The sequence below is a fragment of the Nannobrachium achirus genome (genome assembly GCF_963921795.1).
Source record: "Nannobrachium achirus genome assembly, chromosome: 3".
In the NCBI taxonomy this organism is placed as follows: Eukaryota; Metazoa; Chordata; class Actinopteri; order Myctophiformes; family Myctophidae; genus Nannobrachium; species Nannobrachium achirus.
In genome coordinates, this window is record NC_137812.1 from 69,797,152 (window position 1) to 69,869,240 (window position 72,089).

General features: G+C 42.6%; 2 protein-coding genes across 4 annotated transcripts in view; one reads left to right on the forward strand and one right to left on the reverse strand.

Annotated features, from left to right (window-relative positions):
* Nucleotides 1-5,116, reverse strand: part of LOC308281446 (kelch-like protein 24) — a 9,431-nt gene extending 4,315 nt beyond the window's left edge. For both annotated transcript variants that reach the window (XM_080721625.1, XM_080721624.1), the window contains exons 1-5: nt 4,986-5,116; nt 4,705-4,896; nt 4,272-4,415; nt 3,077-3,245; nt 2,616-2,759 (exon numbers count right to left, since the gene is read on the reverse strand). In XM_080721625.1, the coding sequence (XP_080577751.1) occupies nt 2,616-2,759; nt 3,077-3,245; nt 4,272-4,415; nt 4,705-4,896; nt 4,986-5,102 (766 nt within the window). In that variant the 5' untranslated portion in view covers nt 5,103-5,116. The remainder of the gene's footprint in view (nt 1-2,615; nt 2,760-3,076; nt 3,246-4,271; nt 4,416-4,704; nt 4,897-4,985) is intronic.
* A 4,931-nt stretch (nt 5,117-10,047) lies between these two features.
* On the forward strand, nt 10,048-57,040 carry arfip1 (ADP-ribosylation factor interacting protein 1 (arfaptin 1)). 2 transcript variants are annotated; one of them, XM_080721231.1, is made up of 10 exons: nt 10,048-10,258; nt 11,664-12,190; nt 31,655-31,756; nt 32,708-32,798; nt 36,957-37,061; nt 40,003-40,115; nt 44,378-44,599; nt 45,565-45,722; nt 49,162-49,336; nt 51,999-57,040. In XM_080721231.1, exons 2-10 carry the CDS (start codon nt 11,666-11,668, stop codon nt 52,152-52,154), a joined length of 1,647 nt encoding a protein of 548 aa, XP_080577357.1. In that variant the 5' UTR covers nt 10,048-10,258; nt 11,664-11,665; the 3' UTR covers nt 52,155-57,040. The 2 variants fall into 2 exon arrangements, with proteins under 2 accessions (XP_080577357.1, XP_080577358.1); XM_080721232.1 differs by lacking the exon at nt 11,664-12,190.
* Nucleotides 57,041-72,089: the final 15,049 nt, after the last annotated feature.

Here is a 72,089-nt window from a genome sequence, read left to right on the forward strand (position 1 = left end):
AAATATTGTACTTTTATTGCACTACATTTATTTGAAAACTTTAGCTACTAGTTTGTAGATTATTACTACAAAACATATACCAGTAAGACTCCCTAATCACAATTACACCAAAAATGTGTTTTTCCAAAATAGTCCTGATGGTGGCGCTAGATGGGACAGATGCGTTTTGATTACATGACTGTAGAGATTTGTGTGATTTTAGGGCAAAATCTGTAGGAGCAGTGTCGAAAAATGTGTTTTAAAAAATCGGCCTGAAGGTGGCACTAAATGGGACAGATCCATGTTGATGAGATGAGTGTAGACATACTGTGTAGTGATTTGCGTGATTTTAGGGCAAAGATTGTAGGAGCAGTGTCCAAAAATGTGTTTTAAAAAATCGGCCTGAAGGTGGCGCTATATGGGACAGATCCAAGTTGATGACATGAGTGTAGACATACTGTGTACCGATTTGCGTGATTTTAGGGCAAAAATTGTAGGAGCAGTGTCCAAAAATGTGTTTTGCAAGAATCGGCCTCATGGTGGCGCTAGAAGAGGGCCATGTGAGAAATGAGGGGTGGGGTCTCCGCGCCGCCGAGGCGGCCGAATAGGTACCGGCCCCGGCTCTCCCGGTCGCTCCTAGCCGGAGTTACAACATTTTATGTGCGCTGCAGTGGAGGGGGTCCTCCACTGGGGGCGCCACCACTTTTGCATCCGTTCTGGAGCACCAGGAGTCGGTGGTCCCCGGGAATTCCCCGTGTGCAGCCCCGTTGGGGTGGTCAATTGGTCTTTTTTGCACATTTGGTCATTTCTTTTTACACCTGGGGGTCCCCCAGGGACCTGGGGGTCCTTGGAGCTCCGGGGGTCCTTGGAGGTTGTAGTTTGGCAGGCAAGGAGTTTGTGTGGAAATTTTGGCATGGATCGGGCCAACGGTGGCGGAGATATGAGCAGGGGAAAAGAGTGACGTGACGGACGGACTGACGGACTGACAGGGTTACAGCCGGTGGAGGTTTGGATAGTATAGGAGTGCAAGTAACTGCGACCTACGGTCGCAATTAACCACTTCAAGCCATCTGTGAGTAGCCGATCTACAAGCTCAGTGCATTGTGAACTTGTGATGCATTGTGAGCTTGTAGATCTGCCATTTTCAAAAGATTGGTATACATTTGAAAACTTGAAATGGGACATTCTGCATATGAGAACTTTTACTTTTGGTACTTTAAGTACATTTTGATGCCAATACTGATGCCAATACATTTTGAAAGATGGACTTTTACTTAAAGTGATAGTTCACCTATTTTTGACATGAAGCTGTGTGAAATACTTGCCATTAAAATAGTGGTTACAATATATTAATTGATTACCAGAGTCCCGTGGTCAGAGTTCTGGTCAGTTTTAGATGAATATAAAGTAGTTCCGGTGATTTGGCAGGGGCTCATGGCCCAATCATTAAAAATAGATGAATCCACAAAACTAGCTTAATTTGTATTGTTGCCGTATTTCTACCAAATAGACCAACTTTCGTTCAACTTTGACCCCTCGTCACATGGTACCATTTTTTGTGTCCAGTATCACTACACCGCTGCAACGTATTTCCCCAAAACAAGGTGCTTTGCAGGCAGCTGACGAAACCTCGCTCTATATGGTAGAAATAGGCCAACAATACAAATGACGCTAGTTTTGTGGATTAAATGGCCCCCACCCCATTGGAACTACTTAATATTCATTAGCAACTGACCAGAACTCTGACCACGGGACTCTGGTAATCAATTAATACATTTTTAACCACCGTTTTAATGGCAAGTATTTCACACAGCTTTGTCAAAAACTGAACTATCACTAAGTAAAACAAGTACTTTTTCCACCACTGGTGAAATGCCATTCACTGGGCTCACCATTTTACTCGCTGAAGGCCCCAGGACAGAAATCCAATCGTCCGAGACAGTTTGCCTTCCTGGCCCCCAAGCTGTGGAATAAACTTCCTGTCGCACTTAGAACAACGGACTCACTCGCTAGCTTTCGCCGTGGACTGAAGACTCACCTTTTCAGACTCCACCTTGACCCATAAGCACCACTCAATGACCATATATGAAGCTAGTTCTCTTTACTGATTTTATTGTTTTAGATTGATATTCATATGCATTTGTTATATTGTTGTTGATGTTCTGAAATGTTATCTTGTTATTATAGTCCTGTATTATCTGCTTATTGTAAGTCGCTTTGGATTAAAAGCGTCTGCTAAATGCCTAAACTGTAAACTGTGAACTGTACTGTATATACAGTAGTACCGTAGTTTAGCGTTCACTGCCAGGCTTCTCCTTACTTTGTTTAGCTTCAGCCAAATGTATGGAGCAGAGCTACTGCATCCATGAATGGAGCAGAGCTACTGCATCCATGACAGTATTGAAGTAAATGATAACTCATCATAATCATCTATAATGACGGTGCTAATTACTCCCAAGTTGCCTATCACACCTTTAATAAGTAGAAATAGTTTGCCATGATAAATGACCCAACACAATAATATTTAATAATTTGAATCACCTTTCCAGCACCATTACTACTACAGCTCAATTCAGGGACAAAAGTTCCATTACAGGTCCTAAATTATTGACCTCTACTCCAGTAGAACACCTCACCTGACACGGCCAGACTAGGTTGACATACATTGTTGATGGGCAGAGATGCCAGACTCTTCCATTGTTTGGTCAGCGGATCAAAGCACTCAACGGGGTTGCCATCACCGGCGTTGTCGTCAACCTCTCTCCGCACAATCAGTATCACTGCACACAGAGGAATAGAAGATAAACAAATAAGCAGGTGTGAGCAATTAGCATACATTTAAAGTTAGTCAACTTAAACTATGCATAAAAGTCCAAATCCAGACTTTAAAGTGCATAATAAATTATGAAATGATGAACCGCGATAATGATTATGCAAACTGCAATGTAAGCTTTTGAAAATTCACACCAATTATTTTCATTTCCAGGTACGTTTGCTCATTGGAGGAATGTCTTTGCATTGGAAATCCCAACAAGAACAGATCTGTGATGTATTCATAAATATATATTTTCCACCATCTGTTGCAACATGCATGCACCTGCGGTCTTGCGTGGTTGTGCTCTTTGGCTGTAGGGGAGCAGATGCTGCTTCTTGGCTTCAGTGATGAGCCTCTGACAGGCCTGAGAGTCTCTCACCACATCCACACACTCCATCACGACACGGAGGAATACAGGACTGACATGAGGCAGGCGGACATGCACTAGCACCTTAAACAACACATAGAACACCAATGATTCATTAAACGTTGCTTTCAAATCTTTGCATCAGGAAGGAAACACATGAACTGTATGACAGACACCTTTTGTACCCCATAGCAGTAGTAAGATCATTTATTGCATTAAGCATAATCAACAATATATACAATAAAAACTGGTCAAACAATGGTCAAATTGTCAAATACTACAAGGAGGCGGCAGACATAGTGAAAATAGCAGATCTAGACGCTCACAAAGGTGGGGGGTAAATATTATTTCGAAGGGGTCACGGCCTGAAAAGGGTTAGAACCACTGCCCTATATCTTTAGACTGTATGAACATGTCTGTACTTTAATTCACAACATAACAGTCTTGTTTAATTCCTCTAGATTTATGAAGATCTAAAATGACAGACAGCTGTGGAGGGCTCCCTTAAGCTGCACCCTTAAAACCCTTCCATAACTCCTATGAGTTATAAAATGTACAATAGTATTTTAGAGATGAATGTAGAAACGGTAAAATCACAGTCCTAATTTACCTTTGAAGAGTACAAATGACAACTTCTTTTTTCACCCAGTGTCAATTGTCTAGTGTAATCATGGGCACTACACTCCCTCTATACCAACCTGGGGAGAGCAACAGACTGACCTCATGCTTCCTTCTAAGCATGAGTCCAAGCCGCTCCTTTTCACCTGACAGGGGGGAGTTTCCCCGGCTGGACGTAGCGCGAGGAAGGAACACGTTATTCCAGAGTTCCTTTCCCATCAATCAGGTGCCCAAGCTGGCCAGGGGGAGGCAGTATAGAGGATTACTGCACGTTTTTGTGAGGGTCTACCCTAGGAGACACGGGGGGAACATGCAAACTCCACACAGAAAGGCACTTTTGCCAACCCCACCTAAGGTATGGGCACTGATGACGTGGAGGAGAGAACACGGCCCCAGTGCCCTCAGCAGGAATTGACCTTCTAGCTGTGAGGCGACAGAGATACCAACTGCACCACTGTGCCCACATTTCTTCGTCACTTCTAAGTGTGTCACCTTTTCAAAGCCGTCCCTGCGGGTAGGACACTTATTCAACCACAGCATGACCGCCTCAAACACCATCTCCTCCTGGGGCACGTTGAGATGGTCACTGGAGACGATCTCAGTGAGTTTGTCCACAGAGAGAGACAGGAACTCATCCTTGGAGCAGAGAAAATACATGATTGTATTAGTCAACATAGGATTTAATATTGGCAGTTAATCGCCATTATTTATGTAAACCTCTGGCATCCTTCGTGTTAATATTGTATCATTTGGGTGGTCTTGTCTCCATAGGGCCCAGCCACAAATGGAGCATCAAGCAGCCTAATCCCCATCCACTCCCATGTGTGACCGTACCCACACTGTGAGCCACCACAGATGTATAAGAGGAAAAGCCAACAATAGACAACTTGATAAATGCATGCATCCCTATCCTTCACTCACTGACCTGCTGGTAGACATCGCTGAAGTGTTCCAGGATGTAATCCATGCTGTGCTGCTCCAAGGTGGCACAGCCGAGGGCATCAGCAAAGCAGTGGATCTCTACACAGTTCAGCTCATCCATGTGAAACTCAATGTAGCGGCAGCAGGTCTCCAGAACAGCTGTGACATTGAAGAGGTTTGACGCTGCTAGCAGGGCCTGGAGACCAAAGAAACAACATGTGTTTGTTAAGCACCGAGGTAAACCCTATCAGACAATGGATAGGGTTTATGATGACAATACATCACCTGCACATTTCCCTGGGTGATGGATACCGTTGAGGTGTAAGCATAGCTCAACAGAAGGCCGAGCGCCTCAGGATCCACATCGTTGATTTGAATCCTGTCCTGTGTGGACTCCACCATCTCAGAGGTGAACATTGCCTGTGCATGTTGAAAAGGTGAATTGGTTTAGAGTGTTCAGGGTTTTAGACCTTTCTTATTTACATTGTGTCAACAACATTCATAGCATATAGAATCTTATTTATTGTGTCAATATTCATAGCATATAGAATCTTAACTATATTGTATCAACAATATTCATAGCATATATAATCTTATTTACATTGTGTCAACAATATTCATAGCATATAGAATCTTATTTACATTGTGTCAACAATATTCATAGCATATAGAATCTTATTTACATTGTGTCAACAATATTCATAGCATATAGAATCAGATGACAGACAAAATGTAACTTCCATCCCTTACAGCAGTGGTTCCCAAACCCTTTAGCTTGAGAGAAAGGTAAATTAGACATTTGCCCAGGACCCCAACCTAGAGAAAATAAAATACCTACAAGCATGTAGATCTGCTAGTTTAACATTATTTTACTCGTTTATGGCAATGATTAGATTCAGATTATATTAAATACTTTTGAAAAACTTTTAGGGGGACTTTTAGAAATCTTTTTAGAAATATTTACTTGTGACCCACGAGTAAATATATATATATATTTTACAGAGGCCAGTACATGTGAGTGTAGGCTACCTCAAAGTAACTGCTGAAGGTTGCGAGTACGACTCTATGACAGGTGAACTCCCGTTCCCCACAGCAGAGAGTCACATCACAAAGCTCCTTTCTCAGCCACAGACTGTTTAGGCGCTCCAAGGTGATGTTGGCGTGCGTGGACTCAACAACGACGGCGTCCATGTCTCCTGTATGTAGTATGTAGCCTACATAGAACACATGTCTCCTGTATGTAGTATGTAGCCTAAGAACACAGGAGGAGGGGAGGGAATGAACTGTCAGCGATTGATTGCATCATGTCACCTTTAATGAACAGAATACTCATGGAGAGAAATGACAGTGTGACAACATAACATCACATGATGGACGCAATCAGTATTAACGGGTCAAATAACTGGACCTATATGGACCTTGCTTTAAACTGACAATGGTTTAAAGGTGTATTCACTAGAAGAAGTGCTCTTCCGAGCACAGGTCTCCACCAGCCACGTGTCCTGGTGGTGATATAATAGGCCAATGTAAAAAGGTTGGCATGTGTTCTTCACCAATCTTAGGCCTTTCATGGCACCACCATGAGGCTGTTTTGAACATTTTGTAGTGTAATTTCTTCCTTGGCCTTTTGCGAATGTGCGTGCACAATTTCATTACAATTGCACGCTGTGTTTCATTTGAGGCATTTTGTTTGAAACGGATCAATCCTGCAAAGTTTGGAGGCCAATCTTAGCCAATCAGGATGGAATAGCCAATCAGGATGGAATATTTAATATAGGACAGATCCGTCTTGATTATATGACTGTAGAGATACTATGTACTGATTTGTGTTCCAAAAATGTGTCTTACATAAGTCGGCCTTCGGGTGGCGCTATAAAAGGCTGATGTGAAAAATGCAAGGAAAGGGTTGCGCTTACAAAGTATGAAACGGATCGTGGAGTTATAGGTAAAACCACGAATTGGCCTGTTATAGCGCCACCATAAGGCTGATTTCAAAACTTTGAAGTGGCATTTCTTCCTCTGCCTAGTGGAAACTTGTGTGCGCGATTTCATGTTATTTGCAAACTGCATTTGTGATTTGAGGCATTTTGTCCAAAATGGACCAATCTTACAAACTTTGAAAGCCAATATCAGCCAATCAGGATGGAATATGGACAATCAGACAGATCCGTGTCGATCACATGACTGTAGAGATGCTGTCTACCGATTTGCGTGATTTTTGGACAAAATCTGTAGGAGTAGTGTACAGAAATGTGTTTTGCAAACATCGTGGTGGCGCTAGAACAGGGCCATTTGAAAAATGTGGGGCAGAGGTTCTGAATTGGCATCCAGGGAGTGTGTGTGCTCATCTTGGCAGCGTCCGGGCCAACGGCGCCGGAGTTTAGCTGGTAACAAACTCGGAGGACGGACGGACCCACGGACGGACGCACGGACTCACAGACACACGGACACACGGACAGGGGCGAAAACATACTCTCCCCCTGCCTTCGGCTGGTGAAGACAACAAGGTATAGAATTATTCGGGTTGCAAAGGGTCTAGATTTCTGGTATAGCCCATCTTTACTGTATGTTATAGTACAGCCATCAAATAAAACAAATACAAAAGTAAAGCTGCTTTGAATAACCCTAATGCCTCATTCACATACAGAAAAGCCAAGCTAATGGTTGGTTTGGTAATTCAATGCAATCTCTATGCAAACCAGCTTTTAAAATTTCCAAGCTGGAAAAAAAGCTTGGACATTTTTAAAGCTGGTTTGCATAGAGATTGCAATAATATAATATTTCACAAACAGGAGCACACCAATTGCCTGGCATCCAGTCTAGACGTTCAGTGGATTCGTTTTGTCACTTCGATTGATTGTATTTAAGTTTTGCAAAGGAAAAGGTACAGTTTCATGACTTTACATTTCACTGATACAAGCTATAGGTCAACTAAAAGGAAACTCAGGTAAGGCAAGGCTTGGATTGAGATCCTTCTCTCTAACTCATAACATGACAGATGGATAGAACAGGTATCAGGTCACTTCGCCAAAAAATCCAACTCGCCAAATTGTCCACACTCATTGGGCAGGCTTGTCAATGCTCCTGGATTTGCCAGGATGATTGGCAATAACATCTACTATGTTATTTTTATTATTATTCTTCTGGGGGGGGGAGGACCCCCAAATGAGAAGTCATTATTATTAAGGATGTCTTACTTTGCAAATCTGTACACCTACATTTGGCATTTATACCCATGCTAGTAAAGCAAGCCTGATAAAAGTATCAAACATGCACAAAATTCAACTGAACTGTGAACACAGGAAAATGAGAAACCACTGTGGCATAGCAGGCAGGCTGGATCCAAGGCTGGCACACAAAGCCTGGAGTTGGGAGGGAGGCTCTCTCCATTCCGACATGTCGCCACTCCGAAATTGACTTCTTATTGTCGGAGTGGCGACACTCCCATAGGGGTTTATTAGACCTACACCACAAAAAAACGTAAAAATGCTCACTGCTGTTGACTGTGTTGAGACAACACTTGAGGAATGAGAGAAGTTGCTCCTCCAGCAGCAGACGGGACTACAACTGATTGAATGAATGCTGCTCTCACTCTTAACAGATGAAACCAAGCGCTGTGGTGCAGAACAGGTGTCCCGGAGGGGAGAGTGTTTTTGCAGGTCTTTCAGTCCGAGTTTATTGACCATTTTATTGGGATTTCCGGGGTGCTACACTGAAATGTGTGACTTGTGAAATGATGTGACTCCAGAGTTCTATTTGCAGCATTCTCAGGCAGCAAAGCTCAAATCTGCCGAAACAGCGCCCTGTTGTGACAGAATTCGGGTTTATACAAGACTTGGCTGAACAATGTGGTGTAGGCCTATAGTGCATTTTAATTTTATTTGCCTTTTTGCTATGTGTGTTTTTATTTATTTATTGTGATCTGGGTCTGAAATCAAGATTGAACTATCCTCCCTTTAAACCCAAGAAAGTACTATTGCTTGTTTACATTGGCTTGTAGCCTACTCAATTCATTGAGTTCTGCTTCACCCAGTGACTTATAGCCCGGCAGCATAAGTCAATTCTTTTGGAAGAATCGTTCACTTTGTGATACAAGCACCAGATTTTGCACAGTTTCCTCTGGATCTACTTTTTCCAAAAAGAAAGTTAGCCACTCAAAATAATTCAATATGGGCACCATTAAAAAAAAAGTTGGGGTCCCATTGAATTTACTCTACAGGACAAAAAATAAATCTGCTTTAAGTAGCACGTGAGGGGTCAAAATAGGGTGTTTTAATGATTCTGAATTCAATGCAAGCATTTATTTTGCACGAAAAACATTCCTTGGGCTAGAAAGGCCCCCACAAAACTATGGTTTATTGACGAGTCATCACTTTTCACAGTGGTTTAGTGATGTCATCACTTTTCACGGTTTTGTGGGGGCCTTTCTAGCCCATAGGAAAAACACCTATTTTGACCCCTCACATGCTACTTAAAGCTATACTGTGTAAGTTGCTCAACTGGTGGTCTGTAGCAGTATAGCAAACCGCGGTCGCGTTTGCTTTTTTCTTTCTTTTTTTCGCCGCGGACCGGGCCGTCAGACCACGGCGTCCGCCTCGCCTCGCCGAGACGCAGCGGTTGGGGAGTTACATGCTAGACTCCTCCAGTGTAAACACTGCAGTGTACTTCCTGAAGGCGTGTTTCCTAAACCCACCAGAGAGCCCGGCAGTGTATAATCTGCGCTGTGATTGGCCGGCATTGTATGACGCAATTTTGCCGCGAAAGACCGCCCCGGTCACTGCCCAGTAGAAAACATATAAAGAAAAGGCTTTCAGACCTGAAATTCACGGAGTGGGGGTTCTAAAACTTTAGCGATTTAACAGTTAGGACAATTTTAAGATTTGTTTTATAAAAAAAGTTACATAGTATAGCTTTAAAGCAGATTTTTTTGTATTTGTTTTACTATTTGTGTATAGTAAATTCAATGGGACCCCAACCTTTTTTTGAAAAATGGTGCCCATATCGCATTTTTATTTTATTTTTTTATTTTTTGAGTGGCTAACTTGCTTTTTTGGAATACAAGCAAAATGTTGTGCTTGTATCACAAAGTGAACCTGCAGGCTGCAAGGCTAGTGGCTACAAACAGAACATTTTCTTTTTCTTCTTTTTTTTTATTTCTGAGCCACACTCCGGAGCAGAAGGTGGCGCCAATGCACCTTGACACTGGATAAAAAAAGAGAGAGAGAGAGAGAGAGAGAGAGAGAGAGAGAGAGAGAGAGAGAGAGAGAGAGAGAGAGAGATAGAGATAGAGAGAGAGAGAGAGAGAGAGAGAGAGAGTAGCCAGAATCACATAGGACACCGATTTGGTTGCAACACCTCTGTCTAGAATATCAAGTCTCTGCTGTCTGTGTTGTGTTGTTGGAAAGGAAGCGGAGTTGGATTGCAGCTATCTAGCTAGCTGTAGATCAACGTCAGTGCGTTTACAGTTTATTGTCTTGTCAACAAAACAAAACAACCCCCCCAGACGTGCACGGATTCCAAACAGAGACCGTAGTTAAAGCCACGGGCCGCGCGCACAGGTAAAGTTAAAAGTTTCCATCACCAGCATCAACTCGACCACTTGATGCTATCACAGCTAGCCTGCTAGTTAGCCTGCTAACGTTACAGCCAGTCAAGTTTACACTACACTGCTGTGCTGTCACAGACAGCATGCTAGTTTAACGTGGTGACACTGACTGACTGACTGACTGACTGACTTACTGGCAGTCAACCATTATCAGTCTCTTTCAACTAGTTAAACTGTCTCCTAGCTAATTGCTGTCAACTAGTTTAACACAGTTAGATTAGTTTCCACTAGTTTAATGTCAGTGCTGGTTTTATGTCAACTAGTTCACACTGTTTGACAGTTGGTGTTACAGTCAATTCGTTTTTCTACAGGTCCAAAATGAATGATACAAGCTCCGACTTAACAATACTTTAGTAATAATAATAATAATATGCAATTATTTAATAGTTAACCACGGTTATTGTTTTCCTTCACCATGGAGAGAGAGAGAGGGGGAGAGATGAAAAGTGACATTAACTATGCAACAGGAAGAGAGATTGTAGTGCCAGTAATATGTCACAACAAGTCCATAACAGAAGGACATAAAAAGCCACAGCATGTCATAAAGTAGTGCTGCTGGGAGCTCATACTCTATACAGCTGAACAACTTGTCTTTTACTAGTGGTTGTTGCTGCTTGGTACAAGACTCAGGCCAAGGATGTACAAACCTTGCAGTCTCATTGATTGATTGATTGATTAGAAGTTTCCTTAGGAAAAAAGTACCGTTTCATAACAGTACAAATCACTGGTACAAGGTCAACTAAAAAGAGATCCTAGTAAGCTTTTCGGCTTATTTACACAGGTACCACTTCACTGGTGTAAAACAAACAATCACAACGTGTCATGACTTGTGCGCTGCCTGCCCCAAAGTGTTTAGATTTTGTTATATAGCTGCATCCTTTTATTAATTTATAGCTCGTAACCTTTTTTTCCCCCCATAATTATTGAGAGGTATTTTGTTGATTGGTTGATTGAATACTTTTATTAGCAGTTTCGCATCGGAGAAGACATGATGTTCATATACATGGTCTACTAATAGGATTTAAACCCAAGAAAACACTATGGCTTGTTTACGTTGGGGTCCTTTGTACTCCATTCATTGAGTTCACTAGTCTCAAGAGTTACAGACCTGGCTGTAAAGGGTCCATTTGGAACCTGGCCTTCAAGGAACCCCAAGGGTCTCTGTACCCTCAGTTTGAGAACCAGAGATCCACTATACTAAGTAACTCTCTTGTTAAAGCCACTGTACTCCACTGTACAGATCACCGGATTAGCGGTGCGTTTCCTTTAAAAATCAAGTCAGCCCAACAGCCAACATCACGTTGGACACATGGACCCGTTCATGCCGTGTTGTGTGTGTGTGTGTCTGTCGTTTCCAGGTATGTCTGAAGTTAGTCTTGAGGCCGGGGAGTCTGGCAGGACCTCGCCGGCCGAGCGGCAGCAGCACCGGCCGCAACGGGCGGATTGTGAGGAGGAGGAGGACAGGGAGGCTCCTCCCAAAGCAGAGGTGTCTCTGAGTCAGGAGGATCATGATGAGAGGGCAGGAGGAGGAGGAGAAAGTGTCGGAGACGCGGTGCTCTCCGGCGGCGATGCTGCTGCTCGCGGTGTTGAGGCGGAGAACGTAGAAAAGAGCGAGGAGATGGAGGAGGACGGGGAGGTTCTAGGAGGGAGGGAGGAGGAGGGCGTTGGGAGGACAGGTGAGGTCGTGGACGGAGTTGTAAACCCAGAGCTGGCTGGCGTGAACGGTCTGACTCTGCAGCAGCAGCAGCAGCTCGCGTCTGACAGTGTAGAAGATGCTGGGGAGCAGGAGAGCAGGAAAGAGCCACGTACTGAGACAGATGATGGTGATGGTGATGATGAGACGCCTGAGGAAAACGGAGGTTCTCATGCTCAAACAGAGCCAGAGGTGATATCCGTCGTCTTGTTTTGTTTGGAGAATCAATCAAACTCCTTTCTTGTCCTTCCAGAGCGAGCGCTCGTCTCCTAGTCCTGCCTGTTGCTTCTCTTTAAATGTTGGGTTTTGATTTTGTTGTGGTGCAGGTGCTGCTGCTGCCTGGTTGTTGCTCGTTGGTGGAGGCTGCTTTTTCCTCTTCTGGTGAAGCTGGATGTTGTTTTTCTGCCTTTTTGAGTCATGGAATTGGCGTGTGAAATGATTGATCATGATCATGTGATTAGCGTTGGTGTAGCTTGTCTCTTTCTTTTTGGATTTGTGTGGTTGATGTCTGAGCTTAAAAAAATCAGCCTTGGTTGAGTTGGTTGGTGTCACTTTTTGGTTGAGTATTGTTTTAGCAAATGCCTACTGACTCATCTGGTGTAATGTAATGCTAAAGCTGATCCTTCAAATTGGCACAGGGTTATGATTCGTTTTCAAAACATTTTGCAGTAGTTTTGTTAGTGGCTGTTCTTACTGATATTCTAGCCCCCTATATAGAATTAATATTATTTACCCAGATGTGTTTGTAGGCAGTGATCTCTGATCGCCTTGGCTACGTGAGAGACTTCTGATGACACGTCAAACTATGATGTGGAAGAAGTTGTTCTTTGTTTCAAATATGTGACTTAAATGAAATTATTCAAACTAATATCATTATCTTTTTCACTGTTAAGTAAGACATAATGTGACTATAAAGGAGACACTTATTGCATGCCATGATTTGTTGATGATCAATTAGCTGTCAGTAGCAGCAGTCACAATTTCTGCGGTTGTCGTCAGTAACTGATACCGCCTCCTAAACAGGCAGTGTCCCTTCTGTGTGTGTGTGTGTGTGTGTGTGTGTGTGTGTGTGTGTGTGTGTGTGTGTGTGTGTGTGTGTGTGTGTGTGTGTGTGTGTGTGTGTGTGTGTGTGTGTGTGTGTGTGTGTGTGTGTGTGTGTGTGTGTGTGTGTGTGTGTGTGTGTGTGTGTGTGTGTGTGTGTGTGTGTGTGTGTGTGCGCGTGCGTGCACTACCCTCACGTACGTGTGTGTACTTGTATTGTTATATATAGGGCCATGCCCCATAACTATAGTAGAGAAAAGTAGAGGTTGGAGGTTTGATTTATTCTTAGTCGCATACTGGTGTCGTGCACCAAAAATAGATAAAATGTGATGTGTTGTAAGCTTGTAGATTGGCTAATTTCGGCTTTAGGCCTAACTAACACCGAAAATAGACGATCTACAAGCGCAAAATATCAAAAATGTGTAAAAATGGCATTCATGAAATGGGTGAACCTCTCTCCCAGGTGTTTTGCCCAGGAGGACTGGCTTTTGAGGTTATCATTTCTTTGAGGTTAAGGTTAAGGTCAGGTTTAGGCATAGTTTTAGTGAAGTTAAAGGTCAGCGTTTAGACACAATCAAGGCAAAACACCTGGGAAAGAGGGAGTCCCTTCATGAAAATGACATCCTAAAATGCTGACGTCCACACAAGCATAGTAATACAAGCGTGTGTGTGTGTGTGTGTGTGTGTGTGTGTTACTGATTGCTGCTATGATAAGAATCCCTCACACAGTTTTCTGTGTGTGTGTGTGTGTGTGTGTGTGTGTGTGTGTGTGTGTGTGTGTGTGTGTGTGTGTGTGTGTGTGTGTGTGTGTGTGTGTGTGTGTGTGTGTGTGTGTGTGTGTGTGTGTGTGTGTGTGTGTGTGTGTGTGTGTGCGCGCGTGCGTGTACTAGAGCATGTGTAGTTCACTAGAGCAGCAGTGAGTCTCAGTCACATGGCTGGCAGGCAGAGTGATTTGGGCTCTTTGCCTCCTCTTTGCCTTCACGTTCCATCCAGGCTGGCTGAGATCTGCTGAGGCTGTTGGAAACGTGTCATGAGTCACGACTCAAGCTGTTGAATCACGTTGGCTTTGGGAGGATTCCTACCATTACATCACTGGAGCTTAGCAACAACCTTCCGTGCCTGTTGTGGGCATGGCAATCATTATGGGTAAAAGATACAGTAATAGTCTTTTGAAGTATTTATGGCATCTTTCACCCCCACAATGACTTTATTCTTTTTCTTCTATCAGTTCAATTCAATTTAATTTTCAATTCAAAGGAGCTTTATTGGCGTGAAACAACACAAGTTTACATTGCCAAAGCAAGTTTCAAAACATAATAAAAAAAAACTGTTGAAAATGGGGAATATATATATATACAGTTGGAGGGGGTACAGCATTGTGTAAACAGAGCTATGTCACATTTAGTCGTTATGTAATATGTATATATTACAGGCAGGGTATGAAGCTTTTGGAACAAATATCAGCCTTTCTTTTTTTCTCGATACAATTTCAATGGCATACAAATGAAGGGAAAACATTTTTAAAACGTGTTTAAAGTTAGCAGCTCTGTTTATACTGTATGTGCAGTAGGTGTGGATGCCTCTCGTGGTTTGTAGTCCTTAGGGTGGTTGTATTCCATTCTCTAACCTTCTTTTATCACAACAGTTCACAAATCTCGCTGCGGCGTTCGCACATTGTTGTATTTCTCCCAGTAGGTATGGGAGTTTTTCATCATTGGTCATGTTTTCAAACTCACTTCGGGTGTGTGTAATCTGTGGGAAGTATGTGTCTCTGATGTCTTGGTATAGTGGGCAGGCCGGCGGTTAGAAAGTGTAGCTCTGTTTCCACCACATTTTGTGTGCAGTGGGTGCATGCATAGTCTGTCTTCCCTTGGAAGTGGGGTCTGTCTGTGGCGGCCTTTCTCTATGGCAAGGCTGTGTTCGCTGAGTCTGTACCTAGTCAAGGCTTTCCTAAGTTTTGGGTTGTTTACTGTGCTCAGATATTCTGCCAGTTACGCACCCCATGGAAACTTGAACTCATGGATATCTTTATGTTTTTGTTGCATTCCTAATCCAATAATTTGAGGATAACTTTTCCACAACAAAGCGGAACCTGAACCCGTCCTGAACCGGGAGTGTGTCGCTGTTACTACAGTACATGTCATCTTTTCGACACCCGACTCTAACCCTCACCCTAACCTCCGTGGAGTGAGTTGGTAACCCTCCGGTCGAAATGATGGGCGTTCGCAAAAGCGAGATTTCCCCCCTGAACCTATTTCTTTGGTTCTGGTTTTGTTTCCAAAGCACACAGCCTAGTTTCAGTCAGACTTTTGTGGAAAGTTTTGCCTACAATGACATGCCCAAAATAGGGACACCAAGGTTAATATGGCTTAAAAGGAATCACGAAGTAAGTTCTACATGGTTGGTTCTAAGGTCCAATTCATGAAATGGGCTTGAGGCCGTGGTCATGATTTGTTTCTTTGTCTTCGTCGTTCGTGTTGAAATAACCTACTAGTTGTACTCTCTAACAGCCAACATGGTTTGACTCCTCTCTCCACACAGTGGACTGTTTTGAGAGGACAGACCGACGGCTTCCTCTTTTGCTGAGCTTGCTGATTGGATGATTACGTGGCTGTTATTTATCCCTTCCTCCCTACGCGCACACACACACACACACACACACACACACACACACACACACACACACACACACACACACACACACACACACACACACACACACACACACACACACAGAGGCCAGTTTCTAGGCTACTGAGCTCTAGTGGGAGCAGAGGACACCCTGCTCACACACCAGAGACAACTCTTTCCCATCATTCTTTACAGCGAGGCTCTGCAGCCAGGAGCAACCCAACCCTCTGTAAGAGGGTCAGAATGTGTGTATTCTGTCTGTCTGTCTAGGAGATAATCGCGCAAGGGTTCTGGCCTGGGGACCGAACACAGACAGATCTATCATGTGCGCTGCAGTCACTGCCTGTAGGCTTAAGTTAATACATAAACTTTTCTTTCACATGATGCTTTTATACTTATTGAAATAACACGTCACACATCACACAATGGGATCTTGTAGATCTCATTTTGACAAGTTTCAGTCATGTAATACTGGAGAATACTAACGTGATTTAACAGCACTCACATTTCAACAGCATCTTGGCAGAACTCGCAACGACCCTCTCTGTTTTGTCTTAACTTGTATTTCCTCCCCAAAACATTATCGTACAAAAAACCTTCAATGTACTAATAATAATAATAATAATTGTCTTTATCGTCCCCTCAGGGATGTTCATCTTCACAGTCTGTTCCAACAGAAGAACACATAACCATAAAAGCACAGAACAACATAACACCAATCATATCAGCGAGGCAGTTTGTTGAGTGCAGCAAATTCAGCAATGGCTGAAGGCACACAACTCCTACTGAAACGAACATTTTGCCAAAATACCGAACCTTTTGCCATTTCATAAAGTTCTGTATCTTTGTCCAGAATGATGGCATGAGTCTGAAGTGACAACGATGTTTTGTAGGCGATGATCAGTGTAATTTTTTGCTCTTGTTCATATCATATACTTTGTTGTTGTGGGTGTCGGAAGTCTGATAATCTTTAGAGGCAATATGGGTAATACTGAAAGGTTTGTTTTTGTCAGACATGGAAATATAGTTAAAACACACATTGGGAACAATATACAACAGAACAGGTTGAATAATGCTTTTGTACAGTAATAACATAAGACACACTAGTCAGTATGTGGAGAGAGATGTCCTTCCTGCGTGATTATGGATCCCACAGGGAAAGATGGATGGAAACGGCATAGAGCGCTCGTTTTCACAGTTATTGTCCACGACACTGCAAGCGGCGCGAAGGCCAGCGGACCTTGGTCCTGCTCTTTTGCTCTTGTTCATATCATATACTTTGTTGTTGTGGGTGTCGGAAGTCTGATAATCTTTAGAGGCAATATGGGTAATACTGAAAGGTTTGTTTTTGTCAGACATGGAAATATAGTTAAAACACACATTGGGAACAATATACAACAGAACAGGTTGAATAATGCTTTTGTACAGTAATAACATAAGACACACTAGTCAGTATGTGGAGAGAGATGTCCTTCCTGCGTGATTATGGATCCCACTGGGAAAGATGGATGGAAACGGCATAGAGCGCTCGTTTTCACAGTTATTGTCCACGACACTGCAAGCGGCGCGAAGGCCAGCGGACCTTGGTCCTGCTCTTCGCGGCGCTCGGGGGCGAAGAGCGGGCCAGGGCCGCGCGCGAGTTACGAAGCCGTGGTGAATGCAATCGTTCTATTTATGGCCTGGGCAAGCGCACGATAAACGCAATGATAATTGGGGTTTGGTGCACCTCGCGCGGTCCAAGAGACTACAACGGAGCGCTCCCTACGTCCGGTTCAGCCAATCACAAGCTTCAAAAATGAGTCCGGGGCGTGGTTATCCATCTTTCCCAGTAGGATCCATAATCACGCGTCCTTCCTCCTTGCAGCAGTGGCGTCAGTTCAGAAAAAGCTAAGGTATGGCAACATGACTGGTGTCTTACAGAAAGGCGCGCGTATAAGACACCAATCATGTTGCCATGTTGCCTTAGCAACAAGCACGATACATTTATTATAAGAAGTACATTTTATTTCTTCCCCCCATTTCTACGGTTTCTTGGGCTGGATATGGCAGCCTGGAACGGTTGTTCAAGTGCAGCTAAACTTGGCATGTTAGTAAACGTGCCACAATTAACAATAATGCACAGCTGACCTACGGAACCTGGGAATATACCATCTTGTCAAGATGGGGAGAATAAAAGTGTGGAGAACATACTCGTTAAAGCGACCATTTTGTTAAATATTGCTTTTGTAGTTATTTTACTGTAATTTAACAACATGACCAGCACAGATAGACAAAGAGACATTCATGGATTTATATTTACTTTTATTTTCCCACTGGACCCAGGGTATGGCAGCTGCACACATGCCTGACAAAGACCCTTTTACGGGTCGAAACGTGGCCTAATAAAATCCCCCTGGGAGCTTCAGACGGTGTGCGGGCCTTCTTCTTGATCTCTTGTACGCATTTTTGCTCAGCACCCGGAACGTTTTTTTGTAAGATGTGCATGGTCATTTGACTTCTACAGCTGCATACCCCTGCCATACCCAATTGACGCCCCTGCCTTGCAGATTGTTTGTTTAGACGTCATTTCCCAGACGACAGGCAGGCAGGCTTTATCTACCTGTCAGTTAGCCCCGCCCTGCTGTGAATGCCCGCTGCCTGTCAGCCTGCCTGCCTGTCTACAGGCGGGAGCGTCCTGTAGCCTCTTAAAGTATTTATATGCAGTGTGTTTGTGTTACGTGACACCAAATGTACCCACAGCCTGGTCTACGGGTTCGAGACGTTATCGTTTACGGTGAAAACATTTCACACATAGCTTTGCTTGGGTCATGGTGGATCTGGGATGACTGTAGCCCAGTGGGGGGCCAGGACTAGGAGACCCTCGGGGAGGTCTGTAACTCAGACAGTGTACACATACATGGGCAACAGGCTGCCCGGGGGCCACATGCGGCCCCCACCTTCACTTAATGCGGCCTGCAGGTTAATACCGGAATACTGATATATTATTGATCTCAGCTGTTATAATTCTAAACATGACCTGCTTTAATTCCGTCAGTCTATAATATTATTAGCTTAATGACTAGTTTCGTAGTATTAAAATGTATGTTTTATGTCCAATGTATTTGTATTTATTTAGGTTCATAAAGTTAACATGAGTATACCTGTATAACTAATGCGTTTGAAATTAAATCAAAATATAACATTTCAGGATTCCAATTAAAAAAAAATATATATATATATATATATCAGGATTCCAATTCAAAAGAAGGTAAAATAGACGATCTGCTATTTTTGCTTCTTTTGTATGAGATGCTAGAATGACAAAGTAGGATGTAGTAATATGCAATGTGGCCCTCTGGAGTGAAGGTGGAAATATAGTGGCCCTCGCCGTCATCAAAGTTGCCCACGCCTGGTATACACATTTGCACACTGATGCTGCGTTCACACAGGCAGACACAAAGATACAGGCTACCATTTCATTTCCAACAGAAGCCAGCGGTGACATGAAGACACAAAGATAACCCAAACAGCAAATAGAGCTGTCACGATAATGACATTTACATGTGATGATTAATTGTCACTCAAATACTTGTGATTAAAGATTTAACTGTGTTTTTGTCCTTGACAGTTACAATACTGTTTGGCTTTTAGGCTTTGACGTTGCACATGGCAGATATGACACATAACCTAAATATAAAAAGAAATGACCATTGACTACAAGCTCACAATGTGCATTTTGAGCTTATAGATCTGCTATTTCCACTATTTTTGAAAATGTTTGAAAATATATTAACATTTTTTTAAATAATTTTGATTCTGTCAAATAATTGCGATTAGACGATTATGTAATAATTTGGACAGGCCTAGCTACAAACTAAGCTACAAAAAAGTTGAACTGGTTTCAACTTCAGCTACAAAGATACGTACAAAGCTACAAACATGCTGTGTGCCTTTTATATATTTTGTATCTGCCAGCGTGTGAATGACGAACGAAGCATGTTTGAGACCACTGATGTAGCGTGATTATCGTTATCAGATTTGTGACCTACAACAGTTGTGGTGGGCTGGTGGTGGGGTTGTGTGTTTGGGGAGAGATAACCCAAACACAGTCGTCTTGTATTGTCTCCTCTGGGTTGCTTTAACCCTTTAGTAAGACCCCATATCAGATGACACATGGTGCAAACAAAGCAAAGCTCTGTACATGTGGTTGTACGTGCTGTGTGCAGCCTGTTGCCAGCGGCCCGTCATAATATATCCTCCGGTTCCCTGCAGAATTTAACAAAAGAGCTGGAGATGCGATGTGAGAGTGTAGTCTAGCCGACACCAACTCTGGATTCCTGGATCGCTGCCCTCTTAACATCAGGGTCTCGAGTTCTACAGTGTTGTTAGCTAAACCCTCCACACTCTCCTATCTAGCATCAGGGTCTAGAGCTCTAAACCCTCCACACTCTCCTATCTAACATCAGGGTCTAGAGCTCTAAACCCTCCACACTCTCCTATCTAGCATCAGGGTCTAGAGCTCTAAACCCTCCACACTCTCCTATCTAACATCAGGGTCTAGAGCTCTAAACCCTCCACACTCTCCTATCTAGCATCAGGGTCTTGAGCTCTACACTGTTAGCTAAGCTGTCGCTCTGCAGTGCATCTACATACTGTAGGTGGTGCGCTTCTGCCTTTCCTGGCTTTGCCCTGGGTTGACTCTAGGGATGGTACAATATGAAAACTTCGTATCACGATTATTGTGAAAAAATAAATCGCGATTTACGATATTATCGCGATAATTAAAATCCATTACCTGAGGCGGAACATTTGCCAAAAAGAAATACATTTCCCCAAAAAAACAGAATATTTTCCAAAAAGATTTACAAGCTCACAACGCGTCGCGACACGTTGTGAGCTTGTAGATCGGCTATTTTTTGGCAAAGACATTTGAGAGAGTGGAAAAAAAGAATGTATCAAGTACGTATATTATAAGTACCTTTTACCAATAGAGGGTTTAAGTGCTACCAGATATGCAGCTCGTCAAATCAAAAAAGTGAATTGAACCCAGTGCATGACGGAAGGACGGAGGGAAAAAAAGAATACTGCATAAATGTATCCAAATCAAATAGCTCTAAGAGGTTGCATACTGTTTACTCTGTTATGTCCCGTAATCAAAATGATTAAACCAGGTGTTGTATTTGTGACAAAGTAATTCAAATACTCCAGCAAATGCATTATATGATGTAGACTTTTGCAAAATGTGTCTGAAAGGCTGTAGATAACATCTGACTGTTTAACTGCTGGTTGTGTTTGAGTGAGAAAAGAACTGAGGAATTATTATTATACGTTGTCTTTTTTGTCGTTGCTTTGTCTGCCTTTATTGGTAATATATAGTAGATAGACTGGAAAATAAATGGAGAGAGAGATGGGGAGTGACAAGCAGCTAACGACGCCGGGCCCGGGTTTCGAACCCGCAACACGTTGTCAGGCTAGGTATTGCATACTGTAGGTGCTTGAACTGCAAGGCCATGCAGAACTGAGGCATGTTGAAAGCTGTAATCACCATAGAAGGAAAAACCATGATTCCCAGTTTCATTCACACAGACTGTGCTGCTGTGCTGTGTGTGAAGAGGTTTGGAAAGAGTTGCTCTCTATACTACTGAGACATGCTTGTAACCGACTGAACAAACAAACACACAACTGCAATGAATCAGGACCTACAGTGTGGCATCTTGTAATGGGAACAAACTTTGGTTTGCATGATGCAATGAGGCTTGACGCAAGACCACCTCTGTCCAGTGTTACCAGATGGGAAATGTTGAATTATCGTACCGGAGGCTCAGAATTATCGTATTTGACATGAAACTATCGTACACGGCCAAAAAAAGAGAAATCACTCGCGTAAAAACGTAATTTCACAAAAAAATGCGTCTTTAGTGTAAGAAACGACCTCGTTTTAGACTCCTGCGTGACAAAAACGCATCAGATATGCTGTGTGGAGGCAGGCAACTTCTTGGAGCTTACACAAATAAAAGCCTGAAACTGGTCTGGAAAGATGCAACCAGTGTTTTTAATGCCTTTTTAATGCCAGTACAGATCTAGGGTCAGATTGACTGATTTCCTGGCTTATTTTGAGAAGCCAAACCAGATCCCAGATCAGCAGCCAAGGAAAATAGTGAATTCACGCTCTTTTTGATGATATGCCGAAATTATCGTACATTTGGGCATTTTTGGAATTATTGATCGTACATCGTACAGAGGGTCAAATTATCGTACAAATACGATAATTATCGTACGTCTGGCAACACTGCCTCTGTCTCTTTAGTACACTTCATTATCTCAGTAGGAACAGTTGGCACAGCCATTCTATTGTTTTAATCACTTTAACCTCCCTGGCATCCCTATTTTGGCCATGTGATTACTGGTGAAAATTGCCCCAAATTTTCTTTTCTTTTTATATTTTAAGAAAAGAAATGTAAAAATCTTACAAACATCTTACTGGCCTCCTGAAAGGTGAGTTTTCAGGGCAGTTTTTACCCATATTTGTCTTATGGGTTTGTGTTATCAGATCATTGTGTGTGTGTGTGTGTGTGTGTGTGTGTGTGTGTGTGTGTGTGTGTGTGTGTGTGTGTGTGTGTGTGTGTGTGTGTGTGTGTGTGTGTGTGTGTGTGTGTGTGTGTGTGTGTGTGTGTGTGTGTGTGTGTGTGTGTGTGTGTGTGTGTGTGTGTGTGTGTGTGTGTGTGTGTGTGTGAGTGACACAAACAGCCTCTTAGGCTTTCATTTCACATGTCTGTGTAATTGCAACCCAAAAAAAAGATCTCAGAGATTCACCCATTTATAGAATCAGCCTGAATGGAATTCTGTACTAGTTGTCAGCTCTGCATAGACGTGTGAAATCAAACCAAATATTCTATGAAGTCACTCTTTGGCACACGTGTCGTTTAACCCATTTAGGCCTAAAATTATTGGATGCTTAAACTATTAAAAAATAGCAGATATACAAGCTCACAGCGCACTGCGAGCTTGTAGATCTGCTATTTTTGGAAAAAGTCGTGAAAATGTGTGCAAATCTTTGAATATATGTATTTTCAAAGCGAACCTTTGTAACTCAAATTTTGCTTCTGGGGGTGGTCCCTGGAACTAAATATTTTGAGATGCGGGTCCGTGGCCAAATAAATATCATTTTGGGGGTCCTTCACATGAAAAGGTTTGAGAACCACTGACATAGTACTAGTCTGTCAAGAACAGACTAACTGAGCTCCAGTTAAGTGAAAAGGACCTTTTCTTTGACAATGGCTGGCCAGATTGCTGACATAGAAACATAGGGTTTTTCCAAAAACCCTAGAAGGATTCAAAAGACACTCATAGAATCGGGTCAAAATTCAAATTTTCATGATTTTTAAAAAAATAGCCGAGTGCCGCGCTGCGAGCTTTATCTGCTATTTTTCAATAGTTAAAGCCGTTCTGAATGGGTTAAACAAACCTCTGCCCGTTCATGCCCAGGAGGCCTGTATGTATCTCATTACCTGTTGATCTGGTGACTGCTAGAATGTTGTGCATTATTTATGTAGTCCTGGTCTATGTACTGTAGGAAGCAGGAAGTGTTGCTCAACGTGTCCTGCTGGAATTTCCTTCTCATAATAATAATAAAGGTTTTACAATAGCACTGCGCTGTGCCAAGGTTTACTGCCAGCTCAAGGTTGAATGGAGCTGTGCTCATACTGATCAGGTCATTGTCCCACTTCCCTGCACTGGTGCAAAGTAACTAAGAAGTACAATTAAGCCTGAAAAATACCTAGAAATGTTTCTATGATCAGTGGTGCTCAAACTTTTTCAAGAACCCTCGATATATATACTGTATGTCAAGGGTCTTCAACAGGGGGTCCTCCAAATGTTTGTGTGATAGAAACTTTTTTCTCCTTTTTTTATATTGACCACTTGAACCCTAGTGTCCAAATTCTGAGAACTTTAGCCAAGAATAGCAGATCTAAAAGCTTGTAGATCGGCTATTTTCGGCAAAGAGCTTTGGTGTAGAGGGGGGAAAAGAGCAGACTAACCAGTTAACTTTGTAGATTTTGATTATTATTACAAAATACACATGATCCACTTCAGCCTATATACATTTCGGCCATTTGAAAATAGCTGATCTACTAGTGCACAATGCTGACGTGATACATTGTGAGCTTGTAGATGTGCTGTTTTCAAAAGATCTTTTTGTGCGTTTTATGCATTTGAAAACCTCTGAATTGGGACATTCTGCAATTTCTGCATAATAAATACTTTCTACTTTTGGTACTACTTTAAGTACATTTAACCAGTTAACTTTGTAGATTTTGATTATTATTACAAAATACACATGATCCACTTCAGCCTATATACATTTCGGCCATTTGAAAATAGCTGATCTACTAGTGCACAATGCTGACGTGATACATTGTGAGCTTGTAGATGTGCTGTTTTCAAAAGATCTTTTTGTGCGTTTTATGCATTTGAAAACCTCTGAATTGGGACATTCTGCAATTTCTGCATAATAAATACTTTCTACTTTTGGTACTACTTTAAGTACATTTTGAAGCCAATTCTTTTGTACTTTTACTCGGGTACACTTCCATAATGTCAAATTTTTCATATTGCCTGGTAGGCTATTCTCAGTTTTCTTAGATCACAGAAATGGATTCAAGCCTACAGAATGTCCGTTCGTCTTTTTTCCTTTTTTTTAATGAATCGGTGATTCGCTGCGTTGCGATAGGAGGACGCTATAATAAATGAACTTAAATATGCAATAGCAGCAGTAAACACAGTTGTCAACTAAGCCTATGCTAGGCCTACTTCAAACTTGTAGGCTACTGTAAGCATTTTTATTTCATGAATGAATGAGTTCAACTTCTCACACAACAGACAGGCGACGGGAGGAGGAAGGCAGGATTCGGAATGCACGCACATTCAGGCGCGCGCGCGCGCACACACACACACAGATGGAGACAGCGCCGCGAGGCAGAGAGAACGAAAGAAAAAGAGAGAGAGAAATGGATCCCCACCGTACAGACTGTAGCCTACAGTGAAAATATGCGCAATGGAGCTATATGAGAGGTTTAACTTTTTAGCACGGCATGCTGATCAGTGCGCTGATGGCTTGAATTTAAGTGGACACAGCTGTACGTTTTGGTTACACATTTCATCCCGGTTATCCAATATTAATTAATAATTGAGTGACAGAGCTGCTATAGATATAGAAACGCTCGGTAAGCTGTCAGCGAGGGCTGGAATCGCGCACGGATTTGCTCAGAGCCTTTCATACACAGCGAGCAAAACGATCAGCGAGCAAAGCCCGATCTCGAGTCAGATCACCGTTTTTGTCGGCGAGCTCCAAAAATGGTCGGCGACAGCACAATCGGCGCAAAAATTCGGGCAGTGTGTTCGAGCCATAAGTTGTACCGGATATGCAGCTCAGCAAATAAAGGGCGAATTGATCCCAGTGCATGACGGAGGACGATATCATGATAAATTAAATCTCCACAATATGATTATTGTGAGTGTTTTTGATCACGATAAACGATAATATCGCGTGTAGTCCCATCCCTAGTTGTCACAAATTGTTATACGTCTCCTAGCCTGCATGTGGCCTACTAAAAATCCACCCACTGTGTTTCAGTTCAGAGTCTTCAGACTGTAAGCGGCCTGCTGTTAAAGCCAACGTGTCACAGTATCAGTTTGCACTGTGTGTGTGTGTGTGTGTGTGTGACTGTGTGTGTCTGTGGACTGGAAAAGGTGAACTTGTTTTGCATATAGCCTAGGTTTCAAAGAGGCATCAGTCTTCTTCGGGTTTATTTAACAATCCATCGTGACATAGATTACTAGTCTTCTTCCCTGTGAATTGCAAGATTTCGGGGAGTTAAACTCAAGCCTGTAGTTATAAATAAGGGCGTATGCTGGACTGGTCAGTGATTTTTATTTCTCTCTCTGGTCTGGCAAGTGAAATGGCTCGGTGACTCGGCAGAGAAATGAGTAAATGACACTCCCCTGACACACTGTACTTCCTTTGTATCACATTTGTGTCGTCGTTCGTCTACTGTATAATCTGCCTAAAATGAACGTGAAGTTATAACAACCTCACAAATTAAGAGCCAGGCCTACAATGTATGCTGAACATATCTCTTAATAAGTCTGTCTCGTACAAACTGTTTTGCCCAGATTCCTTGCGAGCCAGGCTCTATCAGTGCACTGTAATGAAACAATGACAAGGTCTTCAGTTTTACCCAAATGGTTTGACTTGAGCTGTAATAATGAACGTCATTGTAAAGAAAATAGCAGACGTGCAAGCTCACTGCCAAGAGTTGGGAGCTTGTACATCTGCTACTTTTGGTGTGATATCATGACAACCAACCAGCCAAGTATAAATAAACCAGGCATTCAACATCATAGCAGGCTTTTCTGTCCTGAAAACTCTGTGTGAAGCATTTCCATGGAGACTGGCAGAAGATCTGTGGAACAAACTAAATCCAGTAATGGTCTTGTATTGGTTTCATATCAGATGTAGTGCTCACTGCTGTCACAATTACAATGTTTAAGTGGGACGATTCATTGTCATCTATCTATAAATGCGACAAATCTCTGTCTGTTTGTTTGTAATCCGCGTATCTCGAGAACCGTTCGTCCCACCGGCTTCAGATTCGGCACGCGCGTTCCCCGCCGCCGACCCGACCCGACCCGACCCGAGGCCTCGACCCGACCCGACTCGCGGTTTTCCGAAACCGGCGCGAAACGTTCGGAATCTCCTTATGCGGAGCTGATTGTTGACATCAGGCTGTTCCGGAGGAAATCGGCGCAAGCGCTGAGTCATTGTGAATCGGCGCAAGCGCTGAGTCATTGTGACATCACTTCATAAAAGGCTCTGACATCACGTACGCCACATGAGTCAACACAAAATCTCTGTGAATGTGTATGTATGTATGTAATCCGCGTATCTCGAGAACCCTTCTTCCCACCGGCACGCGCGTTCTCCAGATATGGGCATAAAGTCTGACATCAGAGTTTTCCGCAACCGGTACTGTGTGTGCAGAGATCTTCATATATGGGCATAAGTGGACAAAGACAAACAGATGGTCAAAACGGGTCCTATGACAACAGGTATATTGGGGTTTGCATTAAAGGGTGGGGCATTCATGGGGTTTGCATTAAAGGGTGGGGCATTCATTCCCTATTTCAAATTCGGCACGTGCGTTCCCCACCGCAGCAGGTAGTGCAGTGCTCGGCCTCAACCCGACCCGACCCACGATTGTTTGAAAAAGCGACAGAAATCTCATATATGGGCATAAAATGGACGCAGATAAACAGATATCTCCATATATGGCATATATGGGCATACAATGGATGCAGAATCACAAAGATCTCCATATACGGGCATAAAAGGGACACAGACAGACAGATACAGAGATCTCAACCGGTACTGTGTGTGCAGAGATCTTCATATATGGGCATAAGTGGACAAAGACAAACAGATGGTCAAAACGGGTCCTATGACAACAGGTATATTGGGGTTTGCATTAAAGGGTGGGGCATTCATGGGGTTTGCATTAAAGGGTGGGGCATTCATTCCCTATTTCAAATTCGGCACGTGCGTTCCCCACCGCAGCAGGTAGTGCAGTGCTCGGCCTCAACCCGACCCGACCCACGATTGTTTGAAAAAGCGACAGAAATCTCATATATGGGCATAAAATGGACGCAGATAAACAGATATCTCCATATATGGCATATATGGGCATACAATGGATGCAGAATCACAAAGATCTCCATATACGGGCATAAAAGGGACACAGACAGACAGATACAGAGATCTCCATATATGGGCATAAAATGGATCCAGATAGACAGATATCTCCATATATGGGCATATATGGGCATAAAATGGACCCAGAACTATAACTGCAGTGATCTCCATATATGGACATAAAATGGACACCGACAGACAGATACAGATATCTCCATATATGGGCAAAAATGGACACAGGCAGACAAATGGTCAAAACGGGTCCTATGAAAACAGGTATAATGGGGTTTGCATTAAAGGGCGGGGCATTCATTCCCTATTTACATTGTTCCGAGTTGGCCAGGTCGCCGACTAGACGCTGGGCCGCCCGTTCTAGTACAAATAATTGCGATTAACAGTGTTTTTGGCATTGGCATTTTTAGGCTTCATAATAATCACAAATTGCACTGCAGGGCAGATATAACTTTAATATAGAAATAAATTACTGAGTCCTTTTAACTCATTTAGTGCCACCCCTTTCACCACTAGAGGGCGCCCAGTGGCCAGAGAAAATCCCATAGAGATATGCTGGTATATGCAGAAGCCCTGCAGCCATGACTTGCCTGAACACTTTCCTTTGTGCATGACTGCATGTACAGGAAGAGGATGAAGTTAGCTTGAAGTTAGCTATTGGCTACCAAGCATTTTAGAAGCCTTATTTTCGTCAACTTAGCCATGATTAAACCTTGCACACCTCATGCATGGGAAAAAAACAGAGAAGAATGAGCTCTGAAAAATCCAATGCAATCCTGGATTGCATTGGAGTGGATTTGTGCAGTTTGTTCACAGCTTTCAAACAAAAAAATCCGATTGGAAATCCGTTCAGGCATTCTTGAGATAATCGCCATTATGTTTTACATGTTATGTAAACAAACATGGCTGCCCTGTATGTTAGATGGGGTTGTATGGGGGTGGAACATGCAAAATCGCGATTGAAATCATGTTCACCAGATTTGATGGGGTCCAAAAAAAAAAAAAAAAAAATTCAAAAAAAAAAATTTCAAATTTTTTTTTTTTTTATTTTTTTTTTATTTTTTTTTATATCCCGAACTTGTTCGGGATAGGCACCCTGTGATACGATCATATATCCCGAACTAATTCGGGATAGGCACTCAATGAGTTAATAATACACTTTCAAGAAAATGTAAAGAAAATATTAAAGCTGCAAGCAGCAATGACCGGGCCCTCGCAGCTCTACCCACGTCACAAGGCCAGCAGCCAATCAGAAACCAAACAGGAAGTCAGCCATTTCGACTAATTAGTGGCGTTTTGGCGCATTTTTGGCCGTTATCACGGGTCGCACTTTAACGATAGTTTAACGTTTTTCTCAAAAAAAAAAATTTGAGATAAAAAAATTTTGAGAAAAAAAAATTTGAGAAAAAAAAATTTGAGAAAAAAAATTTTTTGAGAAAAAAACATTTTGAGAAAAAAAAAATTGAGAAAAAAAAATCTTTGAGAAAAAAAAAATTTGAGAAAAAAAAATGTTTGAGAAAAAAAAATTTGAGAAAAAAAAATTGAGAAAAAAAATTTTTTTGAGAAAAAAAAATTTTTGAGAAAAAAAAAATGTTGAGAAAAAAAAAATTATGACACCAGCCGCGAGTCTGTACGACAAACGGTTCATGAGTTATAGACGCACTTCCTGTTTGGTGAAGGGCACTTCCTGTTTGGCGAAGGAAGCGTCAATTAAGGTTAAGGACTCTTAATCAAGTCATATGATACCAGCCACAACTCTGTACGATAAACGGTTGATGAGTAACAGCCAAAAAATGAACAATCAAGTTTCGGCCAATCAGAAGAGGGGGCGGGGCTTAGTTAAACCAATTAAGGTGAAGGACACTTAGTCAAGTCATATGATACCAGCCACAATTCTGTACGATAAACGGTTGATGAGTAACAGCCAAAAAAAGGAACAATCAAGTAAGGACCAATCAGAAGAGGGGGCACTTCCTGTTTGGTGAAGGAAGTTTGACCCTTCGCCACGGGCACGCCGTTTTACAAAAACTCACGATTCGCACAACTTTTCATCGTTAAGGTGTCTTGAGTGTGCCGAGCGAACTTGAAGTTGATCCGATTAACCCCCTAGGAGGAGTTCGTTAAAGTGCGACACGTGAAAACGGCCAAAAATACACCAAAACGCCACTAATTAGTCAAAATGTCTGACTTCCTGTTTGGTTTCGGAAGTGGCGCCGGAGACTTTTTTGTGAGTCCGGACATGATACAGGTGTGTAGCGAGTTTCGTATGTGTAGGTGAAACCGTATGGTGGGGCTTGAGGCACGAAGTTTTGTAGGGGGCGCTATTGAGCCATTAGGCCACGCCACCTTTTGATTTTTTTTAAATACGAAATTTTTCGCCACTTGTGATGTGTGTGCAAAGTTGCGCAACTTTTGGAGTACGTTTTGCGGCTCAAAAACACGATTCATTCGGCGGAATAATAATCTTTGCAAATACAATAGGGTCCTCACACACTGTGTGTGCTCGGGCCCTAATAACAGGCTGTGTGTGTGTGTGTGTGTGTGTGTGTGTGTGTGTGTGTGTGTGTGTGTGTGTGTGTGTGTGTGTGTGTGTGTGTGTGTGTGTGTGTGTGTGTGTGTGTGTGTGTGTGTGTGTGTGTGTGTGTGTGTGTGTGTGTGTGTGTGTGTGTGAGAGAGAGAGTGTGAGAGATAACCTTATATATCAAACTGTACCAGTTCAGTCATGCGGAGGCTGTTTTGACATTCAAACATATCTGGAGGCAGAGTGCTAAACTTTGGAATAAAAGTAAAATGATATCTCCTCCTCCATGTCCATGGTGATGAATAAGGGTGGGTGGAGACTCCAGAGGCGGTCTGGTAACTGAGCAGAATGTTGCTGGTTCCACACCACCAGGCCACCCAGTCTTGTGTCGAAGTGTCCTTGAGCAAGAGGACCATTAATTGCTCCCCCGTCGCTGTATTAATAGCGTCCACTGCTCCTAATAGTCAGGATAGTTAAATGCAGTGGACGTAATGTATACAGTGTGCTTAAATGTACAGGGCCTTATTTTACAAGCAAACCGTCAGCTTTCGGGCAGAAAACTCACATCTCCGTATTTCAACTTTCAATATTTGCTTCATAAATGAAGGTCCTACGTCGTAGTAGAGTCACGTCACATTTTAGTGTAGAGAAAATAGCTGATCAGATCTATGTGTCTTCAAAATCTTATTGAATTCATGATAATCACAAAAATAACTAACAGTTTTGGACATACACGTTTTCCACCCGACAGCAGTGAAAATGCCAGTTGCTTCTTCTGTGAGTTGGATATGGATGCTTCTGTGAACCGCCAGTGTAACGACCTGCTGATACAGCACTACAGAATATCATCGTTGTCGGGTAGAAACCTTGTATGTCCAAAACCTTCGTTTTTTTGTTTTTGTTTTAAAACAATAGCCGATCTACAAGCACACAATGCGAGGCGTTGCGTGCTTGTAGATCTTCTATTTTCACTACTTTTGAGCAACACTTTCGTATGAGGAAGTAGGGCTTTAATTCACCCAAAGTCATACCAGTAAGACCCCCTAATTGGGAGATGAGCGACCGGCAGGTCGCATAATACAAATGTAAAACTTGGAGATAACAAGGTTTCTGCTTGACAGTGACGATATGTGTGATGTTCTGTCCACCTTACCAGCTCAGCGGCCTTATGGTTAGAGTGTCCGTCCTGACCCTAGGAGGTCTGGGTTCGATCCCCTGTCGGGTCATACCAAAGACTCTGTGACATACTAGCGTCATGTCCAGGGGGTCTGCATGTCCAGGGGGTGTACTACATCAAGCTGCCTCACGCTACAGAAACAGGAGCCAGATCCTTCCCTATGGCAGGGGTTTTCAAAGTGGGTGACGGGGCACCCTGGGGTGCCGCGACGGCAGTCAAGGGGTGCCGCGAGATAATTTGATAATATTTGGAATTTATTTTGACACTTGAAAAAATATTTATGCGAGGCGTTGTGTGCTTGTAGATCGGCTATTTTCACTATTTTAAATCGTTTTAAAAATAATAACACAAAAAGAGAAGGTTTTGGACATACAAGGTTTCCACCCGACAACGACGATTTAATGTAGGGGTTCCTCGGATAAAAAAAATATATATTCATGGGGTGCCCTGAGACAAAAAAAAAAAGGTTTGGGAACCCCTGCCCTGTGGGGCCTCATGGCTCGGCCAGGCTTACTTACTTAGTTATGTGTCCACCTTGTGTTCCAGGGGGGCGTCATGGCTGAGGAGGTCCACAGAAGCTCAGCCGCTGAGATCTCGGTGACCAGCAACGGAGATCTGGAGGACAACCCCGAGGATGTCTTCAGGGGGGTAAATAATAAAACCTGTGCAAACCCACCTTTTATTTATGTAGCATTTCAAAGCCAACGTGTTGCCCTGTTTCAAAAGTAGCCGATCTACAAGCCCTTGAAGAGTAGCATTTTGGGTGGGAAATTCTTGGAACATTTCTGCCTGTATCTATTTCTATAAATGTATTTATTTTCATTCATTCATTTTGAGTTGTGTTATTGAGCATTACTTGTAAAAGGCTGCCCCCTAGGGGCGTTTGACAAAAGCAACTGCAGTGTTCATCAATTTAGCACTTTTCCACCTGCCATCCATATCTTTTTTTCCACCTGCCATCCATATCTTTTTTCTGTTATTTCTGTTGTACGCTGAAGTACAAAATAAGGCATAAGTTACAGTTAACGGTAACATTAGTGTGGGCTGGTTATTTCCTATGCTGTGGAATGGCAGCAGGAACATGGGGTGGCAGTGTGGCTCAGGAGGTTGAGCGGACGTCTTGGAATCAGAAGGTTCCCGGTTCGATCCTTGGCTCCTCCTGTCTTAGTTGCGTGTCGAGGTGTCCTTGAGCAAGGCACTGAACCCCTAACTGCTCCCCTCCCAGTGATGAGGCTGGTGCGTCGCATGGTGCGTCGCATGGTGCGTCACATGGTGCGTCGCATGGTGGCCTCTGCCCAGGGTGTGTGTGAATGGGAGATTGTAACATATACATTAAAAAGAAAAGAAATGTGAGCACCTAGGCTACAAGCCGGACAGCGTGCCGCGGGTTCGAATCCTGATCCTGGCCTTTGCTGTGTGTCACTCACCATCACTCTCCCTGTTTCTTGTCAGGCATTAAAAAGCACTTAGGAGAAGGGTGCTGTGAAAATGCACCATTTAACATTTATTTACGTTGTGCAGCTGAAAACATGTAATGACAGTTGTATTATAACCAATAATAAGACAATTGTAAATAACTCCAGCTAACTTTCTCCACAGTCCCCTGGAGCTCTGGACCTGTCGGAGGCATCCGTCTCACCCAGCAGCCTGGCTGCCACAGAGGGCATCATTCAATCAGGACCATACAAAGGTAGAAAAATAACATGTTTCACCACTGTTTTGTTTTTTTATTTTTCTAAAGACCCAATTTATACTTAGTTACACGCTGGTGGTGTGCACACACTGAAGCCTCTATCAGAGTCCAGGGTGAAGAGCTATTCACTTAACCGCTTTGTAGTTTCCTAGCTATCACCTAGGCTTTGTTATGTATGTTTAGGTGATAGCTAGAAAACTACACCGCGGTGAAGTGAATAGCTCTTCACCCTGGACTCTGATAGAGGCTTGACACAGCGCATCAGATTGGCTATTTTCACGCTCTACACTGGCACACAACTAAGTATACAAGGATTAAAGTTGTCAGTCGCTACAACTGATTCCAGTCATTTGGAATCCATAGAAACGGGTTGCTGTTTTTGTTTCTTATTTTAACTCGCGGAGGAGAAAAGAACGACTCGAGCGTTCGTTCGGCGGCAAAAAGAGTTAGAGCATTTGTCAATATGTTTCATGAACGCAAAGGTTAAATCCTCCAATCTGTGATTTCTTCACCTGTTGGTCAGTATGTACTGTAGCACAGCAGCAACAATATTAAAACCCATTCAGAACGTGTACACAGTATTGTGTATCATTATTTTATGCTTTAACTATTGAAAAATAGCAGATATACAAGCTCACAGCGCGGCACCGAGTGCCGCGCTGCAAGCTTGTAGATCTGCTATTTTTGAAAAATCGTGAAAATTAGAATTTTGACCCGATTCTATAAGTGTCTTTTGAATCCTTCTAAGGTTTTTTGAAAAAAAATATATATGTTTTTATGTCAGCAATCTGGCCAGCCATCGTCAAAGAAAAGGTCCTTTTCACTTAACTGGAGAACTCAGTTAGTCTGTTCTTGAGAGACTACTATGTCAGTGGATCTCAAACTTTTTCATGTGAAGGACCCCCAAAATGATATGTATTTGGCCACGGACCCTCATCTTAACACATCTGGTGCCAACCCCGAGTTTCCCGAGTTTGTATTGATACCAACGCTGTGCCAACCCCGAGTTTCCCGAGTTTGGGCCGTTTAAAAAAAAAAAAAAAAAAAAAAAAAAATCAATTTTTTTTTTTCAATTTTTTTTTTTGGACCTCCAGAAATGTATTAGGCATGATCGCGATCGCGAAATTGCATGTTTAACCCCCATACCAACCCATTCTTTCAAACATGGCAGCCATGTTTGTTTACATCTGAAGAAAACATAATGGCCCATAAATCATGAATGCCTGAACGGATTTCCAAGCGGATTTTTTTGTTTGAAAGCTGTGAACAGCATCTACACACGTGGTGCATCATCTAGGCATGGGCGTGCACTTTTTACACAATTGCACAATTACATGGAAGTCTATGGTAACCATGGCAACGCGAGCCATTGAAGAGAAAAAATCATTGCAACATAAGTGTTAAGATATCTAGTTCCAGGGACCACCCAGAAGCAAAATTTGAGTTACAAATGTTTGCTTTAAAAATACACATATTCAAAAATGTGCACACATTTTCACAACTTTTTCAAAAAATAGCAGATCTACAAGCTCGCAGCGCGGCACTCGGTGCCGCGCTGTGAGCTTGTATATCTGCTATTTTTCACTGGTTAAAGCATTCAATAATTCTAGGCCTAAATGGGTTAAATGAATTGTCTCTGATGTGCATGGTGCCTGCCAGGCCCTCTTCCCCTTTTCATCATCATCATGTCTTTAATTACAAATGCTAATTGAAGCACTCGTCTCCTCGCTGAGGAATCGGCTAACGTTGCCAGTTGAGGCGGTAAATGGTTTTATAGCTTTTTAAAGTGGGTGTTTTATTCTTGGTGACACACACAGACTGACAGCTGCTGTGGTCGCCATGTCCAGTAGGGATGTGCCAGAATAATAAAATATTCTAATAATTGTTAATAGAATAAAAATGGGATATTATCAAAAATAAATAAAACAATCTATACCAAAATAAAAAAAGATATTTGAATAATCGTTCGTAATTAACTTTCATGTCCAGCAGTAGCTTTAGAACAACACATAATTCCACGTAATTCCAATGATTGAATGATGTTTTATTGCCAAAAAAACATATACATTACCATGATATATTTATAATTTGTGAAAAGGATAATATTAAAAAAAAGCTGTAGAGCTTATTTCCAGGCGTGGCACTGGACATAGTACTATTTCATGAAGGACTTAATGGAGGACTTGAAGTTAACACATGGAGCTGATTGACATGTGGTCTGCAGCTAACCTGCTCCATAGCTGCTGCAGAGTAATACATTTGTCTTTTGAATCTGCTGAGTACAAACTCAGTCTATGGAGCTCCCTCTGGTGGAATAATTGTGTACTAACTTTAGCCTAACTGTATGCTAAATTCACACCAGCAGTGCAGTATTCCGCTTCTATACGCTTTGGGTGGGAAATCAGTGAGGACACATGCATTATCTGGGGCAGAGATGCAGCAGGCAAAGTTGAGAAAGGTTCAACTTTGCCCACTGCCACACGCAAGCCAAAGCAGGCAGGCAGACAGAAGCGTGCTGTGGAACTATAGGTGTTCAAACAAAGGTGACATCATGGGTGTTACAGACATGTTATACACAGTTTACATTTCCGGTGATAAGCTTTGATCAGGGTTCCCCAATAGGCGGCCCGCGGGCCATTTGCGGCCCGCAGGGGGCTACCGTCTGGCCCACACCAACCCCAGTAATAATGGTGGTATAAGAGCAGCAACAACACTAGTATATCGTCGTTGTCGGGTGGAAATCTCGTATCTCTAAATTTGTACGTTCTTTCACAAATCATACAAGGCCGTCGCACAAAAGTAGTGAAAACAGCAGATCTACAAGCACACAACGCCTCGCACCGCGAGGCGTTGTGTGCTTGTAGATCGGCTGTTTTCACTAGTTTAAATCATTTTTAAAATGATAAATTCAAAACGAACGGTTTTGGACATACACGAGTTTCACCGACAACGACGAAAACTGTCGCTGGAGTAGTGGGAACGCCGCCGTCGCCCCCTGCAATGTTGTGGCCCTCGGCTTGGTACCCTAGACATAATTCGGCCCTTGGGGAAAACTAATTGGGGAACCCTGGCTTAGGTGTTCGGGCCAACCCGAACTCTAGGTGGGGTGCTGCCCGAACCTCTTGTTTTTGAACATTTCGAATGACGTGCCCAAAATGGGGGGCCGCTATAGGAGGTTGAACCTTGTTAAAATGGTTACTACAACGCTAACAATGTGGTCGCTCTTGAATATCTCACAGGCAGTGGCGTAACGTAACTAAGTACATTTACTCAAGTACTGTACAATTTTGAGGTATTTATTTACTTGACTGGAGTATTTCCAGTTTCCAGCACTTTTACTTCTACTCCACTACATCACAGAGGCAAATAATGTACTTTTACTCCACTGCATTTATTTGAAAACTTTATTTATTAGTCACTTTGTAGATTTTGTTTATTATTACAAAACATACGTCAACCATGTCAGCCCTAAATACATTTCGGCCCTTTGAAAATAGTCGAGATCTACACGCTCACAATTCATTATAAGCTTCTAGATTGGCCAGTTTCAAAAGATTTGTGTACAATTTATACATTTGAAAACCTGTGAAACAAATACTTTCTGCTTTTGGTACATTAAAAAGTACATTTTGATACCAATACCTTTGTGCTTTTCACTCAAGTCAATTTTGAATCGGGGACTTTTATTTGTAGCAGACTGTTTCTACATTGCAGACAGTATTGATACTCTTACTTAGGGCTGTCACGATATGACATTTTACATGACGATTAATTGTCACTCAAATAATTGCGATTAACGATTAAATTGTGTTTTTGTCGCTGATAATTACATTTCTGTTTGGCTTTTAGGCTTTGAAGTTGCACATGACAGATATGACACATAACCTAAATACACAAAGAAATTACTGACATAGTTGACAACTTGCCACTTAAAAAAATAACATTGATAGTGGAAATAGCCGATCTACAAGCTCACAACGCGTTGTGAGCTTGTAGATCGGCTTGTAGTTTGACTTTTTTCCTATTTTTTTAACATGGAAACGATTATGACTATTATGAAAAATAATCGCGATTAGACGATTATGTAATAATTGTGACAGCCCTACTCTTACTTTAGTAAAACATGTGAATACTTTGTCCCACCCCTGCTCCCAGGGTCGGTCAGCCAGCCCACGTCGCCCACCGTGGCCCCGGTGGGCCCCAGCGCCGTGGCGGCCAGCCGCCTGGCGCGCTCTAACAGCGATAGTCAGGCTGGCACAGGTATCCATGGAGACGAGACCAGGAAGATCTTTATAAGACACGGATGATATTTACTTACCTTCCACTGTGATTCACCGCCGTGCAGCACACACACACACACACACACACACACACACACACACACACACACACACACACACACACACACACACACACACACACGCACACACAACTAACCAGCAATCAACCTTTTACTTTACCTCCTCTTTACCATAAGCCTCTGTTGTTCTTCTCCACTGGCTGCTGTCCACGCTCCTGTCACAAGCACACCCAGGGGCGTCACACCAAATTCTGGGCCCTGGGTACACAAGGATTTACTGCGGGCCCCCCATGAATGCTAACTATTGAAAAATAGCAGATATACAAGCTCACAGCGCGGCACCGAGTGCCGCGCTGCGAGCTTGAAGATCTGCTATTTTTTTTTTAATTGTGAAAATGTGTGCATAGAAACCTACGTTTCCATGTCAGTGGTGCTCAAACTTTTCAGAGGGTGACGAAAACCAATGGCATAGATCCAGGTGACAAACTCACCAATCCAGCTCTGTATACTGTATGTACTGTACGTATAGTGGACAGAGTTTATCTGTCAGCACTCAGAGTGGAGCCACATTGACTATAATAAACACATTTTGTCCTCAGAGAGCTTGTTCGGTTTGGGCAAACTGAAAAAGGTTGGACTTGGTTTGAAGTACTCTGCCAGCTCTGCTCCTCATGGTGAAGTAGAAGAACCTTCTTAACCTCCTGTTAATCTGGGCTGATTCACAGTTAAAGAGATCCATCATCATTGTGATTGTGTCTTATTATAAAAATCATGATAAATAGTGATTATTCCTCTTCTTGATGATTTGGATAACCAGAATGATTCATTATACCCATTCTGTACGTCAAACTGTTGTCAAGTACACCGCTGATTTTAAAGGTGCTGAAAGTAAGTCTTAGTTAACCAGTTAAAGTTAGTTTTTTCTTTAACGGGGGTCTCTCCATCCCTCTAGCACTTCCGTAGTCTCGCGTAGCCAGACCCTTCACAGCTTTAGTAAAGAAAAATACATTTTCGGGTGGGACACCAATTTCATAAAATAAGAATAGAGAACCCATTTTACCAGCTTAAATTTTATAGCGTTCCAACTTCCAGTTCATATTTATTTTTCCAATTGCACTTCCCCTGATTGAATCAAATGGGTATACCGACCTGAATATGTATTTTCTGTTTACAAAGGGTTAGGAGACTGGAAGACCCCTGTTACTGAACAAACACTCAATGCACTCGAACACAGACAACGCTATTCAACACTTTGTTTTAACAAAAGAACATCTTAAATATATATAATAAATCCGTATTGCTGACAGGGTAAATAACGGTCTTCTACAGTAACTGGTGACGTAAACTAGTGGCTGAGATGGTTTGTCTTCTGTGTAACGGCTGGGAGGCTGAGTATTAACCTTCTCCTTGTTCCTGAAGGCTGATAGAACTTCTACTCACACCTCGCACCCATGAACGCTGTGGGAAATGAACTGATAGAACTTCTACTCACACCTTGCACCCCATGAACGCTGTGGGAAATGAACTGATAGAACTTCTACTCACACCTTGCACCCCATGAACGCTGTGGGAAATGAACACAAGCTGCTTTTGCTCAAATCTTACAAAGTATTTCTTATGATTATCCTGCTTGCTGCTACACTGCACACAGCTTGACCTTTGACCTTGCCTGCGGTTTCAGTGTTTTCCTCTTCTGCTGAAACTCTTAGCAAGGAGCTTCCACACTCGCAGGGCTGTTCTTCATTGATCCATTGATTGATTTATTGATTGGTATTTGTACTAACAAAAATGTATATAAATGTCAGTCCTTATTTTTTTTAATGATGAAGATAAGTTGGTCAACGTGGGTTCCAGGGACCCCCAGGGATCCTAGGATATGTTCCCTGGGGAGTGGGTCCATGGTCCATCATATCAGACTGGGGGTCCTTGAAATTTGAAAAAATAAAAGTTGATAATCATTAGTCACAGATATGTTATAGCCTAATCAGTGACTTCTTTCTCTCTTATGCAAATTGTCTCAACACCGTTGAGTCAAGCCTGGTTAAATGATGAAAAGACTCAATTCACCCTTCTTATAAACAGCTACAGTATATGCTGTATATGGTGCGGCCATAGCTGAATGCCTAGCACTCTGCTGGTCCCAGGTACGATTCCAGCTCTCAGCAATGTGTCAAAGTGTCCCTGAGCAAGACAACTAAAACACCTAAACCCCCTCCCCAAAAAAAAAATATATACATGTATATGTTACAGTCAGTTTGGGTAACTCAGTCAGATCGTGGTAAGAGCGCTCGTTTTGTAGTTCACCACACACCCCTACCACCACCTGGATCAATTCACTTTGATAGTCTCTTATCAGTACACCTGTGTAATTCTGCGTAGTCCCCATGAGATGGCGACCACAGCCATTCACTTGTGTAGTCGCCCAACGTCACTCGTCTGCGACCACTCTCTGTTGTTTACTAGCAGCCTAGCTCAGCTGTGTTTAGCCATTAGCTTACTATGCCTAACTCTAACCCTAACCTTAACCTCAGTAAAACTATGCCTAACCCTAACCCTAACTCCGTGGGGTGAGGCGCTATCATTCCTGCCGACGCTACGTTGTTGTCATTGTTGTGGATCAAAGCGACCGTAATTGTTCCGCCCCGCGCCGCACGACGAGCGCTCCGTTTCTCGATCTGACTGTTTCTCTATCTAACCGTGACATATATATATCTACCCTTATTCTGTGATCAGCCAATAAATTAAAGGATGATTTATACTTTTGTCACGCAACAACATCGAAATAAATCATTTGAAACACATTTGTTTTGGTTGATCAACACGTTAAGTGTGACGATGTATAAAATGAGCTTAAAGTCAGCCAGCCACCTGTCCCTCATACGTGTGTGTTTTATTGTTCAGGCACCATGCAAGGACAGCCCACCAGCGGAGCGGTGGTCCTGGCTGATGACCTGAAGAACCCTGCCATGGAGAAGCTGGAGTTGGTCAGGAGATGGAGCATCAACACCTATAAAGTAATGATCTTTATTCTGTCTGTTTCTATAACGTAATGATCTCTATATTCTGTCTGTTTCTATAAAGTAATGATCTCTTTATTCTGTCTGTTTCTATAAAGTAATGATCTCTTTATTAAGTGTGCCTGCTATGCAATAGCAAAACACTTATTGTAATCCGCCATACTTAAGTCATTAATTAAGTCATTAAGTCTTTCGCCACGAATTTCTGCACGTAATAACTGCCGCACAATTAACGCCACCGCCGCAATATATACATCAAAACGTGCGGCTCGGCCGGGAATGGTGTGCTATTACTTTTCTTTCCGATCCGCGTTACCATTGCGACGTAATTCGCAAAAAACGACGCCAAAAAACCCCATTGACTTAGAATGGGGGAAACTTCGGCACGTAATAACTGCCGCACGATTTACGCCACCCCCGCAATATATACATCAAAATGTGCGGCTCGGCCGGGAATGGTGTGCTATTACTTTTCTTTCCGATCCGCGTTACGATTGCGATGTAATTCGCAAAAAACGACGCCCAATAACTCCATTGACTTTGAATGGGGGACTCCGAAAAAAACCCAGAAACTTTGGCGCCACATAACTCTGCCACTTTTGCCTAGCAACGTCATTTAAAATGTAAAATGCTCACACAACTTTGGTCTTTTTCCGACCAATAGGGATGAGCTGTAATTGATTAAGCCCCGCCCCCTCTATGCCCTTCACCAAACAGGAAGTGCCTCTATAACTCATGAACCGTTTGTCGTACAGACTCGCGGCTGGTGTCATACCTATTCTTTTTTTCTCAAATTTTTTTTTTCTCAAAATTTTTTTTTTCTCAAAATTTTTTTTTTCTCAAAATTTTTTTTTCTCAAAATTTTTTTTCTCAATTTTTTTTTTCTCAATTTTTTTTTCTCAAATTTTTTTTTTCTCAAATTTTTTTTTTCTGAAAAAATTTTTTTTTCAAATTTTTTTTTTCTCAAATTTTTTTTCTCAAAATTTTTTTTTTCTCAAATTTTTTTTTCTCAAATTTTTTTTTTCTCAAATTTATTTTTTCTCAAAAAAAATTTTCTCAAATTTTTTTTTTCTCAAAAATTTTTTTCTTCAAAATTTTTTTTCTCAAATTTTTTTTTTCTCAAAAAAATTTTTTTTCTCAATTTTTTTTTCTCAACATTTTTTTTTTCTCAAAATTTATTTTTCTCAAAATTTTTTTTTCTCAACATTTTTTTTTTCTCAAAAAAATTTTTCTCAAATTTTTTTTTTCTCAAAAATTTTTTTTCTCAATTTTTTTTTCTCAAATTTTTTTTTTCTCAAACAAATTTTTTCTCAATTTTTTTCTCAAAAATTTTTTTTCTCAAAATTTTTTTTCTCAAAATGTTTTTTCTCAAAATTTTTTTTTCTCAAAAATGTTTTTTCTCAATTTTTTTTTCTCAACATTTTTTTTTCTCACATTTTTTTTTCTCAAAAAATTTTTTTTTCTCAGATTTTTTTTATCAAAATTTATTTTTCTCAAAAAAGTTTTTTTCTCACAAAACAATTTTTTCTCAAAAAACTGTCGTTAAAGTGCGACCCGTGATAACGGCCAAAAATGCTCCAAAACGCCACTAATTAGTCGAAATGGCTGACTTCCTGTTTGGTTTCTGATTGGCTGCTGGCCTTGTGACGTGGGTAGAGCTGCGAGGGCCCGGTCATCGCTGCTTGCAGCTTTAATTCATTAATCGTCCATGACCTTAATTGGGGCCTATTTCGCCAAACAGGAAGTGCCCCTCACCAAACAGGAAGTGACCCTTGATCTCTTGAACCGTTTGTCATACAGACACGCGGGTTGCGTCAAATGAAATAACGCTAATGCTAACACCAACCGCTACACAGACTTGCACCGCTTGCACAGACTTAGCGAGCTGCAGGCACACTTAAAATTTCTTAGAAATTTTCTCTTCTAGTTCTGTCTGTCTTGCCATAATTTGTAACCGTTTTAGAAAAGCAATAAGCCACGCGAGGTATGTGGTTACTAGGGCTGTCCTCGACTCAGGATTTATGAAGTCGATTCGAGTCGTGGGGGTTAATCCGACGCATCGACGAATCGTTTTATAGTCTACTTTGTGTTAAAAAAAAAAAAAAAAAAAAAAAAAGTGTTCCTTTAAACCACGTCAACATAATACAATAAATACATTAAGATGAATTGAATACACGGTGTTTTCGGTGATATCGGTGAGCGAGCACAAATGTTATCTGCATAGCAGTGTACAACCATAGAGTACAAATAAAACATCTCCGCTGTTTCAACTCTGCCCCGTCTCTCGGCAGCCTGCAGTATAGATGAGACATTCGCGAACGATTCCACTCTCTTGAACGGCTCTTTTAAATGAACGATGGGATCCAGTCCGCAGTCGCGGGACACAGAGCACTGACAGAGTAATGAGTCAGTGTCGAGAACGGATTCATTTCAGAAACGGATCATAAACAGGTGGAGGCACAGCTCCCGCTAGAGCCAGCAGTGTGGACATGTCATGGACGCAAACACAGTGAAACACAATCATTCATCATGGATTACAACACTGGAACAATTCAGAAGCACTTTAATTAGAAAATGTAACTTGTAGCCTACACTTGTGTATGTTAATTTGACTTTAGAAGATTGTTTAATTCGTTGACGTGCGTTTGTGCTGTGGCAGGTTATTTAATATGGGATTTTGACAGCGTGCTTCCTCCTCTTAACGGAACACCTTCCCGGCTCCGAATGTTTTAACGAAGCGGCGGTTCTGAACCGTTCTGGCCGTTCCGTCTCACTTTCACCCCTACGCTGGTGCAAGACAATAAATAACTGTTCGCCAATTGCTACTTCTCATAGGAAGTACATGACACCAGTCCAGCAGTGCACCGCAGTAGTAGGCTAACTGGTGATATAAAAATATATATATTTTCGCCTCGACTCAAACAATTGGCGTTGATTCCCGGGGCTTAAAACGACGCGTCGATTCGTCGATGTTTAGAGGACAGGCCCAGTGGTTACCTGTATTTTATAACGGCTGAGAGGTTTGGAGACACTCGTATCTCACCACGGCCCTCAGCCGTTATAAAATACCAGGTAACCACATGCCTCTTGTGGCTTATTGCTTCAGTATGTACCCTCCACAGTGCACCAGACAGATCCTCTCAGAGAAGCTGGGCAGAGGCTCCAGGACAGTTTAGTAGTAGGAGTAGGAGTAGGAGTAGGAGTAATAGTATGGTGTAATGATGTACTACCTGTATGTTCCTCAGTGCACCAGACAGATCCTCTCAGAGAAGCTGGACAGAGGCTCCAGGACGGTTTAGTAGTAGTAGTAGTAGTAGTACGTAGTAGTAGTAGTACGTAGTAGTACGTAGTAGTGTAATGATGTACTACCTGTGTGTTCCACAGTGTACCAGACAGATCCTCTCAGAGAAGCTGGACCGAGGCTCCAGGACGGTGTAGTGGTAGTATTAATAGTGTGTACAGGACGGTGTAGTGGTAGTATTAATAGTGTGTATGTTCCACAGTGCACCAGACAGATCCTGTCAGAGAAGCTGGACAGAGGCTCCAGGACAGTGTAGTGGTAGTATTAATAATGATGTATGTTCCACAGTGCACCAGACAGATCCTCTCAGAGAAGCTGGACCGAGGCTCCAGGACGGTGTAGTGGTAGTATTAATAGTGTGTACAGGACGGTGTAGTGGTAGTATTAATAGTGTGTACAGGACAGTGTAGTAGTAGTATTAATAGTGTGTATGTTCCACAGTGCACCAGACAGATCCTGTCAGAGAAGCTGGACAGAGGCTCCAGGACAGTGTAGTGGTAGTATTAATAATGATGTATGTTCCACAGTGCACCAGACAGATCCTCTCAGAGAAGCTGGACAGAGGCTCCAGGACAGTGTAGTGGTAGTATTAATAATGATGTATGTTCCACAGTGCACCAGACAGATCCTGTCAGAGAAGCTGGACAGAGGCTCCAGGACAGTGTAGTGGTAGTATTAATAATGATGTATGTTCCACAGTGCACCAGACAGATCCTCTCAGAGAAGCTGGACGGAGGCTCCAGGACAGTGTAGTGGTAGTATTAATAATGATGTATGTTCCACAGTGCACCAGACAGATCCTCTCAGAGAAGCTGGACGGAGGCTCCAGGACAGTGTAGTAGTAGTATTAATAGTGTGTATGTTCCACAGTGCACCAGGCAGATCCTCTCAGAGAAGCTGGACAGAGGCTCCAGGACAGTGTAGTAGTAGTAGTATTAATAGTGTGTATGTTCCACAGTGCACCAGACAGATCCTCTCAGAGAAGCTGGGCAGAGGCTCCAGGACGGTAGACATCGAGCTGGAGGCTCAGATCGAGGTGCTCCGGGACAACAAGAGGAAGTACGAGCACGTGGTGAAGCTGGCCCAGACGCTGGCCAATCAGCTGTCTCAGATCATGCAGACGCAGAGGCAGCTGGGAGACGCCTTCGCAGACCTCAGCCTCAAGTCTCCAGAGCTCCACGTGAGTTCTGATCATCAGGGTCCAACATGGGACGGGAAGAGTTCTGGTATGGGTTAACCCATAGGGTTTACCCTATGTTTCTATGTCAGCAATCTGGCTATAGCCATCGTCAAATAAAAGGTCCTTTTCACTTCACTGGAGCTCAGTTAGTCTGTTCTTGAGGGACTACTATGTCAGTGGTTCTCAAACCTTTTCATGTGAAGGACCCCCAAAATGATATTTATTTGACCACGGACCCCCATCTCAAAATATTTATTTCCAGGGATCACCCAGATGCAAAATTTGAGTTACAAACGTTCGCTTTGTAAATACATATATTCAAAGATTTGTACACATTTTCACGACTTTTTCAAAAATAGCAGATCTACAAGCTCGCAGCGCGCGAGTGCCGTGCTGCGAGCTTGTATATCTGCTATTTTTCACTGGTTAAAGCATTCATTAATTCTAGGCCTAAATGGGTTAAACCAGGGATTAGGGTTGCACGACATGGACAAAAACTCTCTGTATTTATGCAAAATATTTCGATTTTTATAAAATATACGACTTGTTATTTGATATTCTAAGTGTAGCAAAAGTAAAAACTAGGCATTCTTCAAATTCTTTTTTTAAATTAATAGCAAGTGAATTTCTCTTACCGAAAGTAAAACACGTACTTTCCTTATTTTCAAAGTGTCTACTATCGTTTGACTTGACACAAACAGTCAAAGTCAAGGCAGATCACCAGAGTTAAATTTCACCCATATATTTATTTATAAATACATTTATAAAGTATAAATGATAATAACGTTATTTGTGTAAACTTCTATATAAGCTACTGTATATTTTTGTCAGGTAGGAGAAGCATCTTGTTATACTTTCATTTATTTGTTGAGGGAACAGATTCTAAATCATTTCCTGATAAACACGTGGTTGTGCTGAGATGCTACAGTAACGAGACAAATGTTAAGAAAACAATCTCTTTCCAGGAGGAGTTTGGCTACAACGCTGAGACCCAAAGACTGCTGTCCAAAAACGGAGAGACGCTGCTGGGAGCCATCACCTTCTTCATCTCCAGCGTCAACACCCTGGTGGACAAGACCATAGAAGATACCATGGTCAACATCAAGCAGTACGAGTCAGCTAGGTAAGACCATAGAAGATACCATGGTGAACATCAGTATGCTAGGTAAGACCATAGAAGATACCATGGTGAACATCAGTATAGTCTGCTAGGTAAGACCATAGAAGATACCATGGTGAACGTCAGTATGCTAGGTAAGACCATAGAAGATAAGAACTAAGGTGGGAACTCAATTTTAAACAAGCATCTGTTCAGACTACCCTAAAAAGTATGTGCATTTCTATTTGTGGAGTAAAGATTTGGAATAGTTTGACAGAAGAGATCAAACACAGTAAGAACATTTCACAATTTAAAAAAATACTCAAATTAAATATCCTGGCCAAATACAGCAGTTCATAGTCTCATTATTACCCCTATCATCTATTCGTACTTGTTAGTATTATTAATTCTATTATTATTTCTCTTACTATTACTTTGTAACATATCTCTGTTTCTTGAATTGTTAGTATTATGGAATGTATCAAGTCTATTTCCTTATACATTTTGTCTTTTCTTTCTCTTTTTGTTTTGAAAAAAAAATAATAATAATAATAATAATAATCTGAACACTTATAACTAATCAATGTCTTAATTCATGAACATGTAGGATAGGCATTCACAAGCTTTTAGCTTCAGCCTATTCCTTTTGATCACCTGTAACAATGATTATATGAATGTATGACCTGTATGAAATATGATGATCAAATAAACTAAACTAAACTAAAAAGATACCATGGTGAACATCAGTATGCTAGGTAAGACCATAGAAGATACCATGGTGAACATCAGTATGCTAGGTAAGACCATAGAAGATACCATGGTGAACATCAGTATAGTCAGCTAGGTAAGACCATAGAAGATACCATGGTGAACATCAAGCAGTACGAGTCAGCCAGGTAAGACCATAGAAGATACCATGGTGAACATCAGTATAGTCTGCTAGGTAAGACCATAGAAGATACCATGGTGAACGTCAGTATGCTAGGTAAGACCATAGAAGATACCATGGTGAACATCAGTATGCTAGGTAAGACCATAGAAGATACCATGGTGAACATCAGTATAGTCAGCTAGGTAAGACCATAGAAGGTACCATGGTGAACATCAGTATAGTCAGCTAGGTAAGACCATAGAAGATACCATGGTGAACATATCAGTATAGTCAGCTAGGTAAGACCATAGAAGATACCATGGTGAACATCAGTATAGTCAGCTAGGTAAGACCATAGAAGATACCATGGTGAACATCAGTAAAGTCTGCTAGGTAAGACCATAGAAGGTACCATGGTGAACATCAGTATAGTCAGCTAGGTAAGACCATAGAAGATACCATGGTGAACATCAGTATAGTCAGCTAGGTAAGACCATAGAAGATACCATGGTGAACATCAGTATAGTCAGCTAGGTAAGACCATAGAAGATACCATGGTGAACATCAGTATAGTCAGCTAGGTAAGGCCATAGAAGATACCATGGTGAACATCAGTAAAGTCTGCTAGGTAAGACCATAGAAGGTACCATGGTGAACATCAGTATAGTCAGCTAGGTAAGACCATAGAAGATACCATGGTGAACATCAATCAGTATAGTCAGCTAGGTAAGACCATAGAAGATACCATGGTGAACGTCAGTATGCTAGGTAAGACCATAGAAGATACCATGGTGAACATCAGTATAGTCAGCTAGGTAACAACACAACAACATGTCCATCCAATCCAACGGGGCAGCACAGTAGTGCAGTACATTAGAACGGCCGCTCGGTTCCCCGGCTCGATCCCGGGCTTCCCCAGAGTTGGTGTCCAAGTGTCCTTGAGCAAGATACTGAACTCCTAGTTGCTCCCGGTGAGCAGGTTGGTGCCTTGCATGGTTTCCTCCGCCATCGGTGTATGAATGTGAGTGTGAATGGGTGAATGTAATGCACATCTTCATTGTAAAACGGCTTGGAATAAGGCGCTATATCAATGCACCATTTATCATCCACGTTTTGGGTTTTCAGGATTCAATTTCAAAAACAGCAAAAGTAGCAAAACCTTTGTGTGACGCTGTATTATGATCAAGTAGGGCATTAATTTACGAAAATATGGAAAGGTTTCTGACGGACAGCAACGATATACACATGGGAAATACAGTTCTGTACTGCAGTTTGATGTCTTAAAGCCATGCTTACATCTCTTTCTCTCTCTATGTGGTTGCAGAGTGGAGTATGATGATTTCTCTTTCTCTCTCTCTCTCTCTCTATGTGGTTGCAGAGTGGAGTATGATGATTTCTCTCTCTCTATGTGGTTGCAGAGTGGAGTATGATGATTTCTCTCTCTCTCTATGTGGTTGCAGAGTGGAGTATGATGATTCTCTCTCTCTCTCTCTCTCTGGTTGCAGAGTGGAGTATGATGATTTCTCTCTCTCTCTCTATGTGGTTGCAGAGTGGAGTATGATGATTTCTCTCTCTCTCTCTCTATGTGGTTGCAGAGTGGAGTATGATGATTTCTCTCTCTCTCTCTCTGGTTGCAGAGTGGAGTATGATGATTTCTCTTTCTCTCTATGTGGTTGCAGAGTGGAGTATGATGATTTCTCTTTCTCTCTATGTGGTTGCAGAGTGGAGTATGATGATTTCTCTTTCTCTCTATGTGGTTGCAGAGTGGAGTATGATGATTTCTCTTTCTCTCTATGTGGTTGCAGAGTGGAGTATGATGATTTCTCTCTCTCTGTGGTTGCAGAGTGGAGTATGATGATTTCTCTCTCTCTCTATGTGGTTGCAGAGTGGAGTATGATGATTTCTCTCTCTCTCTATGTGGTTGCAGAGTGGAGTATGATGATTTCTCTCTCTATGTGGTTGCAGAGTGGAGTATGATGATTTCTCTCTCTCTCTCTATGTGGTTGCAGAGTGGAGTATGATGATTTCTCTCTCTCTCTCTGGTTGCAGAGTGGAGTATGATGATTTCTCTCTCTCTCTCTGGTTGCAGAGTGGAGTATGGTGATTTCTCTCTCTCTCTATGTGGTTGCAGAGTGGATTATGATGATTTCTCTCTCTCTCCCTCTGGTTGCAGAGTGGAGTATGATGATTTCTCTCTCTCTCTCTGGTTGCAGAGTGGAGTATGATGATTTCTCTCTCTCTCTGGTTGCAGAGTGGATTATGATGATTTCTCTCTCTCTCTCTCTCTCTCTCTCTCTCTCTCTCTCTCTCTCTCTCTCTGGTTGCAGAGTGGATTATGATGATTTCTCTCTCTCTCTCTCTCTCTGGTTGCAGAGTGGAGTATGATGATTTCTCTCTCTCTCTCTCTCTCTCTGGTTGCAGAGTGGATTATGATGATTTCTCTCTCTCTCTCTCTCTCTGGTTGCAGAGTGGAGTATGATGATTTCTCTCTCTCTCTCTGGTTGCAGTCGAGTGGAGTATGATGATTTCTCTCTCTCTCTATGTGGTTGCAGAGTGGATTATGATGATTTCTCTCTCTCTCTCTGGTCGCAGAGTGGAGTACGATGCGTACCGTACAGACCTGGAGGAGCTGAACCTGGGCCCGCGGGACGCAGCCACCATGCCCAAGATAGAGCTGTCCCAGCAGCAGTTCCAGATCCACCGCGAGAAGTACGAGAGGATGCGCAACGACGTCTCCATCAAGCTCAAGTTCCTGGAAGAGAACAAGGTAACCCATAATGGCACTTTGTTTATGAAGCAGCCTTTTGAAACTGGGTGCTTTGCTGCAGCGAGATAAAATACAGTAAAAAAAACTCATATCATTTAACGCCAATTTAAACAAATTAAGACAAACATACAACATTTATCAGGATAAAAAAGGCAGTAGAAGGCTGAACATTACATGGTTTGGTACACCAGAATCGATTGTTGTTGCGACCGAAGGTCGCATATACTCTGAAAAACCGTGTCGCTTGAGTGACCTTCCTTCCTTCCTTCCGTAACCTTCCTTCTGTAACCTTCCTTCTGTAACCTTCCTTCTGTACGGGAGTGATGTCAGTGTGATGTCAAGAAATGTCACGAAATGTGGATAACACTATATATGGAGATAGTCCAGTCCATCATGTCATATGGGACTACCGTCATAGACAGTAGCCAAAAGACAGTAGCCAAAAGAGAAGGATACACAAGACTAAGAAAGACAAAAAAAGAGAAGAATAAAAAAGAAAAAAAAGGAGGAGGAGGATAAAGATACCAAAAGGAGAGAGAAGAAAGGGTGGATGAGTTTCTGCAGCGACCTATATATACCCAGCCAATCCTACTGTCTCAAGGATGAGGAAATGATGATAGCCTTAAATAGTTATCCCTGCCAGACAAGGGCTCTGATGGAGCTCATTGACTGGTTGTGAAGTGTCTATACCAAGATACGCGCTGATCCCATCCATGAAACATTATCACTGCAATCCATACTTTTCAAATCGGCCTCGCACCGCGAGGCGATGTGTGCTTGTAGATCTGCTATTTTCACTAGTTTTGTGCGACCCTGATGAAGCAGGGCTTTAGGCTACTTTATGAAAAACATAGATATTTGAAACTTGGAGATATGAGGTTTCTACCCGACAGTGACAACATATACTGCCTATACTAGTAAGAGCTTGACAAGGTTCGCTCCTTGTCAAGCTCGACGTTGGGCATTTGGACCTATACATGGAGAAATGGAGCGAACCTGTTTGGCGTAAACATGGAGATGTGGTACAGAATGACTCATATATGGGCATAAAAAGTATTTCATGTGACATCACTTCCTGTACAGACAATCAGACAGACAGCCATTGACTCCGGCCTAACTATGGCTACTGTCTATGACGGTAGTCCCATATGACATGATGGACTGGACTATCTCCATATATAGTGTTCTCCACATCTCCATGTTTAGGCCCTATCGCTCACACCCTAGGTGGGGGTTGGCGATAGGGCCTTTCTGTGTGGAGTTTGCATGTTCTCCCCGTGTCTCCTAGGGTTGATACCCTCACAAAAACAAAAACATGAACAAACTCCCCCCAGAATGACAACAACTAGAATCGTCAGAGAAACGCTGTGGTTGGCCAGATAGTCAAGAATTGGCGAGGTCGTATGTCACCCTGAGGTCGCATTCCACCCTCAGGTGTCTTACTAGTACTATACTTGAGAGGTGAGAGTGCTTTGATGACCTGAAATCCTATAGTTGTCTCCACCAGCCGAAGGCTGAGGGAGAGTATGTTTTCCCCTCCGTCCGTCCGTCCGTCCGTCCGTCCGTGCGTCCGTGCGTGCGTCCGTGCGTCCTCGCAGTTTGTGAACAGCTAATCTCAGTCACCGTTGGCCCGATCGCTGCCAAACTGAGCACACACACTCCCTGGATGCCAATCTAGAACCTCTGCCCCACATTTTTCAAATCAGCCTCATGGTGGCGCTATAACAGGCCGATTTGTGTGGCCTGGTTGTTACCAGCTAATCTCTGGCGCCGTTGGCCCGATCGCTGCCAAACTGAGCACACACACTCCCTGGATGCTAATTCAGAACCTCTGCCCCACATTTTTTAAATCAGCCTCATGGTGGCGCTATAACAGGCCGATTTGTGTGGCCTGGTGGAGACCTGTGCTCGGAAGAGCACTGCTTCTAGTTTGTATTGTTTCATGTACAGATTATTTATTTTTTGGGGGTTATTCTACTGATGATAGGATCACCATTCCTATGTATTTGATGATTTATTAACCATGTGTTGTCCTTTCTTATTGTAAATTGGCTCTGAATTAAGAATGTCTGCTAAATGCCTAAATCAGGGTTCTTCAAAGTTTTCAGGCCAAGATCCCCTTAGCTGAGAGAGAGACGAAGCAGGGACCCCCCACAACCTTATCATAGATTCCATACAGTTCCATTGTTTGATAGCACAATCACCAGTGTATTTTGGATTCATGTCAATTTGTGTTTTCAGATATGTAACCACTTGAACCGTCAATACTTAATAAACTTGACCTTTCACTCTGTACTTAGTCTGCGCCTTTTCCGCTCTACACCAAAGCTCTTAGCCGATCTACAAGCTCACAACGCCTCGCAGCGCGAGGCGTTGTGAGCTTGTAGATCTGCAATTTTTGGCTAAAGTTCTCCGAATATGGACGCTCGGGTTCAAGTGGTTAATATAAAAAAGGTTTCTATCACACAAAGATTTGGAGGACCCCCTGTAGTGACTCTGAGGACCCCCTGTTGAAGACCCCTGGCCTAAATTGTAAATTGTCGTCCATCTGTCTCTGTGTGTGTGTGTGTGTGTGTGTGTGTGTGTGTGTGTGTGTGTGTGTGTGTGTGTGTGTGTGTGTGTGTGTGTGTGTGCGTGCGCGTGCGCGCGCCGTCCAAACCAGGTGAAGGTCCTGCACAACCAGCTGATCCTGTTCCACAACGCCATAGCAGCGTACTACGCGGGCAACCAGCAGCAGCTGGAACAGACGCTCAAGCAGTTCCACATCAAGTTGAAAGTCCCGGGCGCCGACACCCCCTCCTGGCTGGAAGAGCACTAAGAAGGCTCGGTGTAATGATGAGTAGTCTGTCTGTCTGTCTGTCGCCCCCCCCTGTGAGGGTCGCGCACGGAAACACAGCAGATCTACAAGCGTGTGTCTCGGGTGTTTCTGTTGAGCGCCGTGTCGCGCAACAACTTATGAATCGGGCATAAAGCATTCCACTTTCCTACTTCATATTTATACACACACACACACACACACACACAAACGCATACGTACACACACACAAACGCATACGTACACACACACACACACACACACACACACACACACACACACAAACACAGCTCAGTCTGAGCGTTCCAAAATGAAACAACCTCCACCAACAGACACTACAGGAAAACCGCTCGCCCCCTTTTGTCTCTCTCGGTCTTTCTCTCCTCGTTTTCTTGCCGTTAAAATCTTTGAGGATTGTAAATGTTTTACATAAAAGATTTGGCAAAAAGACGACAGTACAAAAACTAAAATATTTAGTTGTTATCTCTGATATATACTCATTCTTCTTGCTCTCTGCGTATGAAGATTGTAAGGCGTTTTTGGCAAATCACACAATCTCTCCTCCTCGGAATCTTCTCGTCGTCTTTTGCGATTACTTTCAAATCATGGGAAATGCACTTTTGTACAAGTTGACAAATGGGCGCTGAGCAGGGCACTCTATATTATATATATATAAACATTGAGAGAAAACTGTAAACAGCCTTTTTATTCCAGCATATGAATGTTGTATCCCGGTGGCTGTTTTTTTTAAAGTGCGTCCCGTGGGATAAAAATGGCTGCCCATGTTCTTAACATGGCATTTAGCTTTCATTACTTTTCTCAACTTTTTATGAGATGCGGGGGGAGGTTTACATGCTTTAGGAAAGTCTTTGCCAACCGACATTCAAAACCTTTTTTCAAAGCGTAAACGCCTCTCTATCGCGACTTGATTCCTGTCTGAAACCTAGGACAAAATGGAGTCCAACATAACTGCCTGTAGGTCTGTAGGAAGTGCTCACGCACGCTTATTCGCACAACGTTTAAAGGAGTAGTTCACCACTTTTCAACCTGTCTTCATATAATAGGTCCTCACTAATGTTCATGATAAAATATCACAATTTTTTTCTACTCAGTCCAAGTCTCCTACGAGAGCTGTGCGAAGTTCAGAATCCATCGTCTTGTGACATCATCATTTTCCAAAAAAAAAATGTAATCAATATTTTTGAAAAACATATTTAGATTTTAATTATCACGAGAACAATGGCTTCCACTTTAAAATTGCAACTTTTCAGGAATAGAAAGCCTGCAGTTTCTATAAACTGGATTGGCAATCGATGATGTCACAAGACGATGGGTTTCTGACCTGCCCACAGCCCTCCTGAATTTTTTTTTTTTTTTTTTTAAATATTTGCTATTTTTGAGTCGGGACCAATTATATGAACATAGGTTGAAAAGTGGTGGAGTGCCCCTTTAAGTGTTAGGAAGCGAGTCATCGCGCCTCGTATTAGATGATGGCAAACTGCCTTAATGCCACAAACGAAAAATGTACTCTGCTTGTGGGTGAAGATCCTTATTCATAAAGAAAGAAAAGGTGAAAGTACAGCATCTTTGCTACTGTCATCTCAACCACTAGTAATCCTATTTATTATGTATTTTTTAAGATTAGGCCAGTTGATGGACACATTCCCAATTTGCATATTATTCTTTGTGGCTTTAAAAATAAAAGTGCAATTAAACATCTGTTGACAGACAGTTGGATGGAGACAGTAATAACTAGTGTTGAAGATACTCCAACAAGCAGGTGCTTTATACACTCCAGGTCTTCACACACCAGGGCTGTGACCGCTAAATAAACCTTGTGATATAAAGTTGATGCCTCACTCATACACAGGTCGTCGATGCCTTTATTTGCGATGGAAAATCAACCTCGTTCCAGATAAAGGAATAAAATAAAAAAAAGTTTGTTTTATCGATGACGTAATCTAGTACTCATGGCGACACAATCAACAGTTGTGTCATGTAAGAGACTGCCTCGGTGTGTTAGGATCTTTTACTCTTGGGCATTCGTTCACAAAAGCTGCGTGTGGCGTCACGTCGAAGAAGTTTATACGAGGGGTCTTCCACGTTTTTCAGGGCCAGATCAGCCTTTTTCAGAGAATGTTCTAGGCCCAGAATAGGGATGCTAGGGTTCCAGTGGAAAGGTCCTATCACACAATGATTTAACGCCTCCCCCCGTAGTAACTCTGAGGACCCCCTGTTGAGGACCCCTGGTTTATGCTGAGTTAGAGACCCCCTATTGCTGTACCTTCTGTCTACAGAGGCTTATGTTATGAGGTAGGACTGAAGTGTAACAGGATAGGTGGCCACCTCCATGTAAAATGGTCTATTTTTAACATTTTGAACTACAAATGTTAAAGAATAACATATTTGAGAAGTGGTCTTACTGTAAGTAAAGTATACATGATTAGATCATGCTTAAGAATTCGACAATTAAGGTCTAATATTTCTACAATTGCTGCAAATTGCTACAAAACCTGTACATGCAGTCATTTTGGGGAATAAACACAGACGTTGAAGGATAAAATTAAGTCAGATAATGATGTACCGTGTGTGTTCACATCATGTGTACTTTACTTTATTTAAGACAATGTTTCAAATATTTGAAACATTTAACATTTTGGACAAAATAGCCAATTTTACATCGGGGTGCCCAGATGTACCTGGTGCCCACCAATCCTGTGTCCCAGACTGAACACATTAAAAAAAGAAATATAGAATTTGACGCTTTTTTTGTAATTGCATTGAAATTGAAGGACCAGCGTTTGTTGTTATTCTGTGACTTCACTGTACTGTTATGTGCCTTGATTTCTATGAACCGCGTGTCTCCTCTCTCCCTCTCTCTCTCCCGCAGTCAGGCTCTGTACTTTTATTCTGACACACTCATTACCAGCTTCCAGGACCTGGCTGCTTGAAAAACAGAGAGAATTGACCACACACGCACGCACGCTCACACGCACACATGCACACACACACACACACACACACACACACACACACACACACACACACACACGCACGCACCACAAAACAAAGAGTACAAACCCTGTGCACTATTCTTCAGTGGAGCACTCCATGTGCATGCGCGCACGCACACACACACACACACACACACACACACAACGAACCACTCCACCAACTGCTGAAGTTGAAACCAATTTGAAGACTTTGATGTATATTTGTACTCCTACTCGAAGATATGTTTTCTTTTCTGCATATTGCACATATGCACGTGCGTATGCATTTGATACTAAACACAGGAAGAAGAAAAAAAGTGTAACAACTTGTATAATAATATGATAATATAAGATGTATACCAAAACGCGGTGGAATTTAAAGAGAAACTTGGGTTTGTTTGTTTGTTTGTAAATAAGAGAGAAGAAGATGAGACCAGCATGTCCTGTCCTGCCTGAGCTGCTAAACCTTTTACCTTTTACTTTTTTGGGTCTGAAATGATTTTTATTTAATTGTTTCTTCAGAGGAAGAACCCACGCTCGTGTTTCTAACCATACAGTAGATGTATAATACTGCTACAGCTACTGCTGCTTGGAGCAGTATAGTGGCATCGTTGTCGGGTGGAAACCTTGTTTGTCCAAAACCGTTTCTTTTATAATAATCATTTAGAAAAGGATTTAAACTAGTGAAAATAGCCAATCTACAAGCACTCAACGCCTCACGGTGCGAGGCGTTGTGTGCTTGTAGATCTGCTATTGTCGTCACTACTTTTGTGCAGCACATTTGTATGATGAAGTAGGGCTTTGATTTACAAAAAACCTTGGAAATTTGAAACTTGGGAGATACAAGGTTTCTGCCCGACAGTGGGGATATATTTATGTCTGTTTCTAATGATTCTTTCCCACCGGACGGGATAAAGATAATGATAATGTCGGCGTTCACATCGTTGCGGTGTGGACACTGCCATAACCACTTCAATTGAAAACAATGTTTTTTGTCGCTATTGTGGGAAAAGGGCCTTTAGCGGGTGTTTCTTCACCTCTCATTTTGTTAACCCATTTAGGCTTAGAATTATTGAATGCTTTAACCAGTGAAAAATAGCAGATATACAAGCTCACAGCGCGCTGCAAGCTTGTAGATCTGCTATTTTTTTTAAATTGTGAAAATTTTAATCCGATTCTATAAGTGTCTTTTGAATCCTTCTAAGACTTTTTGAAAATACTATGTTTCTATGTCAGCAATCTGGCCAGCCATCGTCAAAGAAAAGGTCCTTTTCACTTACAGTAACTGGAGCTCAGTTAGTCTGTTCTTGAGAGACTACTATATCAGTGGTTCTCAAACCTGGACCCCAAAAATTATATTTATTTGGCCACGGACTCCCATCTCAAAATATTTAGTTCCAGGGACCACCCAGAAGCAACATTTGAGTTATAATCGTTCGCTTTGAAAATACATATATTCAAAGATTTGCACACATTTCCACAACTTTTTCAAAAATAGCAGATCTACAAGCTTGCAGCGCCAGGCTGTGAGCTTGTAGATCTGCTATTTTTCAATAGTTAAAGCAGTCAATATTCCTAGGCCTTTTTATAGCCCAGTATAGCAGTGTGTGAGAGTGTGTGTAATATGTACATCAGAAAATGTTGTTCTCCATTATTATAACGCATAGATAAATTATATATAAATATATATTTGTAATTCTATTTTACCTTGGGGTCTATGCAGCATTAGATGAATGCTGCTGTTATTCGGCATCTACTTGGTGTTTTTTTCTTTCTCTGAAGACTTGCTACAGTGTGTGTGTGTGTGTGTGTGTGTGTGTGTGTGCGTGCTGGCGGGAAAAAACTGTACCTACCTTTTTTGTAATAATGAAACAATGGATGGATGTTGAGTTTTAAAAAGGGTCCCTCTTGACGTTGTAGAAACATCTTTTGGACAAAAATAAACCCGTTTCTCTCTCTATTCTCTTCTACATGGCTGAAGTCATTGAAGTCTGATTCATCGTGTGTGTGTGTGTGTGTGTGTGTGTGTGTGTGTGTGTGTGTGTGTGTGTGTGTGTGTGTGTGTGTGTGTGTGTGTGTGTGTGTGTGTGTGTGTGTGTGTGTGTGTGTGTGTGTGTGTGTGTGTGTGTGTGTGTGTGTGTGTGTGTTTCTTGCAATATGTCTATAGTAGTTTTCTTCTTTTAATTTGGGAAAATGACTAAAATATCTGATCTAGTCATAACGTGTCACGTAACCTTTTTATATCCTCTGTCCGGTGGAGAACTCTCTGTCTATGTTTAAAACTTACTTTTCACCATGCAAATTCAAAATTAGCAAAAGTAGCAGATCTACAAGCTCGAAATACGCCACATTTTCAAGCTTGTAAATCTACTACTTAGGATGTTTTTTTTTTTTTGTTTTTTTTTCTCTATGCCGGGTTCCCACTGTCATGAAATTCCTGGAAATATTTTGAAATTAGAAAAATATTTTTCCTGTACTGGAAAAGTTTTGGAATTGATCAACGGTCCTGGAAGGTCCTGGAAAAAATAGCTATTTATTGTCTTTGGTTATTGATTTTGTTAATATCTCTGAAATGACAAATTAAACATTGGCCAAATTGTCAAATAGAGTCAGAAATTGTGAAAATCGCAGATCTACATGCTCACAACGCCTCGCAGCGCGAGGCGTTGTGAGCATGTAGATCGGCTATTTTCACATTTAAACCCTGTTATACAAAATTCCTCAACTCTTAGTGCTCGTCAGGGTGCCGGGGTCCCCAGTTCAAATATGATTTTGGGGGTCACGGCCTGAAAAGGTTGAGAACCACTGGCATACACTACCTGTCTTTGGGCACTGTGCATAGGAGTAAGTGACTCGTTATTGAGCTGAACTATTGTTATATAGTCCTGGAAATTGGGTTAAATATTCTGGAAACGTTTTGGAAATAAATTGGTAAAAATGTGTGGGAACCCTATTATGTCTCCAATAGAGGGTATATGTGTGACATTATCATACCTGGAAGTAATGCAGGAACACCTACTGAGTGGCAAATGGTCCGTAGGAGTCAGGAGGAGTTTCCCAACGAGCGCTTGAGTGGCATATGATACATACCCTCTATAGAAGGTATCTATAAGGTAGATAACAACCACCAGAGTTATTATTTATACTGTCTTAACCTTCTCTACAGATTGATCACCAAAAATATACTGTAGATGATCTGTCTCAATTAAATCTTGCCACTAGGGGCCAGCATTGAGAAAACAAATGTAAGGTAGGTAGGTGCGTGTGTGCCTGCATGCGTGCGTGTGTGTGTGTGGTAAGTGAGGGCCTCTATTCTTCAGACCGCTTTTCTTCAGCAATTCGGAAATAGCTGATCTACAAGCTCACAACGACATGCAAGCTCTGCTATTACATTTGGCTGCCAATACTTTTGGTACTTTAACTCCAGTTCAATGCATTGAGTGCAGGCCCTTAACTTGTAACAGCCCTGTATTGTGGTGTTATTGGTCCTTAAGTTAACAACCAGGACTGTTTCCCACCACATGGTTTTAAGACCTGAAACATATTATTACACATTATTGTATGCTTTAACTATTTAAAAAAAAAAAGTAGCAGATATACAAGCGCTGCGAGCTTGTAGATCTGAAAATTTGTGCAAATCTTTGAATAGGCCTATATATATTTTTGAAGTGAACATTTTTAACTCAAATCTTTCTTTCTTGGAGTCCCTGGAACTAAATACTTTGACATAGGGGGTCCACGGCCAAATACATATCATTTTGGGGGTCCTTGTCATGAAAAGGTTTGAGCCCCACTGACATAGAAACATGGGTATTTAAAAAAAACTTTAAGTCATTTTTACCTCCCACCACATGGTTTTAAAACATGATGGTGCATGTGAGTATAGTTTCGTCCCACTTCCCCTCTGTTCAGGCAGCCCTCCCCTGTCTGCTGCTCATTGTAAACAGAGCGTTGGGTCATTGTATTGTGTTATATGAACTGTTGACATAAGGACTGTAATCCCTTCACTTTAACAGACAGGATGAAAACCCCCGGCACTAAAAAAAACCTTGATCCTTTTCTCCTCTCCGTCGATGGACTGAGAGAGTCTGGTCTGAGAGGAGTTTATTCTGGGCCAGGTGCAGGTGTTTAATCCTACCTCCTCCACCACACCCACACACACACAATACAGATACACTTAACAGGATCTTTAGAGAAAATAAAGAAATCAATGAAGCCTCTTATTTGATGTTTTATTTCTTAACGTCAACCCTAAAACCTGGAACCACAGCTGTATATCCTTGCGTACTGTATGTTTCCTTCCAACAATGAAAGGAAAATTATAGAAATCACAGAAACCTTTTTATTCAATGGTTTTTATTCAATGAGAGAGTGTTACTGTAGATCAGGGGTTCCCAAACATTTTCAGCTTGAGGCTCAAAAGATAAATTAATGCATCACTCAAAAATAGTGAAAAACATCAGTGCCCACACTGTTTGCATGTTCTCCTTGTGTCTCCTAAGGTAGAAGATACCTTCACAAAAACATCCTGGTCTCTATAATGCCTCCCCCTGGCCAGCCCTGATGGAGGGGAAAAGAACTGGTTGGAATAACGTGTTCCTTCCACGCACTACGTCCATACCGGGGAAATCCCCCCCGTCAGGTGAAAAGAAGCGACGTGGACTCCATGCATAGAAGAAAGCATGAGGTCAGTCCGTTGTCTTCCCAGGCGCGGCAGAGGGAGAGCAGAGCCCAGGATTACATAGCTTGGGCAATTGGCACTGGGTGAAAACATGGGCTGTAAAAAATGGCTGCATGTGCTTTTGTCTCCTCATTTTGGAGTGTGTGTGGGTGTGTGCGTGTGCGTGTGCGTGCGTGCGCCTGCCTGCCTGCCTGCGTGTGTGTGTGTACACACAGGTAACAATACTTTGCATCAAGTGAGGTCGTGGTCCAAAATGCTGGACCCCACAAGAAGAATGTAGCATTCCTGGTTAACAGAGCTTTTTCAGAGTTACGTTTACCATTGGGAATAGATTAAGGATACTATCAGGTATTTACTTTAAGGCTTAAGGGTTGTGGTTAGGTTTAGGGTACACAATGTCATTTTGTTGCCCTCACAAGCATAGAAAAAACAGCAATCAGGAAAAAGAGAGCCACAGTGTTCTAATAACTATTGAAGATAAGAAAAGGTTGCTCCTTGGTCCATAAGAGAAATCACTAAAGTAAAATAAAAACATGGCAGTTTTCACCATGTTGGTCTCTGATGCCTGACGTGCTGGCCATTGGGAAAATCGGAACACCTCCCGAAGATTCATTTTGGGGGCTGGGTGGCCAACAAAGTAAATCATCACTGTCGGGCAGAAACTTTGTATCTCCAAGTTTCAAATTTGTAATTTTTTTTTCGCAAAGCCCTGCTTCATCATACAAGGCCGTTGCACAAAAGTAGGAGGTGTGTAGATCGGCTGTTGTAGATCGGCTGTTTTCACTAGTTTAAATCATTTTTAAAATGATAAATACAAAACAAACAGTTTTGGACATACAAGGTTTCCACCCGACAACGACGAAATATAACTCATGTAATTGGCCCACTGGCTTGTCACTTGTCACTGAAATGGCAAATCTTTGAGTAGCAGCAGCGCTATTAGAGAGATCTCTCTCTATGGCGCGCAATGAGGGCCTCTACGACTCTTTTTCCTGGGCTGAATCAGGGGCCCAGCACGTCCCTGCTCTGATGGCCTTGTTCAAGGCAAACAGGAATGCTGCCTTGAGTGTGTGTGTGTGTGTGTGTGTGTGTGTGTGTGTGTGTGTGTGTGTGTGTGTGTGTGTGTGTGTGCGTGCGTGTGCGCGCGCGTGCGTGCGCGTGCGTGCGTGCGTGCATGCACGAGCGTGCGTGTGTTCTCCAGCATTTGCAGCAGTCAGCTCCTCAGCGTCCTGTGTTGTGCTGTGCATTGCCAGGCAGTGCAGATCATTACACATGGACGGGACATGTAATGACGTGGAGCTCAGCCCATTTGACAAAGTGCTCACAGAGCAATTAAAGCTCACCGCAGAGGACCCAGGAAGTCATTAAGACTCACACCAGGCCTAATTAGTCCTCTGTGCGGTCATGTTAAAGTCATCACGTTATGTAAGTCATCTCGGCAGATAGATTTACACGGACACATAGCCCTATACAGGCCTACTCTGTTGACCCGGGTCCAGGGCACTACTTGTTCCGCTCCTTTTCCCCACCCATACTTTGTATTCCTTTCGGAACATAGGCCATTGATGAATCCTTTACATTCTCATTATTACCCCAAGAAATTTAAAAATTCTTCGCTTAAAATTGCATATCTACAAAATCTAGATGTGCTATTTTCATGGAATTTAAGCCCCATGGGGACTCAAGGCATAAAATGGTTAAAAAAAACATGAAATGATGGTAAATGGTGCATTTATATAGCGCTTTTATCCAAAGCGCTTTACATAGATTGTGCATTACATTCACACACACATTCATACACTGGTGGCGGAGGAAACCATGCATGCAAGGCACCAACCTGCTCACCGGGAGCAGCTAGGGGTTCAGAGTCTTGCCCAAGGACTCTTCGACATTAACTCAGGGGGAGCCCGGTTTCGAACTGGGAACCCTTCGTGCTCTAATAAAGGTTTCTCTACCCCTGAGCTATGCCGCCCCTATGACGGCCTTACCACTCTGCCTGTTAGGGCTGACACTTTCCTATCAGGGCCAGTGATTGTCAGAGTGGGCCAGGGGCAGGATGCCATCCACCTTGCCTCACCTGGCTGGGGGTGACTCCACACGCACCACTCATCCATACACTGCAGACACCTCTGATACCAAACATTTACTCACACTGATTGTTAGTTACGTTCTGTTTTGTTTACATTCTGTTGTATACCTTAAAATAAATTACCTTTTGTGCATTTTAATCAATGAGTGGACTCACCTTTTTGTCACATATACTTCACCCTGTTTGTGACAAAATGGCCAGAAACCCTTACACACGTCGTACACAAAGCATTCAAACAAAACAGTTGTTAATTTGATTAAAGCTGCACTATGTAACTTTCCTCTTGTACCCCGTATTTGAACCCGCGGGTCTCCTGCACAAGTGATGACATCTGTACCTGCTTGCCTGCTTGCTCTGGATGAATTGAATCTTGACCCTCAGCTCAGAATGTGTGTCAAACCAGAAACAGGATCCTATCAAAGCTCATGTCTCACCTAGACACACACAGGATCTAAACGGCTCAATAGAAGAGCAAGGAGACAAAATACAACCACCCCAACTGTATAAGTTATATTGTGTATTATTAACATACCACAGGCACATGAACACATAGACATCAAAGGCCCTTTTGTTCGTCTGTACAAAGTGCCCTCTCCTCTCCAGACCATGAATGCAGTTTTCACTATGGTGAGAGAAATGCAAATGCCATCACTGAAGGCAGCATTCAAGAGCATTGCCTTGTCCAAACTCTCCTGAACTTGAACGCATGCAGCATCTTGTTGAAAGAATTGTCCTCTGTAGAAATCCATGCCGTCGTTACGCCACATCTCCAGTATTGACTTGATTATGCTTATAGTTCAGTGTGGTATCACACACTGAAAATAGCCGACCTCCAAGCTCACAACACGTCGCTCGCAGTGCGACGTGTTGTGAGCTTGGAGGTCGGCTCTTTTCGTGTCAGCCCCTGCCTTTCTAACATGCTCTGCACGTCCCTGCTCGACTACCATACAGATTGGACAACAAGTCACACATAGTGCCGCTTTAAACCACTTTAATGTGGTCGTCACGTGTAATGAGCACCTTTAGCTCTGATTAGCGTAATTGATTTACGACCGCAGATGAGAATGGAACATTCTCATTAGATGAGCTGTGCCACCTCATACCTCCAGGGTAGAGGAGGATATATTATTTCATCCAGAAATGGAGCCGGCTGTGATGCGTGAAAGGAGAGGACACGGATTCCATCTACGCCTTTATTAAAGTCTGGTATCGTGGTTACTTAACACCAGATGCATCATCATATTGATCTGTTCCATGGTGGAGTTTAAAAGTCTTGGATCCATATCCATATTCTACCTCCTGCCCTGGGCTTGGGGTTCAACCTCATTATAAGTAGCCTCTCTGAGGTCCAGGTCCACAGATCGTGTTCAACCCAGATTCGGCTCAAACAAAGGGTCAAATTCGTTCTCCTGCTATACCACTGAAATGTGGAACGCCCTACCGAAGGCCTTAAAGGAGTGTAAATCCCTAACTTCCTTTAAAACCGCTCTGAAAATCCACTTACAGGAGGCTGCTACTCGAAACTGGTAACAGTAAACCTAGCCTATATAACCTTACCTCCCCTGACCTTTCTATTTGTATATACCTTTACTTTTATTCTGCTTTTTATTTTTACGTCTGTTTTCTGATGATATCTTCTGCATAGTACTGTGTTCTATCTGTCTGTCATTCAATGTTATATGATATGATCTCAATGTATATAAGCTGCTGCTTTCCTTTCTCTTTTTTATAATTTTTATCCCGCGATTTTGTAACCCATTTCACCCAGTGCCAATTGCCTAACCTATGTAATCCTGGGCTCTGCTCTCAATCTGCGGTGCCTGGGGAGACAATGGACTGACCTCATGCATGAGTAGTCCAAGTTGTTTCTTTTCACCTGACAGGGGGGATTTCCCCGGTATGGACGTAGCGCGTTGAAGGAACACGCTATTCCAACCAGTTCCTTTCCCCTCCATCAGGCGCCCCGGCTGGCCAGGGGGAGGCATTATAGAGACCACGATTACTGCATGTTTTTGTGAGGGTATCTACTCTAGGAGACACGGGGAGAACATGCAAACTCCACACAGAAAGGCCCTTTCGCCAACCCTGCCTAGGGTGTGGGCGCTGATGGCGTGGAGGAGAGAACACGCCCCCAGCGCCCACAGCGTCCCCCGGCGGGAATTGAACCCAGGACCTTCTAGCTGCCAGGACCACTACCAACTGTGCCACCGTGCCCCCCAGCTGCTGCTATCCTGAACTTATCATTTAGGACCTTGTATCAGTGAACTGTATACTGTTTCCTTTGCAAACTATACCTTTTCCTATGCAAACTATAATAAATACGTCAATCAATCAATCAATTAGGGCACCTCAAAGATATCTGTAGACTCTCATACATGTTCATGTCAAGGACCCCCAGATTGACACATATCACATGTTTCTTGGTAGATTAAGATTTCAAAACATTTATTAACCAATTAATTAAACCATATATTTTATACATTGTCTATTTGATAATGGCAGATCTTTTTGAGCGGTGGTCACGCCGCTCCTATACGTGGCCGTGTGTGTAGACGTACGTGTATGTATGTATGTGTGTGGGTGCGTCTGTATGTAGCCTACAGTACCTTTTATGACCACACATGTTAAGGGAGGGGCGCTGTTTTCAGGCCAGGCCAGGCCAGGCCAGGCACACACACACACGCACACACACACACACACACACACACACACACACACACAGGTGGGAAGGGGGGAGGGGGGGGGGGGGTTGGTGGGTAAGAGGGTGCTGTTGAGACTAGCCTGGGGGGGGGGGGGGGACAGAATTCATAGATCTAGAACACATAGAATTCATAGATATAGAACACAGAATATGTACAGTACAGTACAGTTAGGTACAGTAGAGTACAGTATACAGTACAGTTAGGTACAGTATACAGTACAGTAAAGTATAGTAAGGTAATACGCAGTTATTACTGTTGTTTGAGCACGCCCGAGTTTTTTCAAAACTTTTTTTGGTGGGTAAACCACCGCTCAGTTCACACGGGTGTGATTTTTTTTTAAAGATTTGTTTTTGGGCTTTTTATGCCTTTATTGATAGGACAGTAGACTGACAGGAAATGGGGAGAGAGATGGGGAATGACATGCGGCAAAGGTCGTCCGGATCAGGCATCGAACCGGCGACACCAGCAGGCATCATAGCCTAGTATGTGGCATGCGCCTTGACCACCAGGCCAGCGGGCACCCCATGGCAGATCTAAAAGCACACAACTCTTTGCGATGAGATTTCTGAAAAGGTGGACGTAGAGCCTTCGTCCTACCCCTCCCGCCCCAACACTCCTTGCTGCCCCAGCCCGTAGGAGTAGCCTACAATGTGTGCAGTTACAATGTTCACCCTCCCTGCCCACACCTTCCACTGTGGTGGGTAGGGACTTTACCACTGCTTAAATTTGATTCATTGATTGAATTCAATTACATTTAAATTCAAAAGGGCTTAATTGGCATGAGACATTATGTTTAAATTGCCAAAGCAATTAAGTTCAAAACAAAATATAGGCTAATGTAGGTATAAATTATGGTATTTTGCAACGTTAATAGCACAAGAATTGAAACAAATGGTAGCAAGCTATGTTTTGCATTCGCTTGGCTACAAGCAGCAATTTTTAAACGTGTATAAAGCTAGTTGCTCGAGTGGGCTAGTTCACCCCACAAAATGACTTTTTTTCTATATGTCACATCGTAAGACAATAATTTGATTACCCCCATTGATTCATGATTCTGGATATTTGCGTCCCCTTCCAGAATCAATGGGGGTACATTTACTAGAATTTGTTTTAGTCTTAGGAATGCGACAAATACAAAAACATATTATTGATCTCAAGTCTCCATGGCGTGAATAATCAATAGAAAACAAGTCATTTGTGGGGTGAACTACTCCTTTAAACTTATGTACCGAGATCACAGACAGTGCAGCATCACTGCATCATCATCATGGCACTGGTGGTCACACAGTCACAAGCCATGCGTGCGTGCGTGCGCGTGGTGCACCGCGCGCGTCCACGTCCACGCCTCGGTGTCACGCGCAGCTATAATAGGCGTGGACGCGTCTCCAGCACCTGGACCAATCAGCGTGCAGGAGGGAGGAGTGCGCGTCTGCTGCTGCTGCAGGCTGCAGAGCAGAAGCAACCCAGCCAGGCAACGGACTGTCTGTCTGCTCTACTAACTAAACCATCCTTCAACCAGACACTAACACCAACTAGTTCTCCTCTGAGGACCGTCCAGACTGACACCCTCCTCCCCAGACTCCACAGCCTGCAGCCCGGGGACCCCCTGCCCTGTACCACCTCCCCGGTAAGTCCCTCTGGCTGGCTGGCACAGGGCACTGCCACCCTGTTTATGCTGATATGCACTGACTCCGCTCTGTTAGGTATGAGGCTTAATGGACTGTAGTAGACACTTGTTCGCTGCATGCATGTGTAATGATGAATGAGCTGCTGCTGCTGTGAGAGATGGTCTGTGTCTGTGTGTGTGACCGTTTTAACCTTCTCATTTCTTCAGTGTTTAAATAGAAAAATATGACGTTACCCCTGATGCTCACACACTGTACTGTTGTGTCCTGCAATGCAGTTGACATCACCGGCCCGTAGTAGCCTATACTCAGATGTTGTATATATTTAACACATAAATAGCCTGTTTAAATTTTAATGTAATGGCGATTTAAAAGTTACAGCTATATGGGGGATATTGTTTTCCTGGGCTAGTCTGCTCAGGTAGTGTACAGACAGACTGTACACTGGTTAGATAGATAGATTGATTGATTGATTGATTGATTGATTGAATGATTGAATATACTTCATTAACAGTTTGCAGAAGAAAAAGTACATGTTCTAAAATGAAAGGGAAAAAAAGTAGGCTACTTTGTCTTGTTTCCATTGGGTTCCTGTGTTTTCAATTAATTGAAGATGATATTGTTCATTGTTTGATCTGTTATCAACTGACTGCTTCTTCATCATCATTCTGCCTTTGTTGCATAATCCTCATTTTGACAAGGAATGATTGAGGGAAAACCTCATCATCTAGCTTTGTAGTTTTTTTCCCCCGTACAATTTCAACTTGGCTGGTGTCCCTATATATTTTAGGCATGTCATTATTTATATATAGGTGAACATTATCAAAGTATTTTCCAGACATTCTTCCAGGAGTTAATAGATCAGTGACAGTGGGCTCTCAAACCCTCTTTCTTGCAGGGGTTCCAAATGGACCCTTACAGGTCTGTAACTAATGTACAAAAATGGAACCAAATGGACCCTTATATCCAAGCCTGTAACTCTGAGAGTGTACACATGAAACCAAATGGACCCGTAAAAGTTCCATTTGTACACTATCAGACTTATGGGGGTCCTTGAAATAATAATAATAAATAAAGTTTGAGAACCACACTGATCTCATACAAGATTGTAGATTGTCTATTTTTTCTCTATTTGTGGTAGGCCTACAATGAAGTATATCTGTTAGTGGTGATGTCAGTGACTTTATCTAGTAGTAGTGCTACTGCTGTGTTGTGTTGGTGTTGGGGTGAATTAATGGGCTCCCTAATAAGTGAACTTTCAACCCGTATGTTTTTTTTTTTTGTTTTTTTTGTAGCGGGACACATGTGGATGGACACATGCACACACATGCACACACACACGCAAGCAAGCAAGCACACACACACACACACACACACACACACACACACACACACACACACACACACACACACACACACACACACACACACACACACACACACACACACACACACACTGAGAGATGAATTAGGGGGCAATCCATCCATTCAAGGGTTGGGAACAATAGTCCTTCATGGGAGGAGAGAAAGAAAAAGTTCCTCCCAGAGGTCGGGTCATTGGGGGGGGGGGGGGGGGGGGGTCACCCTGGTGGGGGGGGGGGTCACCCTGGTTGCTGGGGAGGCTCAGACTTTAACAGGGAACACTCAATCCTCTGACGTCACCCTGAGGAGGATGGGGGGTTTAGGGGGGGGGGGGTTGATTTATCTGTGTGGGAGCAGGCTGGGCTTGAGGAGAGTAGACGCTGTCACTTGTTGGCTCAGGGGTAGAGAAACCGTCATTAGAACACGGAGGGTTCCCAACTTCCCGAAGGGTTCCCATGCAGTTCAATCCTGGGCTCAGAGTTAGTGTGGAAGAGTCCTTGAGCAAGACTCTGAACCCCTAGTTGCTCCTGGTGAGCAGGTTGGTGCCTTGCATGGTTTCCTCTGCCATCGGTGTGTGGATGTGTGTGTGAATGGGTGAATGTAATGAATGTGTGTGTGTGAATGGGTGAATGTAATGAATGTGTGTGTGTGAATGGGTGAATGTAATGCACAATCTCTGTAAAGTGCCTTGGATAAAGGCGCTATACAAATGCACCATTTACATGTACATGTGGCTTAAAAACTACAATGTTCTGGACAAATACAATGTCCTTTAGCCCAGTGGTTCTCAAACTTTTTCATGTCAAGGACCCCCAAATTGACACTTATTAGCCCGCGGACCCCCATTTGAAAAGATACGCCAAGGACCCCCATACTAGAAGATTTTAAAGGCTCTAGCAGTGACTCCCAACCATTTTAAATACAAGGACCTCCAGTTTGCACATTCATTGGGCTATGGACCCCAATTTAATGGAATTTATATCTCTGTAACCCCAATTTACAGACCCATAAGGGTCCATTTGGTTCCTATCCATTATTTAGCTGGGGACCACCTGGAACACCCTCAAGGACCCCTGGGGGTCCCCAGAGTCTACTTTGAGAATCAATGCTTTAGCTTTAGCCTACAGCCTGTTTTTTAGCAGTGTGATAACTTTTATCTGGCTGAATAAAGCTTATGTAGTGGCTGTTTGTTTTTTTATGAATTCTCCGGTGGCACGAATAACAGCCACCAAATAAAGGCTGTGTAAATACAGTATAGTTATTACAATTTAGGCTTTTAGCAGGTGCGCTTATCCAGAGTCATTTGCATTGGCAAATTCCTTATTTGGGGAAACCAGACTGTAGTACTTTTCCGACTATATTCCATCCATCATTTTCCCAAATATGGAGATGACATCATTAGATATCTGACATCATAGACCACATGAGACTGACTCAGTATGTCCATATACAGTATGGGTATTCCAAGATATGGGCTTAATATTGATGATAATATTGATCTCCATAGTCCATATATGGGCACAAAAGGGACAGGGACGTATAGACAGATACAGAGATGTCTGCTAGTGTGACACACCTCAAGGCAACCACACTTGCAATTTCCAATTGCATATTTCTTGTTGAAAAACCTGTTCTCCTATACAGTCATTTTATTGTTTGATCACTTTCATTCAAAAAGGATTGTAATCCTAGTTGCTTTTAGTAAGAATGGTATCAATGCAGTAAGAATGGTATCAATGCAGTAAGAATGGTATCAATGCAGTAAGAATGGTATCAATGCAGACAATGAGAGCTATAAAAAGCCAGGTCTTTGTCGTAGTAAAACCGTGAGTAAAATGTCAGACGGAGGAGGACTGAATGCCTGCGAGCGACAGCAGCAACAAGTGACAGCCAACCTCAACCCGACGCGACGCGCCTCGCCTTGGCCAAACCATTCTCCTGTTTATCTTCTGCAAATTAGCTTTCGGTGCTTAATGTAATGACACGATATTCTTCAAATGGCCCCAGGTGTGTTAGATAAACACTGCTTTGGGGGGGATTTATGGACGGTGCTTATAATGTTCTCCTCTTGTTTTGTGTTGGTGTAGGAATTCTGTCACGTAATCCTCCGTGTGTGTGTGTGTGTGTGTGTGTGTGTGTGTGTGTGTGTGTGTGTGTGTGTGTGTGTGTGTGTGTGTGTGTGTATGGGGAAGAGTGCAGCCCATGTTGTTCTCAGGTGTACTGTTCTATTCCTATAACACAGTGGGCCTCAAAGTGTGGTCCAGGGACCCTCCCGGTTCCCTGAGGAGGGGTTCCAAATGGACCCTTATGGGTGTGTATTAACACTGAGAGTGTACAAATGGAACCTCGGGGCTCTATTTTGATTGTCTTAAAGGAGCTATAGTCAACCTTTTCTTGAAAAACGGACGCTAAAATAAAAATTATGTTTCGAAAATATTTTATAAAAAAGATTAAGCTTCATATATGTGTTTCTATTAAAAAATTACCACAAAAAGTGTAAAATAATGATAAAATAATCATTTTGGCCATTGTCAGACCGACTTTGTTTATATCCCTTATCAATCCTAGAAGAGGGATATAAACAAAGTCGGTTTTGATGTCCCCAAAGGGGGGAAAAAGGTTCTCAATTTGTACACACTCAGAACTCTTATTGATTGAATACTTTAATTAACAAGTCTGTTAACAACAGTACAGGTAGTAACAGTCAAAGATTATGCTAAAAAAGGATAACACAAAAAGCAGCAGGGGCATTGTTTCCATTACGGTCCATTGTACTGAAGTCAGTAATGTACAAAACAATACAAAACATATTGTAACTAGAAGCAGTGCTCTTCCGAGCACAGGTCTCCACCAGGCCACACAAATCAGCCTGTTATAGCGCCACCATGAGGCTGATTTAAAAAATGTGGGGCAGAGGTTCTGAATTAGCATCCAGGGAGTGTGTGTGCTCAATTTGGCAGCGATCGGGCCAACGGCGCCGGAGATTAGCTGGTAACAACCAGGCCACACAAATTGGCCTGTTATAGCGCCACCATGAGGCTGATTTGAAAAATGTGGGGCAGAGGTTCTAGATTGGCATCCAGGGAGTGTGTGTGCTCAGTTTGGCAGCGATCGGGCCAACGGTGACTGAGATTAGCTGCTCACAAACTGCGAGGACGCACGGACGCACGCACGCACGCACGCACGGACGGACGGACGCACGGACGGACGGACGGACGGACGGACGGAGGGGAAAACATACTCTCCCTCAGCCTTCGGCTGGTGGAGACAATAAACCTCAGTCAGTAGCATCATAAGGTATATTTAGGGAGACAGGAAGGGGGGGCAGAGGATGCTACTATCAATATGATTAAGTAGCTATGCTCTATTATAGTAACTATGTAACTATGCTCAATTATATTGACCCGTGTGAGGGTCCATTTGGACCTCTGGTGGGCCCCAAACCAGACGCTGAGAAACCGTATATCCTACAGAGACTTGTTGCAGTGTTACTTTCTTCTCCTGAGGGCATCCCCCCCCCCCCCCCTCTCCCCTCCCCCCACCCCCTCCTCTGCTCCTGTAAACATGTTTGCATTCTCTCTCCTTCTGTGTGTGCGTGTGCGTGTGTGTGTGCGTGCGCATGCGTGTGTGTGCGTGTGTGTGTGTGACGTGTGTGTGTGTGTGTGTGTGTGTGTGTGTGTGTGTGTGTGTGTGTGTGTGTGTGTGTGTGACGTGTGTGTCTGCTATTTCTATGGTTACCCAACACACCTGCCTTTAGCGTGCCCTAGCTGTCTCATCTTTGCACAGCATAAAGACCGTCTCCATGTTGTTGGTGTAGTTAGGGCTGTCACCATTATGACATTTTACATGACGATTATTTGTCACTCAAATAATTGCGATTAACAATTTAATTGTGTTTTTGTCGTTGACAATTACATTTCTGCTTTTGAGTTGCACATGGTTGATATGACACATAATTACTGACATATTTGACAACTTTATACTTAAAAAAGAACGTTGATAGTGGAAATAGCCAATCTACAAGCTCACAACGCGTCGCGATGTGACGTGTTGTGAGCTTGTAGATCTGCTATTTCCACTATTTTTGACATTTTATTTAAATATATGAACATTTTTCAACATGGAAACGATTATGACGATTATGAAAAATAATCACGATTATGTCCAAAAATCACGATTAGACGATTATGTAATAATTGTGACAGCCCTAGGTGTAGTTAGTATTGATAAGGCTGTTTCCTTCATATGTTGTTTGGTGTAGTTAGTATTGATAAGGCTGTTCTCTTCACATGTTGTCTGGTGTAGTTAGTATTGATAAGGCTGTTCTCTTCACTTGTTTGGTGTAGTTAGTATTGATAAGGCTGTTCTCTTCACATGTTGTCTGGTGTAGTTAGTATTGATAAGGCTGTTTCGCTTCACGATTTACGAGACATGTTGTTGCTCAGAGAGGATGAGAGCATACTGTGGAACTGCTTATAAATAGACT

Excerpts from the sequence above, each read along its gene's own strand:
- arfip1 (XM_080721231.1), top strand. The coding sequence starts at position 11,666 with ATGTCTGAAGTTAGTCTTGAGGCCGGGGAGTCTGGCAGGACCTCGCCG. Across the intron at positions 44,600-45,564 it reads TCAAGTCTCCAGAGCTCCAC|GAGGAGTTTGGCTACAACGC; the intron begins GTGAGTTCTGAT and ends ATCTCTTTCCAG. Across the intron at positions 45,723-49,161 it reads AAGCAGTACGAGTCAGCTAG|AGTGGAGTACGATGCGTACC; the intron begins GTAAGACCATAG and ends CTCTGGTCGCAG.